General features: G+C 29.4%; 4 protein-coding genes across 4 annotated transcripts in view; all 4 read left to right on the top strand.

The window, feature by feature from the left end:
• Positions 1-3097: 3097 nt before the first annotated feature.
• On the top strand, positions 3098-5937 carry LOC131169290 (ankyrin repeat-containing protein ITN1-like). The gene is made up of 5 exons (XM_058128472.1): positions 3098-3170; positions 3239-3709; positions 3883-4032; positions 4129-4646; positions 5320-5937. The coding sequence occupies exons 1-5, from the start codon at positions 3098-3100 to the stop codon at positions 5935-5937; spliced, it is 1830 nt and encodes a 609-aa protein (XP_057984455.1).
• A 23498-nt stretch (positions 5938-29435) lies between these two features.
• LOC131169287 (ankyrin repeat-containing protein At5g02620-like) lies at positions 29436-35471 on the top strand. Its single transcript, XM_058128459.1, has 5 exons — positions 29436-29526; positions 33331-33819; positions 33914-34079; positions 34169-34664; positions 34762-35471. The coding sequence occupies exons 1-5, from the start codon at positions 29436-29438 to the stop codon at positions 35374-35376; spliced, it is 1857 nt and encodes a 618-aa protein (XP_057984442.1). The 3' UTR covers positions 35377-35471.
• A 2877-nt stretch (positions 35472-38348) lies between these two features.
• LOC131169285 (uncharacterized) lies at positions 38349-39671 on the top strand. The gene has a single exon (XM_058128453.1). It carries the CDS (start codon positions 38349-38351, stop codon positions 39669-39671), a length of 1323 nt encoding a protein of 440 aa, XP_057984436.1.
• Positions 39672-69610: 29939 nt separating this feature from the next.
• LOC110634254 (protein ACCELERATED CELL DEATH 6) overlaps positions 69611-72089 on the top strand; it is a 2726-nt gene continuing 247 nt past the window's right edge. The window contains 6 exon segments of the mRNA XM_021783196.2: positions 69611-69760; positions 69828-70301; positions 70469-70522; positions 70525-70617; positions 70714-71261; positions 71435-72089. The exon segment at positions 71435-72089 is cut by the window's right edge and continues 247 nt beyond it. Of these exon segments, the coding sequence (XP_021638888.2) occupies positions 69691-69760; positions 69828-70301; positions 70469-70522; positions 70525-70617; positions 70714-71261; positions 71435-72046 (1851 nt within the window). The 5' untranslated portion in view covers positions 69611-69690 and the 3' untranslated portion in view covers positions 72047-72089.

The raw sequence follows: 72089 nt of genomic DNA, 5'->3' as shown, positions 1-72089 counted from the left end.
TTGGCCACGAAGCGAGTAGAAGCAAAGGAATACATATTCAATCAATTAATACCTAATAGATATATTGTCTTATCTCAAATTTTCTCTAGTTTAGTAATATTTATATTTTTAAGCAGTTTTTTATTTTTTTAGCCAATCAATTTTTATTGTCAATTTAATCAATTAATTTACATTTCTTCTGTATATATTTTAATTTCTATAAGTGATATTTTCAATTTTCAATACAAATTACAGTTTTCATGTCTTTTTTTTTTTTTTCAAGCAATCTATTCATTTAATTTTTAATGCACAATTTATTTTTTCAGCAATGATTTTATTTTTTCAAAACAATCAATTTACATTTTTAATGCATAGATTTATTTTTTTAAATGATCAATTTACCTTTCTGTAAAATAATCAATTTACATTTTTGATGCACAAATTTGATTTTCCTGTAAAGCGATCAATTTATTTTTTCAATGCAAATATTTAATTTTCAGTCAAGCGTTCAATTTACTTTTCCAATGCGACATTTATATTTTTCACAATAATCAATTTATTTTTCAAACACACTTTTACATTTTAATGCACAAGGCTCCTTTCAAGTTTTCTTAAATGATAAAATTCTCTTCCATTTTCACAAAAGTTGAACGAGTATATATCTTAATGAAGCACATCCTAATAGAGTTAAAAAAACCTAAGAAAATATTATGTCATTTTTTCCTGTCAATTATTCTATTCATAAGTCAAATCGGCGCACATTTATTTCACATTAGGATTTTAGGGGTCGTTGGTAGATTCACAATTTAGTTTACACGTGAGAAAAGATCATATATATTTTTGACACGTATAAATTAAGTAAAATTAATTTTATAGGGAAACACTAACAAAACAAAAGCTACTCTATTTGTTGTGTAAAATAATTCATATAAAATATATTTTTTATAGAAATTATTTTTTAAAAAAAATATTTTTTTTCTAAAAATATTTTATATTATTTATTAAATTATAATCACATGCGTATATGTATTTCTACGTACCCAGTTCTTGTCTTGACTCTCGCAGTGTGGTAAAATAAAAACAAAATAAGATAGTTAAGATCAAATATACGCAAGTGTAATTAAACAAACATATAATGGGATTTAAACATTTATCTATATTATGATAATTTAAGACTGAGAACCATCTTAAAATTAGTTTTTACAATTTCATAATTTTTTCAATTTCGATGACTCGTTTATTTTCATTATATATATATATATATATATATATATATATATATATATATATGAAAAAGAAAACATACACCAACCTATAAGAATTATTTTTATTAAATAATTAATAATTATCAACTATCACTTATCAATATTAAATTAATAATTTTTCTAATAAATGATGGCATACATTAATTCTTGATATGTTTCTACTGGTTTGCTTTATTGAAATTTGGATTTCTATTGAAGCACAATCAAACATTAGAGCTACTCAGATTCTTGATTAGGAAAGCTCTAAACTCTTCAGTTATTTACTAATACGTCTGTTTTTTAAATAAAGAACTTAAACACTAAAAAAAATTAGTTTTTTCTACAATTAAAATTATATCTAATTTTTTTTATATATATTTAACTAACATTTAAAAATAGAAAATAGATTTTTAAATTATTTTCTACTATTTTTTCTTATAATAAAAATTTTACTTTCTAATTATTATTCAAACGGAGAGCAATGATTTTTTTTAACTAAAATTAAATAAATATCTAGAAAAATATTTATTTATAATAATAAAAAATAAATCTTATTATAAAATAATTTAATAAATCATATCAAAACATTTTAATTATAAAATAAGTTCTTAAATAATTTATTTAATTAATTATAAAAGATATGAGTAATTTTTAATGTTTTGAATTAAAACCTCGTACATCATCTTGGAATAGGGTTACGGTTGACGTTTCAGTTTCACCAGCTGGTTAGCCCTTAGCCACAAGTCGTCCTCGACCGGACCAACCCATTTCATTAGCAACTATTGGTTGTGATTGTTGGGCCTGCCGCATCTGCCACTGGTTGACTTACAGAGCGTCATGTGCAATCATATTAAAAACAACACAATGTGTCTACGCAACCCATCCCACTTCCGTTTATTAAGAAAAAAAAAAAAATTAAGAATAATCTTTAAATATATTCAGATTTTTACAAAGTTATAAAATAAATTATTTCTTTATCCTATTTCAATAATTTTTTAATTTTTTAAAAAATGATAAATAATTAATTAAATAGTGTCATTTTTATAAAATAATAATAATTAATTAAAATATTCTTATACTATTATTAAAATATAAAAAAGTGTTAAAAAGAGAAAATGCATTAAAAATAATAATAGATGAAGGTAAAATTAAAAAAAATTAATACTTTCTTAATTTTAATAAATAAAATGATATAAAAAAATTTTCATTTATTATAATGGGACAGAGAATAAGTCCTTATATTATTATTACTAAAAAATAAAATGTTTTGAGATATTTAATTATTTTATAATATAATAATTTAAGGACCAAAATGTGTTTAAAATTAAAAATTTTTTTAAGAAATAAATTTTATTATAATTTAAAATATAAAAAAAAACAGTAAGAAAAATCTTTAAATTTATATTACAAAAAAAAACTAAAATGTAGAGTCAATGGGAAATAAAATGATCAAAATTTTTAAATTTGGATATATATTTTTGAGATCTATTACCGCATTAATAATTTGAGAAATAATATTCTAAAATTGTATTGTTTTATCTAACTATAATTATTGGTAAAATTTCATTAACTAGTTATTAGGCGAAAACTAAGGGAATTTTTTAATTCATAATAGGTGTGAAGAATGACGTACGAATAATGACGTATCTAAGTTGCAATAACAATATATAATTTTTTTATCTACCTAATAAATGTTTTAAATGAAATAGAGACTAGTGACGTCATAATACAATTTGGATACTTAAATAGAGAACTTAAATATCATAATACAAGTAAAAAATGGAATTAGCAATGGATCATGTTTGTAGATATATATATATATATACATGTTTGTAGATACAAAAAACTGCTGAAAACTACAAAACCAGACACCAATGGATCATAGCCAATCCCCAGTTTCCAGTGTCAATGATTCAAATGGGCAAGCCCAAGAGATTGAAGAGCAGAGTAAGTTTTGTGTAATCCAAAACATAATTACTTTGAAATCCCTGTTAAAATGCGTTAGTTCTTGACAGGGAAAGAAAGACATTACTTGCCACTGTATAAAGCAGCACTGAGAGGTGATTGGGAAGCTGCAAAGAACATCTTTAATGAAGATAATGATGCATTTACCGCAATGATTTCAGGCTTTGGAGAGATTGCTCTTCAAGTTGCAATTAGCAAAGATCGCTCATCCCTAAGGTTCATACGTATGCTTGTACAGTTCATGACTTCAGAGTCCTTGGAAGCGCAAAATATTAATGGTGAAACATCTCTTCATTATGCTGCTATTGCTGGAAATATTCAAGCAATAAGGATCTTGGTGACAAAGAATCCATCACTGCTGAATAAAGGAAACTTCTATGGCCTTACCCCACTTCATTATGCTGCCCAATATGGCCACAGGGAAGCAGTTTCCTATCTTCTGTCAGTGACAGATCAAAGTCGATTCACAAACAAAAATTTCGTCAGACTTGTCAATCTTTTAATAACTATTGATTTCTATGGTCGGTATTATCTTTAAATGTTAATTTAGCAAAGATAGGCTTATTAATTTTAGTCCCAATTAATCCTGAATCACTGATTATCTCTCGCAACTCCCTTAATTTTCTTCCAAATATTTACAGGGTGGCGTTTTTTCCTTTTCCAGTGATCTCAAACCTTCTATTTCCATGTACAGATAAGGCTCTTGATCTACTACTGTGGCGTCCCAATTTAGCTACTGAAAAAGATGATGAAGGGACAACTGCCTTAGAGACGTTGGCACAAAAGCGTCAAGCATTTCCAAGTGGAAGCAATCTTGGTTTTTGTGAACGCTTACTATATCGATGTTTGTTTCACAATTTTGCCCATTTTGCTTAATTTATTCATGTGGCAGCAGTGCTATGCAATCTCAGTAATAACGAGAGTTCGTCTATCATTGCAGTTGCTTCGGTACAGTTAGCTGGTGTCCCTCGAGGTGGAGATTTAAAAAGTGCAGTTGATATTTCAGAATACCAAAAAGAATCAAAGAAATTAGGCTTTCTACACAACATATATAATACAAAGTTGAAGCACATTCAAGCACAAGAGCTACTCGAATTCTTGATTGGGAAAGCTTTAAAAGGAGGACGCTTAGAAATCCGCGAGCTACTGAGGAAACCACTACTCATTTCTGCTAGATTGGGGATTTATGAACTGGTTTTTGAGATTGTTAATGCCTACCCTGAATCAGTTTGGTTTGTTGATAACGAAGGAAGGAACGTTTTCCATTTAGCGATAATTCACCGCCAAAAATTTATTTTCCGTCTCTTTAATAGGCTGAGTTCGCATACTATGCATCTTGTTAACACATCAACAGAAACCCACATGGAAAACTTGTTGCATCTAGCTGCGAAGTTGGGACCATTAGATGAGATTCCTGGCGTTGCTCTGCAAATGCATACGGAGATGCTATGGTTTAAGGTTATATGCATATTTTTTTTATTTCCTTCCAAATTCAACTGTTTAGTCATCCTTTCATTCTATTTTTTGATTCAATGGATTTAAGTGGAACTTTAACTCATAGGCTTTACGATTGTTGGAAATGACTTGGTATTACTGAGTTAAGGAAAATCTTATTTTTCTGAATTCTTTGCAGGATTGGTTTAACACTTTAACTGGAAATTTGTGATTGTAGAATTGAAAGATGTTTGCAACATGAATTAATCATAAAAGAGTTGGGTATTAAATCAGTTGCTTGGATGCTTCACCTTTTACAATGGAAAGAAAAATGTAGAGCTATATTGGCTTGAGTGTGTTGGATTGTGCCGGCTGGCTTTTAGGCTTGAGGGTATTGGATTGTGCCTGCTGGCGTGGGTGTATCTTGGAACTCATCTTCTCCTCCTTCATTCTCGTATATAGTTCTTTTCTCCGCTCATCAATAATGATAATAATAGGTTTATATATATTGATTAGCATGCTCTCATTTATACTTATCTTTTTATTGCAAAATCTATATTTTTAGTGAATTAAAAAAAAAAGAGCATAAATAAAACTTATGAGATATTATAAAATCTAAATCTTGATTTCCCAATTGCATTCTAAATGAATTGTAAGAGAGGGCTAGGTTTTCTGATGATATATATTTTGCGTACAGGAAATAGAAAAGGTTGTCCAACCATCATTCAGGGAAATGAAAGATGGTAAAGGAAGAACTCCGAGAATGGTGTTTACAGAAGAGCATAAGAATCTAGTTGAGCGAGGTGAGAAGTGGATGAGAGATACAGCTTCATCATACTCGCTTGTAGCTGTGCTCGTTGTTACAGTAGCATTCGCAGCAACTTTTACCGTACCGGGCGGCAATAGTGAAGATCATGGGATTCCTATATTCTTAAATGAGACCTCTTTCATGATCTTTACAGCATCAAATGCCTTAGCCCTGTTTTCTGCAACTACCTCACTGTTGATGTTTCTGGGGATACTCTCATCAAGATATGCAGAAAATGAATTTCTCAAGGCCTTGCCAAGGAGGCTGTGCATCGGTCTTATCACCTTATTTTTTTCAATTGCATCTATGTTGGCGGCCTTCAGTTCAGCCCTTTACATAGTTGTATTTCATCGAGTGAGGTGGTTTGCAGCTCCAATTGCTGTACTAGCTTCTGCACCTGCTACATTGTTTTTATTTCTGCAGTTGCCTCTTCTGGTTGAGATGGTTTCTTACACAATATTCCAACCTAGCATTATTCGTCAACAAACTGAAGAAATCATCTTTTAGTCTCAGAAATTCCATGAACAATGTCCCCCCCAATCTTGTTTTTAATCTTGAATTTCTTTTCTCATATCAATATGTATGCACGATTAATGTTGCCTTTATATTTGTGTGCGATTTGTGGGATGCGCAAGTTGATTGTTTACGTATTTAATTATCTAAAGACTAAATAAATAATAGTTTTTGAGAGAATGGGGATTTGAATCCTTAAGCACTCTTTTTAACAGAGCTGAATTTATATGAATAATATCTCATACCTTCCTGTTTGTATTTATGAAAATATGGTTTTTGCAGGTTTTGCCAAGAACTCTAATTAAGATTTTATTGAGCGTTTGTAAGAACAGGCTTTTTCTATTTATATATATATATATATATATATATATATATATATATATATATATATATATATATATATTATGATAGATTTTACGGAATTCAAACTTTCCATTTTAAAATTAATTTTACAATTTTAGAAAATTCCAATTTCGTGACCTGGTTAAAGATGTTTGATGTGGGCTTAATGACTAATTTGTAAGAATTATTTTCTGTTTAAATTTTATTTTTTATTTTCATGTCTAAACTTTATTTATGTAAATTAAAAAATAAATAAAATGAATTTCACTTAAAAAAATTAATGAATTTCAAATAAAATACATAAGATGTAAACAATAATTACAAATTTTTTATCTTAATAATTCTATTTTAATTATAAAACTTTATTGACTTAATTCCAGCATCATCTTTTAATTTATAGAGTTGTTTCGCACTGCGCTTCAATTTCATTTTATATTATAAAAATTATTATTAAAGTCCAGGATTGGATCGTCTTCTGGCATTTCCACATATGGTTCATGGGCTTGAGGAGGCCCAGTAGAAGGGCCTGTAGTGCCACTGGTAAAATCTGTAGTTGTAGTGCTACTGGTGGAATTTGTAGTTGGAGAAGGACCTGTTTGAGATGCAGTTGGTTAAGGATCAGTCATAAGCAATGTCGTGATATCCATTCTTCCATCCTCACTGTCATCTTCAGATGAATCGTCTGAAGAGTTGTCTTCAGATTCAGGGGGCATAGCTACCATATGCTGAGGAGGAGGATCATGATACATTTTGTCCAACTATTGAATTTTTTTTTATTAAATTTCATTAATTAAATTTTAATAAAAAATTGAGCTGAAAATACTATGTTGATATTTTACTAATAAAAAATATTTTTATATTATTATTATATTTTTAATAATCTTTATTAAGTTGATTAATCATAAATTGAAAATCGACATAAAATTTGTTGATATGAGCTAATAAATTATAACTTTTGTTTTTGTCAATTGAACTTGACTAATTATCAAGTCTATTTTTTAGTTTTTTTTTTTTTTTCAGGGAAGCTTTTTGAGCCTTAACATTCAAAGTTTATGAATTTAAAACTTCCTCAACAAGAGTTAACTATTCATCTAGGCTAACAGCATATGCCTGATATTAAATAACATTAATCATTGATAATATTTTACTAAATGATTAAAAATTATGTGCCATCATGCCAACTTCAGCCAATAAACTATAGTCAAGACTGTTAATTTCATTGCATTGCTTTGCAAACAACTTAATTTTAGTTTTTCTACATTATTCAAAAAAAAAATGAAGTCTAAATTACTTGGCTACAATTGATAATAAAATAAAATAAAATCAATTCAATTAAATTAAAATTGATTAAAATCATTTTATTATAATTAACTTTGAATTAAATTGAAATTAATTGATTTAATTTGATGTAAATTTATATCTAAAGATAATTTTTTTAAAAAAATTAATTATTAAATGTAATTAAAATTAAATTAAAAAATGTTAATTTTAATTTCAATTCCTATAAATCTAAAGCGGCACCCGACTATCCGACCTGCTTCATTTGTTTTTTTTGGAGGATGTGACATATCGTGACAATAACATGTATAGGCGCATTTCTACCAACTTCGAACTTGTCTTGAACCCCCACAATGTGTGGTGGAATAAAAATAAAATAATATAATTAAGATTAAATATACGCAAAAATAATTAAACAAACAAATAAATATACCGCAATACTTCAAGGCTGTGTTTAATTTAACCATCTTAAAATTAATTTTACAACTTCATAATTAGGCTAATGTAGGCTCAAAGAATAATTTGTGAGATTTTTTTTTGTCCAAATTTTATTAATGTAAATTAAAATATGAAAAGATTAAATATGAATTTCACACGTAATAGACAACATTTTTGCCTATATATTAAGACTTCATTTAAACTTCGGATTAAAAGTTAAAGAAATACTTTTTTAACAAAATATTATTTCAATTATAGCAAAAAATAATTTTGAAAAAATATCTAATTGTTTAACACTATGGAGTTAGAGTTAAATAAAATTTTGAAAGTAAGCATTTTTTAGAGTTTTTTTTTTAATCTTTATAATTTTTTGTTGTTTGAAAATAAATGAAAATTTTGAAAGTATTTAGAGATTTGAAGAGAAAAAAAAAATCTCAGCTCTGAGTTAAAAATGTATGTTTTTTTTAATGTTTTAAAAAACTTTCAAAAACCTTTTAAAAACCAAATAAATTAATTGTTTAAAAATCTTAAAAAATTTTCATAACTTCATTCTAAAGAGGGTGTTAGAATTTGTGTAATTAAAATATATTTAATTTGAACTTTAAATTGAATTTAATATTTTTAATTTAATTGAGACTGAATTTTAAGATTTTGTAATTATAAAGATGATTTTAATATCATTAGATTAAAATTTAATTATTAGTTACTAAAATTAACATTTTTAAATAAATAATTTTTTAAATAGTAATATGAACAACGAGGCTTTTGTGTGTTGTCATTAAGATTATCAAATTCGATTCAAATCTAAAAATTAATTAAATTAATTAAATTTAGAAATTTAGTAAAATATCTTCCATTTGATTTTATTAATTTTATAAAAAAAATAAACGAAATAATTTTTCTAATTAATTATTAAGTTTTCAATTTAAAAAAAATATAATTCAAATTAAGTCTAAAATAAATTTAAAATAAAAAATAAGATAAATTTTAAATTTAAAAAATAAATTAATTCAATTCAATTTACTTTAATTTAATTTAATTTAACTTATTTCCAAATGAATAGACAGGTGCCCACTTTGTCTCCCGAAGTGAGTACACTAGATGAGAAAAGTTATCAACGATTAAATGGTCAAATTAAAAAAGAAGACTGTCCATACAAACAAACAAAAATACATTAATGTGACAAATAATAAATCTGGAATGAATTTGAATATGGTTCAGGACGGCTGCAGCTTTTCAATTATTAAGGCTTGCTTTGTAGAAAGAAAAAGAAAGGGGAAAATAATAGGGAAAGAGAAAAAGCACAATTCTTCATTTTGTTTTACGGAAAAAGTTAAATATCAAATTTTACTGTTTTGTATGAAGAAAATGAAAAAAAAAAAAAAAGAATTTATGTGAAATATACTAAAAAAGCATTTTAAATTATTTTACTTTTTACTCAAATTAGATGAAAAAGAGAAGAAAATTATGTTAATTTTTTTTTTCCTTCTATATCATTTTAAATAATTATTTTTTAATACAATTTTATTTATTCATTATAAGAATAATAAAAATATAATAATTTTCTCTTTGAACATTTTTTTTAACTTTAAAACATAAAAAATAATTAAATTCCTTCTGTTTCTTTTTTTTTCTATGGATAAGATTTATTACAAAAAAATAATTTTTATTTCCTTAAAAATTTTATTTTCTTTATAATTTCAATTTAATACCATCCAATATCAATCTGATTCCAAAATTAATATGATCAAATTTTATTAGAAACTTCAATTGAAAGCAGAGCTAAAAATGTAACGTTGGCATATTAATAATAAAAAGTATTTGACATTATTATATTCTAAATAATCATTAGAATAACAGTAATTATCGATAATATTTACCAAATAATTGAAAATTATCAGCGCCATCAGCTGCAAGATGTCAATCATCAATGGTAATCATGTGAACTTCAGCCAATAAATTATAGTCAAGACTGTTAATTTCATTGTTTGGATGGGAGGAAAAGAGGGAGGAAGGAAAATAAACTATGGAAAATATTTATGATGTGATATTTTTTTCTGTTTGGGAAATAAAGGAAAAATAAGGACTGAAAGGAAAATATCCAATATTTTCCTTTGAGCTCGTTCTCTCCGATTTGGAGAGAAAAAAAGCAGTGTGGGGTAAAGCCACCTTTTTAACTTATAAAATTACATAATAATCCTTTTACTTTTATATTCATTTATGTCTTTTAGTTATTTGTATTTTTTTTTAATATTTTTAACATCAATGACAAAATAGTGGGGTAATATTTTATGAACCTTTTTTTATAATTGTATATTTAATATAGTGTTTATTAAATTAAAATCTTTATTCACATAAAAAAAATAATTTATAAGATAAGGATAAAATAATAATTTTAATTATTTTACTTTCACTCTTTTACGAGAGAAAATAAATTTATTTTCTCCCTTTTCTAAACACAAAAAAAAAAAATAAAGAATAAAAAATAAAAAAAATTTTTCTCCTTTTATTTTCCTTTCCCTCCTATAATTTATCCAAACATAGCATAAATAAATCACGGGAAAGAAAGAAAGATGCTTGTTGAATACTAATAAAGCAAAACTAAAGTCTGCACTTAATAATCAAAATTTTAGAATTTCAATTTGCGAGCGTAGAAATCTATGCCAGTCCGTGACCACCTCTGTCTATCATCCTACATATATAGGATGTGACTGGTCATAACAATAGCATAAATAGATCATGCAATTCTACCAACTTCGTTCTTGTCTCGAGTCCCGCGGCGTGTGGTAGAATTAAAATAAAACATTATAACAAAGATCAAATATACGGAAGAATAGTTAAACAAATAAATAAGTGAAATTTAAATATGTATACATTAATACTTCAAGGGTTTATAATTTAATTTAAGAAAAATTACTTTTTATTTCTTGAGATTTTGGTATATTCTCGTATCCTCGCAAGAATACTTTTTAATACGATTTTACGTGGCACTTTCTAATTTAAAATTGTCCAAATTTAAACTTAAATAAATTTAATATTTCAACTATTAATCCAACGATTTTTTTTATTTGATAAAATTATTTTAAATCATTATACAATTATTAAATTATTAAAAATAATGATTAAAATAATTATAATATCTATAATTACAAATATTGTTTAACAAAAATATAGACCAGGATTAAATGTAGTACTTTCTATTTTTTATTTTTAAAAAAGCATAATAAAATATTAAATTATATTTTTTCAACACACAAACATTAAAAGGTGATAATTTTTTATTAAATAATTAATAACTATCCATTATCGATTATGCTAATTATAATAAATAATTAAATCAAATAAATACTATTAAATTGAAGGTGCATTTATATAAGTTTCACTTCACATATAATTGCTTGAAAAAAAAAAATATAATTAAATTAAATAATTATTAGATTAAATATTTATAATAAAATTATATATAATATCGATAATACTACTAAAAAATAATAATAAAAGTGTATATAAACAGTTCCACTAATCATGGTAACTTCAGCCAATAAATTATAGCCAAGCTTGTCAATTTCATTTCCCATTTGCCCTAAAAAAAAAAAAAAAAAAAGAAAAAAAAAGAGAAACTATAGCACGTTGGGTAGACTCAGGCTTTAAACTGCACTTTCAAAAAAAAAAACATTATTTTATATACCACTGAAAAAACAACTCAAAAAAAATTATTTTATCATTTTAATATTTTATAATTAAAATATATTAAACTTATTTTTAAATCAATTTTTAGCCAATATAAATAATTTTTAAAAATTAATTTTAATACTCTCTTATTAATATATTTAAATTTTTTTTATAATAATAACTTTAATAGTAATGATAAATAAATTCTTAATGTCAAATTAAATGATCAAATTTTTAGAATTTCTATTTGTGAGATATCTATTGCACTAGTTTGAGGAAAAAAAATTTTAAATTGTGTGGTTTTAAAAAGGATAAATTATCATTTAGTCTTTAATATAATATTTAATAAAATTTATAAATTAATCCTGTGAATTAATTTATATAATTTATATTATATAGTAGATTAGCCAAATAAATATGATAGAGATCTTATAATTATATGAATATGAGTTAGGGTTATATATTTAAATTTATATGTTAGGTCTTTAATTTTTTTTAATTTTTAATATATTTAATTTCAATTGATACTCAATTTTAAGATTATATAATTATAAAGATGTTAATTTTATTAAATTAAAATTTAATTATTGGTTACCAAAATTAATATATTTAAATAAATATTTTTTAATGGTAATATAAACAATAATGTAAAAAGGAAAATAAATGGAATGATGAGGCTTTTGAGCGTTTAAGATTATATAATTCGATTTAAATATAAAAATCAATTAAATTAATTTAATTTATAAATTTAGTAAAAAGTTTTAGTATATCTGGGATTTGATTTGACTTTATAAAAAAATAATAAAATCAAATTAAATAATTTATTTTCAATTAATTAATATTAAGTTTTAAAATAGAGTTAAAAATGAAAGTTTATAATTCAAATTAAGTTTAAAATAAATTTAAAATAAGAAAAATTAAGATGAATTTAAATTAAAAAATTAATTAATTAAGTTTAATTTAATTTAATTTTTTATTTTTAAAATCAAATCGAATTGACGTATGCGTACCCTAATTGTCTCCCGACGTGAGCACATTAGATAAGATAAGTTATCAATGATTAAATGGTAAAATTAAAAAAGAAGACTTTCCATACAAACAAACAAAAATAAATTAATGTGATAAATAATAAATCTGGGATGAATTTGGATACGACAGAGGAAAATGAAAGGAAAAAAGAAAGGGACAATTCCGTATTTCGTTTCAAGGAAAAATTAAGAAGAAAAAAATTAAATATTAAATTTTCTTATTTTGTATGAAGACAATGAAAAAGAAAAGAATTGTGTGAATTTATATGAAATGTGTTAAAAAATATCTTAAATTATTTTTTTTTCACTTAAATATAATGAAAAAGGGAGAAAAATTATGTTAATTTTTGTCTTTTATACTTTTTTCAATACTTATTTTTAATATAATTTTTATCATTCAATATAAGTATAATAGTTTTCTCTTCTTATTTTTCTTTCCTTCAGAATATGCAAAATAATTAAATTTCTTATTTTTCTTTCTTTTCCTTATAAAAAAACTTTATGAAAAAATAATAATTTTCCTTTTCTTAAAAATTTATTTTTTTTCTCTGAAATTTGCATTTTTTTTAGTCAAATGTGCCTTGGAATTACAATAACATGCATAGATATGCATTTCTACCTACCTAGTTCTTGTCTTGACTCTTACAGTGTGGTAGAATAAAAACAAAACAAGATAATTAAGATTAAATATACGCAAGTGTAATTAAATAAAGATATAGTAAGATTTAAATTGTAACACCCCTGATTTTTTATATATTATTATTGGGCTTCGTGTAGGTATCCTCAATTCGCGGAAATTCGACAGTTGTCCGGATCTGTAAATTTCCGGCCAGACTACCACTAAAAGTCTCCGGGTGGTATCGAGCCGGACTCCTCCAGATGCAGTGGGTGCGAGGACGCCCAGTGAAGTTGGTGGGTTGTAACGGTGTGGGACGGCGATACGTAACGCTGCAGTGCCGCCTGGTCCCACATCGGAAATGGGAGAAGGGAATCGGGCCATATATGTGGGGTCACCTAAACTGTCAGCGCTTTTGGGAGCGAAACCTCCCAAGGGACAAATCCGTGAGGCCCACGGGCCAAAGCGGACAATACTGACTGGGCTGGGCTGGGTCGTTACAATTGGTATCAGAGCTTAGGCTCCAGATTCATAGGGAAAAATTATCTAAGTGTTGGGAAGAGTCTACTAGGAGTCACATGCGGAGTATAGGATTCTGTTTCGTCTTTTCCTGTAATTCTTTGTTTCTAGATTCTACGTTATACCTCGGGAAATATAAGATTACCTCAGTTAGTGTCTTGATTTTCGTGGAGTACACAGAAATGTGAAATAGAATTAGTAGACATGTGAGATCTATCATGAGGATACGTACTCCAAGAAATGATATATTTTTGTCAGTATGGGTTTAAATGGTGTGCCCATTTCGTGTAAGACACGAGTACATAAAAGTGAGTCTTAAAAGTACAGTTGCCCTAGATAAGGATGAGGATACCATCATCGCGGTCATCAAGAGATGACCCAATGTAATAAGTTTGTGATAATAGAAGATTCGGAGAGATAAGAAATTAGGAGACCTAGTCCGTCAGACGTATCGTAGTAACTATACAATGTTCTCGATGTCCGCTCTGTAAGTCGCAGACACATGCATCGACATGAGATTATTGTGTAGAGCCGCGTGCATCCCCGTGGTGCTCCATAATGAGGGTGTTTGAGATGGCTTCGCTTTGGTACAGTTATGCCGTAACGAGTTCTATATTTGCAGAGGAGTTGGGAACTCCTGGCTAAGAGTCTAGAGTTAGAATATTGAAAGGTCACAGTTGGGTGATAACTAGAGTCAGTGACTCAGTTACCCCAGCATGAGCTAGAGTTACATCAAGAATTGGTATCAGAGCCGGACTCCCTCCAGTACGAGTGGGTGCGAGGACGCCCCCAGCGGAAGTTGGTGGGTTGTAACGGACTGTGGGGACGGCGATACGTAACGCCTGCAGGTGCCGCCCGTCCCACATCGGAAATGGGAGAAGGGAATCTGGGCCATATATGTGGGGGTCAGCCTAAACTGGTCAGCGCGCTTTTGGGAGCGAAACCTCCCAAGGGACAAATCCGTGAGGCCCACGGGCCAAAGCGGACAATACTGACTGGGCTGGGCTGGGTCGTTACATAAATTAATAATTATTCTAATAAATTAATAATTATTAAACGAGTGTAATTAATAATTACCAGCTACCACTTACTAATATTCGATTAATAATTTTTCTAATAAATTATGGCATACATAAATTCTTGATATGCTTCTACTGGTTTGCTTTATTGAAATTTGGATTTCTATTGAAGCACAATCAAACATTAGAGCTACTCAGATTCCTGATTAGGAAAGCTCTAAACTCTTCAGAAACTCGCACGCTGCTAAGAAATCCACACTACAAATCCCTGCTTGATTGAGGATTTATATATGAGCTGGTTGTAAGGATTATTAAGGCCTAAACAAAATCAGTTTGGTTTGTCGATAACGATGGAAGGAAGAACATTTTTCATTTGGCAAAATTAGTTGCTTGGATATAATGCTTCACTTGTTTACAATTGAAAGCAAAATGTGGAGTTAATTTATTAGTTTTCATTGCTGATATTCAATGACTGTGGAGCAGTGACGGTGCTAGCATTTTGGCGTAGGGGGCCTAATTAAAATATATAATTTATTAATAAATTACTTATTTAGATATTGATTGAAGGGATTGATTAATTAATGATGATAACCATCTCATAACTATAAAATAAAAATATTTAACATATATAATAATAAAAATAAATGCTTTAATTTTTTTTAAAAAAATTGATTTGCTAAAAATTAAATGAAATTATTATTAGTTCAAAAATATAATGAATAATTAATATTGTGAATTGCTAAAACTAAAATATATTGATGGTCTCATATTAAAAAATTTGTCCAATTTATCTCAAATCTATTTTTTTAAAAAAATTATAAAAAGTAAATTCAGTTAAAATTATATATTAAATAAAATAAATAACATGATTTAACTTCTAATATTACGAAAGAAACTTCTTTTTTTCTAACTTGAGTATGAAGACATTTTAACAAGAAAAAATTTCAAAATAGTAATGAGATTATAAGAAAAAAGCTATTAATGTTTCAAATTATGTTAGACTTTTTTTGAATGATACCATACAATAATTTAAAATTTAAAGAATAGAAATTAGTAATTGTGGATTTATTAGATGAGAAAATAATAAAATAAAATTGATGAAAAGTATAGGACCAAGTGACAATAATGATTTGGATTTTTTTTTTTAATCTGAAGATTTGTATTTTATTATATCATTATTTTAATAAAAAATTTAGAATTTTTTTATATAAAATTACTATTAAACTCACTTAAAACTTTTAAAACTCTCAAGTTCTCACACTCATCACAATTTAATATAAGAATAAAAAAAAAAACCTTTTTTTCAATTACCATTAAGTCCTCAAAATTTTTTAAAATTTCAGGGGGCCCAATGCCCCTCTTGGCCCCCAACTGGCTCCACCCATGCTATGGAGTATAATTAAGAGTCTATTAACTTGTAAGAAATTGATACATGCATTTGCATAATCATTTATGTTAGATTTCATGGCCATTTCATTTATTTGTTAGTCACTTTTAACTAATTTTATTAGTTATTTAGATAATTTTTCATAATTATCAATTTTTGAGTTAATTTATAATTTGCTTTGTTTTGTAGGTAAAATAGTATTTTTTAGGAACTAAAAAGTAATTGTGCTGGTGAGGAGTGATTCCCATAGCAAAAAATGTCAAAATAAATCTTAAATATTGAAGAATGCAAAATTGCCAAAGTCTGCATAACCCGTTGCACAAGGCGTGCAGTTTCTGCACAGAAAGAATAAGCAATTTTTAAACCTGCCGAAACCTGCATGACTTACTGCACAACTTGTGCAGATTCACTCTCGCTTATACAACTTCACGGAAACTTGCATGACTTGCTACATAATTTATGCAGTCTCATGTCTTGCTTGTGCAGCTTCACGGAAGGCGGCAGTCAAAGTGGTCGAAACCTGTATAACTTACTGCATAACTTATGCAGTCTCACGCCTCACTTATGCAGCATCATGGAATGAGCATCTAAACCTGCCAAAACTTGCACAACCAGCTGCATAGTTTATGCAAACTGCTTATGCACTTTTACAGGGGACTCCAAAGTATGAAAAATCTGCATAACCAGTCTGCATAACTTGTTCGGAATCACGGGAAGCACCTGGAACCATCAAATTTACTCCGAATTTGCATAGAAAGCTTGCATAACTTGTGCAATTCTTCATAATGAGCTGGTAGAAGAATTTTTACACGTGAATTCCTTCCTCAAACGTATCATTTTAGGGTTATTTGTCAAAAAAATATAAATAGTATCATTATCTCATTTTGATAAAAGAAAAAAAGAGAAGAAAAAGGTGAAGAGAGGTAGAGAAAGCATCAGAAAAAAGAGCAAGGAGGCGTCACTTCCCATTTTTTGATCAGATTTATATTCTTCTTATTTTCTTCGTCATTTTCTACCTTTCTTGTATTGGATTTCTTAGTATATTTTTAAGTTCTATTTTCATATTTACTCATAATCTCTTGTAATAATTATGAATAGTGAATAGTTTTTGATAAATTATATAATTGGGATATAATATTTAAGATATTTTGTGGATTTTGATTGGGTAATTCATTCTTTTAGGCTTGTTGGACCTCTTTTTACGAGGCTTGGTATTTCAGTTTAACGAGCTGCTTAGCCATGGGTACTCGACCCATTTCATGGCGTAACATAGATTGTTGGGCCTGCTGCATCTGCCACTGGGTTCACTCTCTTGCATGTTGTATTATAATCAAGAATTGCAACCTCCAGCAACAGACTTTGCATAACCTTATGTGCAATTATATATAATGAGTTCTAGGCAATCCACCCCCCTCCCTCTCAATTTGCATTTGCGTTAATTAAGAGAAAAAATCTTCTAAAATTAATCTTTAAAGATATTCACAAAATTAAAAATATAAGTCTTTAATTTTGAGATATTTAATTATTTTATAATATAAGGAAATTTTATTTTTTTAAGAGATTCAGATTTTGATAGTTAATTTTTATATCATAACATCCATCAATCCTTTAATCTCAATTCTACAATATATATATTTATATAATCACTTATCTACCACTTATTACGGTATAAGAATATTTTAAATATTTGAGAAGAAAATAAAGAAAATAAAAATTTTTAAAAATAAATATTAGGATTCACCCTATTTTCTCTCCTTAATTTTTTTAATTCTTTTTTAAAAAAATGTAGAAATAAAATTATAATTTTATTTTTTAAAAAAATAAGTTTCATTTCAATTTTTTTTACATTATTATTAGAGTTATTATTAAGAAAAAATATTTTTTAAATATATTATTTAAAAGGTATTTAAAAATAATTTTAAATTAAATTTAATAAATTTTAATTATAAAAATATTAAAATAATAAAATTACTTTTTCAAAGATATTTAAAATAATTTTTTCTAAAATCCAATTTTTACGTTCCAACCTTAATACCAAACAACCATTATATTAAAATATAAAATCACTATCATCTTTTTTTTTTTTTTTTTTTTTTTTACATTATTTTTCTTCCGCAACAATTGGGATCTAATATTATTATGTCTATTACGAATATATCCTTATCATCTTGCTTGCTCCGATTTTACTTTTTTTTTCCTCCCAAAATTTGCATTTTTTTAATAGGACGTACACCTTGTCATAATAATAAAATATATATGGATGCAACTTTTACTTACCTTATTTTTGAAGGATGGTGAGTGGAGAGCGTCCTAAAAATTAAGACTTTCAATGTGTTGGGGTTTTCAATAAATGTGACATATATATACTTTATTGTATTGTTGAATTAGAATTAAATCACTTATGTGCTGGAAAAAATTTTCACTATACATGCCTTCTGCCACTTATGAAAAATTATTTTAATTTTTTTGTGAACTCACCTTTTACCGCAGTTTTAATTTTTTGATATAAATATGACTCAAAGGTTTTTACTCTCTCAATTTTTTAATAAAAAAATTTTACTAATTAAATTAAGATAATATCAAAATTCTATTAATTCAATCATTATGTAGTTAGAGACCGAAGAGTGCCAAAAAGAAAATTTTATCCATATAATTTTATGAAAAAAATTATCAATATATATTAAATATTATTTTGATCCCTAAAAATAATTGACCACAGAATCACCTTTTTTTGCCAATTATTGTTTGAAATTTTAATTTTAAATGTTTTGATTAAAATTTGGAATAAATTAATTAATTATAAATAAAAAATTAATATTAAAAATATATCTTTATATATTATTCAAAAGATTAAAAAATTATGTAAATGAATTAGATAAATTATAAAATTAATTTTAAAATATAAAATTGACCTTAATTTATTATTTTTATTAATTTCATCAATAAAATTCATTTATTAAAATTATTAAAAATATTCTATATGAGAGTATTCCTTGGTGCATGATGTTTGCGGATGATATTATTCTGATAGATGAGACGCGAGAATGAATCAATAGAAAGCTAGAGCTTTGGAGAAGTACTCTAGAGTCAAAGGGCTTTAAGTTAAGTAGAACGAAAACATAATACATGCATTGCAAGTTTAGTGAAGGCCAAACTGGCGATAGGGAAGGAGTTAGTTTGGATGGAGTGGTACTGTCCTAAAGTAATCACTTTAAATATCTCGGCTCAGTCATTCAAGTAGATGGGTGATGTGGGGAGGATGTTAGTCATAGGATTAAAGCTGGATGGTTAAAGTGGAGACGTGCCACGGGAGTTTTATGTGATCGCAAGATTCCCAATAAGTTAAAAGGAAAATTTTACCGTACAGCCATACGACCGGCTATGTTATATGGGAGTAAGTGTTGGGCATTGAAGGAGTCGTATGCGTCTAAGATAAGAGTTGCAGAGATGAGAATGTTAAGGTGAATGAGTGGCCATACTAGACTAGATAAAGTCCGTAATGAGAGTATTAGAGAAAAGTTAAGAGTGATACCAATTGAGGATAAGTTGAGAGAAGGGAGATTGAGGTGGTTTGGTCTTGTGAAGCGTAGACATACGAAGGCTCCAGTTAGACAAGTAAAGCACATTAGGTTAGAGGATAGAAAGAAAAAAAGGAGTAGACCTAAATTAACTTAGAGGAGAGTAGTACAACATGATATAGAAGTATTACAAATTTATGATGATTTAATCCAAAGTCGTTTAGAGTGAAGAAAGCGAATCCATATAGTCGACCCAAAATTTTGTGATAAAGGCTTAGTTGAGTAATGCTTAGTTGAGTTGAGTATTCTATATGATATATAATTTTAATTTTTCTTTATAAAATTAAGTGATTAACTCACTCAATATAATGTGGCTCCACAACTAATTATAATAATTAACGATATTTAAATAATTTATTTCAAAAGTATTTATTCATATTTTTTATTAATTCATATTAATAATATTTATCATAATTTAATATTTTGTTAAATTAATAAATAATAAATAATACCAATTTTTAAATATTTAGAAAATATTTAATATAATTTATTCACTATACTAATTTTATTAATTTGCTAAATAAATATCAATGCTTCTTTACATATAAATAATATTAATATTTTTAAATTTTTTTATATTATATAGTTATTAATTTTATGTACAATTTTTAAATTTTTTTATATACAATAAATAATAATTTTTAATTTTACAAATTAATCATTTTTATGTTTATTAATTATAAAAATATAAGCGCTTATTTATAAATAGTTATAATATTTAGTATTATTTTATAAAATATATGGATGATTTTATAATTAAAAAAAATTTAGGACCTTAAAGTAATTAATACATATTTTTAAGGATAAAAAAGTAATTAGGTGTTTTTTAAAGTAGTATTTAATAGCCAAATGCTAGTTTTTCAGCGATTATACTTTTTTTAAAATTTTTTATTTATTGATCGCTACCTATAATAACTGTCAGCTCTCTCTCTCTCTCTCTTCCATATCAACTAAAACACTCTCTTTTGATAAATAATTTTGAAGTCACCCCCCTTGGTAAATTTTTTTTCTAGTTGCCACCCTTTTATAAATTGCCTAATTAACAACTATTGATCATCAATTATGAGTAGTAAATTAACAATTCAGTTAATTATTCTTACTTCAACCGATAAATTATAATGTCAATTTCATTTCCTACTCGCCTTTAAATAAATAAGATACTGATTTAATTAAGATACAGAGATTTACTTGGGTTTATTCTTTGAAATGAGAAGAAGGAAGAATAGAAGAGCTGCAGTTGTGAAAAAAATTTGACGTACTTGCAATTATTTATTTTTTCTTTCTTTTAATTTGATTTCGATTAAAATTTAAACTAAAAATCTCTTGCAGGCAGTTTCAATCAACCGAACTAAAGCTGAAAGCTCGTTAGTATTATTTACCTTTTTAAAAGACATACTAGAAGCTCAATGTAGAGCATGATGGTATTAGAATATTATAATACATAGGTGATAATTATTGTTTTTTTTTTAATTTTACTTAAAGGACATTAATTATTCCTGCATAGATTAAACAGAGAATAAAGTCGTTGCTTGTCAACAACTCTAACTGATAATTCCAAATATATTTTCCTTTACCACTTCAACCTTTTTCTATCAATAATTGAATCCTACACTGCTGAAGTTGGCCTTACCCGTAAGGGGTGAAATTGCTGGACGAGTCTTTGTAAAGATTTATGTTTGGAAACTATAATTTTATTAAAAAATAATAATAATAATAATAATTTAATTAAACAAACATATAATGGAATTTAAACATTTATCTATATTATGATAATTTAAGACTAAGAACCATCTTAAAATTAATTTTCACAATTTCATAATTTTTTCAATTTCAATGACTCGTTTATTTTCATTATATATATATATATATATATATATATATATATATATATATATATATATATATGAAAAAGAAAACATACGCCAACCTATAAGAGTTATTTTTATTAAATAATTAATAATTATCAACTATCACTTATAAATATTAAATTAATAATTTTTCTAATAAATGATGGCATACATTAATTCTTGATATGTTTCTACTGGTTTGCTTTATTGAAATTTGGATTTCTATTGAAGCACAATCAAACATTAGAGCTACTCAGATTCTTTATTAGGAAAGCTCTAAACTCTTCAGTTATTTACTAATACGTCTGTTTTTTAAATAAAGAACTTAAACACTAAAAAAACTAGTTTTTTCTACAATTAAAATTATATCTAATTTTTTTTAAAATTTAACTAACATTTAAAAATAGAAAATAGATTTTTAAATTATTTTCTACTATTTTTTCTTATAATAAAAATTTTTCTTTCTAAATATTATTCAAAGGGAGAGCAATGATTTTTTTTAACTAAAATTAAATAAATATTTAGAAAAATATTGGTTATGATTGTTGGGCCTGCCGCATCTGCCACTGGTTGACATGCAGAGTGTGATGTTGAATCATAGACAGTGGGCACGACAACGATTGAAAGGATACCTCATGGAGACGAATTATAAGCCCGTACAATAATTAGACCTGGGTCATGTCAATTAACGTCAGCCATATCCAAACGCAATCCAGTAGCCATTTACAATCAGCCATATCCAAATGCAATCTAGTAACCCAATCCAGAAGCCAATTACAATCAGCCATATTCAACTGCAAACCACTAACCAATTACAATCAGCCATAATTTATTAAAAACCAGCATCACTGTGCCTACGTCAGGAGAGAGACACAACACACTCAAGTCGGGAAATTATCACATTAATTATCATATTAATTATTTTTATAAAAATAGTTAAATTTTAATTTATTTCATAACACCTACTAAATTTTAATTTTATTTTATAAAAAATATTATAATTATATATTAAAAATTTTTAAAATGCTTATTAATTTATCAACTATTTTATAAATAAAATTATCTTTTTATTATTTAAAAAAAATATAGTGCATAAATGCATTAAGTTACTTCTAACTATTAAATCTCTATCTTTTTTTTATAAATATGATGTATAAAATACATTTAATTACCCATTAATATAGGGAGTCATTGATGGTCATTAATATATATATATATATATATATATATATATATATATATATATATATATATATATATATATATAAAACAGGAAAATATTCGCAAGAGGATATCACTTGATACTTTTTTTGGAGAGCTTGTCACATATCACTTTCTATAAATAATTTTTTTTATTATTTAATTCTTTTTATTTCTTTTTTACTCAATCCTTCCACAAATAATAGCATTTGGCTGATTTTTTATTTTATCTAAAATTATTTATCACATTTAGAAGATTAAGGAGAATTAATTATTTTTTTCTAATTTTACCTTTTATTTTTTTAAATATAATAAATATTTATATAATTTTTTAGAATTAATATTAATGGAGAGAGAAAAATTATATTAAAGTAATTATTCAATTTAGCTAGAGGGTAATTAAGTAAATTATTAGTATTTTTTTTAAATGAGATTATCCACTCATTTTCTTATTCATGAAAACTCCAAATGTAATTATTATTTATAGATGGAGGGAGTAATTATTATTTCTATTTATAATATTATTTTAATATTTATGATTTAAATTATTGTTTTCTTTAAAAACTTAATTTTTAAAAATTAAAACCTTTTTGATTAAATATAATATTTAAACTAAAAATCTCTTGCAGGTAGTTTCAATCAACCGAACTAAAGCTGAAAGCTCATTAGTATTATTTACCTTTTTAAAATACCTAATAGAAGCTCAATGTAGAGAAGGATGGTATTAGAATATTATAAATACATAGGTGATAATTATTATTATTTTTTTTAATTTTACTTAAAGGCATTAATTATTCCTGCATAGATTGCACAGAGAATAAAGTCGTTGCTTGTCAACAACTCTAACTGATAATTCGAAATATTTTCTTTTACCACTTTAATATTTTTCTATAAATAATTGAATCCTGCACTGCTGAAGTTGGCCTTACCCGTAAGAGGTGAAATTGGTGGACGAGTCTGCATGCCTTAATCGGAAACTTACAGTTGTTGAAAATTAAAAGATTAATAAAGGCAAACAAACGGGGCCTTCCCTAAGGAAGGAAGATCACGTTTATTACTCGGATGGAGGATGTTCCTCCTGCAGCGCTTGATATTTTGTTGTTTGACTCTCAGTTTCTTTGATCTTTAATATCAAGCTTTTTTTTAAAAAAAAAAAAAAAAAAACTCATTTAAACAATATAAAGCAAATTTTTTGGTTAATATAGAAATATTCATGGCCAATGAATTCGTTATGATAAAAAGTTAAATATCAAATTTTACTGTTTTGTATGAAGAAAATGAAAAAAAAAAAAAAGAATTTATGTGAAATATACTAAAAAAGCATTTTAAATTATTTTACTTTTTACTCAAATTAGATGAAAAAGAGAAGAAAATTATGTTATTTTTTTTTTCCTTCTATATCATTTTTAATAATTATTTTTTAATATAATTTTATTTATTCATTATAAGAATAATAAAAATATAATAATTTTCTCTTTTCACATTTTTTTTAACTTTAAAACATAAAAAATAATTAAATTCCTTCTCTTTCTTTTTTTTTTCTATGGATAAGATTTATTAAAAAAATAATTTTTATTTTCTTAAAAATTTTATTTTCTTTATAATTTCAATTTAATACCATCCAATATCAATCTGATTCCAAAATTAATATGATCAAATTTTATTAGAAACTTCAATTGAAAGCAGAGCTAAAAATGTAACGTTGGCATATTAATAATAAAAAGTATTTGACATTATTATATTCTAAATTAATACTTTCTTAATTTTGATATAAAAAACTTTCATTTATTATAATGGGACAGAGAATAAGTCCTTATATTATTATTACTAAAAAATAAAATATTTTGAGATATTTAATTATTTTATAATATAATAATTTAAGGATCAAAATGTGTTTAAAATTAAAAATTTTTTTAAGAAATAAATTTTATTATAATTTAAAATATAAAAAAAAAAACCGTAAGAAAAATCTTTAAATTTATATTAAAAAAAAAAACTAAAATGTAGAGTCAATGGGAAATAAAATGATCAAAATTTTTAAATTTGGATATATATTTTTGAGATCTATTACCGCATTAATAATTTGAGAAATAATATTCTAAAATTGTATTGTTTTATCTAACTATAATTATTGGCAAAATTTCATTAATTAGTTGTTAGGCGAAAACTAAGGGAATTTTTTAATTCATGATAGGTGTGAAGAATGACGTACGAATAATGACGTATCTAAGTTGCAATAACAATATATAATTTTTTATTTACCTAATAAATGTTTTAAATGAAATAGAGACTAGTGACGTCATAATACAATTTGGATACTTAAATAGAGAACTTAAATATCATAATACAAATAAAAAATGGAATTGGAATTTATATAATATAAAACTTATTTAAATTGATAAAAAATTGAAATGAATAAGTATTTAGTTTTGGTATTGTGATTTTTTTATTATATTTTTATATAAAATTAAAATTATTTTTAATATAATTTTATTTATTCATTATAAAAATAATAAAACTATAATAATTTTCTCTTTTCATGAAAACATGAAAAATAATTAAATTCTTTTTTTTTTCCTCTGTGGATAAGATTATGAAAAAAAAAAAATTTACCAAATAATTGAAAAATATCTGTGCCATCAACCACAAGATATCAATCATCAATGGTAATCATGGGAACTTCAGCCAATAAATTATAGTCAAGACTGTTAATTTCAATGCCCACGTGCCCTTAAATAAATCACAGGAAAGAAAGAAAGATGCTTGTTGAATTCTAATAAAGCAAAACTAAAGTGTGAACTTAATCAAAATTTTATAATTTCAATTTGTGAGATATCTGCTACACTGATTGAGAAAAAAAAATTCTACAATTTCATTGTTTTAAAAATAACTTAATTTTATTTTTTATATTATTCAAAAAACAAGTCTTTATTATTAGACCTTGTTATAATTCGAATTAAAAATTAAATCAATTAAAATTAAAATTAAAATTGAATCAAAATTATTAAAATTAGTTTTAGTTGAATTAATTTAATTGATTTAATTTGACGTAAAATTATATTTAAAAAATAATTTTAAAAAATAATCATTAAATTTAATCAAAATTAAATTGAAATATATACTTTTAATTTCAATTCCTTTAAATCCAAATTGCAATGTCGAAATCGATGGCAGTCCGTGGCCACCCCTGTCTGTCATCCTACATATATAGGTGTGACTTGTCATAACAATAACATAAATAGATCATGCAATTCTACCAATTTCGTTCTTGTCTCGAGTCCCACCGCGTGTGGTAGAATTAAAATAAAACAGAATTAAAATAAAACAATATAACTAAGATCAAATATACGGAAGAATAATTAAATAAATAAATAAGTGGAATTTAAATATTTATACCATTTAAAATTACTTTTTATTTATTGAGATTTTGGTGTATTCTCATCTCCTCGCATGAGTGCTTTTGGGTACGACTTTGCGCGACGCATTCTAATTCAAAACTGTCCAAATTTAAACTTAAATAAATTTAATATTTCAACAACTAATTCAATAATTTTTTATGTGATAAAATTATTTTAAATCATTATATAATTATTAAGTTATTAAAAATAATGATTGAAATAATTATAATATTTGTAATTACAAATATTTTTTAATAAAAATATAGACAAGGAATTAAATGTAGTACTTTCTATTTTTTATTTTTAAAAAAGCATTATAAAATTTATTAAAATATAATATATTAAATTATATTTTTGATGATCGTTCAACATACTAACATTAAAAAGTGACAATTTTTTATTAAATAATTAACAACTATCGATTATAAATTATACTAATTATAATAAATAATTAAATCAAATAAATACTATTAAATTGAAGGTGTATTTATATAAGTTTCACGTTACATATAATTGCTTAAAAAAATTTATATGTAATTTAATTTAATAATTATTAAATCAAATATTTATATTAAAATATATGTAATGTCAATAATACAATTAAAAATAATAATAATATTGTATATAAACAGTTCCACTAATCATGCTAACTTTAGCCAATAAATTATAGTCAAGCTTGTCAATTTCATTTCCCACTTGCCCATAAATAAATAAATAAATGAATGAATGAAAGAGAGATAGAATGTTGGATGGTAACAATGTAGAAACTAAAGTGTAGAAAAAAATATTTTATATGCAATTCGAAAAAGAACAAATTATTTTATTATTTTAATATTTTTATAATTAAAATATGTAAAATTTATTTTTAATTTAATTTTTAATGCTCAAATTAATATATTTAAAAAAATATTTTCTTCTTAAAATAACTCAAATCGCAATGTCAAATAAACTTTTAATGGCAAATTAAATGACCAAAGTTTTAGAATTTCTATTTATAAGATATATATTGCACTAGTTTGAGAAAAAAAAAATCTAAAATTGTATGGTTTTAAAATGGATAAATCACAACTTAATTTCTAATGTTTAATGAAACCTATCAATTAATCTTTGAATTTTTAAAACTTATCTATTGAATATTTAATATTTTAATAAATTTACGTATCAGCATCTACCATTAGTTTTCCAGTTAAATCTCCATTAATGAGAGAGAAAAAGACCAAAATGGCCTTCTTTCCTCCGCTGCAAAGAAAAAGTCCAAATTACCCTCGCTTCTACTATTGTCTCAAGTCCCACAATATGATAGAATTTTTGTAAAAATTCGATTTTTATATAAATTAAAATATAAAAAATAAATTTGATCATAATTAATTATTTTGTCTATGTATTAAATTGATTGGAGGCTGGTGAGCGTCAAAAACAATTTAATATGATAATTACGGGTGTTGTGATATATATATAACTAACTTCGTAGGCCTTGATTGGGTTATCGGATTGCAGTAGGATATCGCTCTACGTGGCACATTCTAATTCACAAAATTGTCAAAATTTGAAATTAAATACATTTAATATTTCAACTAATAATCCAACCATCACGCCTTAAGACCATTTGTTAATATTATTTTAAAAATATTTTTCATATTTTTATATTTAAAATATTTAAAATAAATTAATAAAAAATATTTTTATGATAACAAATTAAATTAATTTAAGAAATATTTTTATGACAAGTCACATATAGAATTGCATTATCTATATATGTAGGATGATAGACAGGGGTGACCACGGACTGGTACAGATTTCGACATTGTAATTTAGATAATAAAGCAAAAGTAAAGTGTAGACTTAATAATCAAAATTTTGGAATTTCAATTTGTGAGATATCTGCTACACTAATTGAGAAAAAAAAAAATTCTACAGTTTCATTGTTTTAAATAACTTAATTTTATTTTTTTATATTATTCAAACTTCGAATTAAAAGTTAAATCAATTCAATTTAAAATTAAAATTGAATCAAAATTATTAAAATTGGTTTAATTAAATTAATTTTAATTTAAATCAAAATCAAAATTATATATATATATGTATAGATATATAAAATTATGATAAATTTGTAGTGGCGGGTATATTTCGGTGATTACTATATTAAAGATTTAAGCTTGACTCTCCTCTTTTTAGAGGGAGATGCAAGATTAGATATGAGGAGGAAGGGAGACAAAATTAAGTATGACAAATGTTTTTGACCTAATACAATTCCTCTATGACAAATGTTTTTGACTCTAATATAATTCCTCTATGCATACGATCAATTTTTTTAGGCTTTGCCTCAATCTCAATATTGCATAGAGCAAAAATGAGGGAAAAGTCTTCCCATCTTGAATCCCTCAAATCTATCCTGATAATAATATATTATTGTTTTTATTTAAAAATTAAATTATTTTTATGCATTTAAGTATTTTTTCTAAAACATGTATTTAAGTATTTAAATATTATAATTTTAGAATTCGAATCACAATTCAAAGAATATGTAATGAAAAATCAAAGATTATAGGTCAATAAGCAAATCAAAAAAAGAGAGACCAAAACTTAATTATCAAGTAACTTATTTTTTAGTTATGTTAAAATAAAATATAGAAATTAAAGAGTACAAAAATCTACACTAATTTTAAAGAATTTATCATTTAAGCTTTTTTTTTTCCTTATCATTTTCTATTGTCATTTTTTTTCTTTTTATATCTTTATTTTTAATATTTTTAATTTTAAAGTATTCTAAATAGCTATTCACTTTATAATATTTAACAATTATTATTATTATTATTATTATTATTATTATTATTATTATTATTATAGTCAACATTATGGTGTGTATATATATATATATATATATATATATATATATATATATTTAAATGAGGGACCAAGCACAATGTATATGATATTATATTAGCACATACATATACCTAATTAAAAAAAAAAAAAATTGGGAAGGGGGGTATAAATGTGCTAGTTGTTTTGCATCTGGGAATCCCAAATAGCAGAAAGGTGAAGGTGCTGCTTCCTTTGGAGAGATAGAGAGACCTTCTTTCCTTTTCCTTTTCCTTTTAAATCTTTTAGACCCAAATTAAGACCAAGCATCCTTGGAAGTCGTCAACGACTCCTCGTACATTGAGGAAATGACAGATGCCACTGCTGATTCGTCGTCTATATTTACCCGCAAACCTCGTAAAGGTTATCCTGCTCAGAAATCCACAGAGAATGAAAAAAGTAAGCTCCTCATGTTTAGATCTTAACTCGGTTTTTGACTTTTGATGCGTGATTAATTCAAACCATACGCGTAAAACTTGAGTTTGCAATGACTTGGAAAATTGCCTTTATGTTATTATTATTATTATTATTATTTGCCGGGGCTGAATATATAAAGGGGCATTGGATGATTTTTCTTTTTTTTAAGTGTCCTGAAGATTAAAGGAAAATGGAACGTGAAGGTTTAACTGTTAAATTTTTAAATTTTAGTTCTTTTATGAAAAATAAATTATTTATAATATTAAAATAAAAAATTATTTTTTGATAGTTATAGTACAATAGAAAATATTAAATTCTTTTACATTATAAGAATATTTGAACTATAAAAAATTTTCATATTGATTACTATTTATTATTAAATATAAAAAAAATATAACAATGATAAATAGCAGTTGTAAACTATGCATTTATATAATTTTGATAATCATCTATTCTCGTTATTAAATTTAGTATGCATGCATTTCTCATCGTTCCGACAGAAAAAACTATGCATTTATATGTTCCTTCACTTGTAATAACTTTTTTTTTTTTGAGGGTCACTTTTTAATAACTTTATTAAAATAAAAAAAATAACTTTATTTTTTTGCATCCATGGAAGTCTCCGAGGAAATGACAGATGCCACCGATGATTGGGACGAGATATCGAGAATAGATCCGTCTGTGTTTACGAGCGAACCTCATGAAAAGAGTAAGCTTCACCTTTTTATCTTGTCTTTCAAATCGAAAAATTACGGATAGATTTTTTTTTTTTTAAATTACTGCTAGATTTATACATTTTGTGAATTTTATATATTCAACTCAACTGCTAAAAATAAGTTAGATTAATCATTTTGAGTTTGATGGTTTGAGTCTAAAAATTATTTCAGTAAGTTAAGTCTACATGTTACAATTAGTATAAAGTCACTTAGAATTAAAAAATTGTACGGTGTTTATGCTTGCGACGAAAAGATTATCCATAGCTAAAGACAAGGTGTAACCATTTAAGATATTAGAAAATCATAGATCTATTTCTGACTTAGCAATTATACTCGACACTGTGTTGAGAATTTTAATTTGAGCTTAAAATTTTTTTAAAGTGTTACACATTTAATTAATAAAAATAATAAATTAATATATCATAATATAATTTTAAATAAAACTTAATTTAATTTTAAATAATATATTATTTATTAATTAAATAAGCGCATATATTTGAGTATAGGCAATATTAACTCTTTAAAATTTTGACATGTGATTAATTAAAATTATAAGAAAAATTTAAACCTTTAATAACTTGGAAAATTGCTTTTTTGTATTATAATATTTGCCTGCACCGATTATATATAAACGCAAGGGAGGATTTTTTTTTTTTTTTTTTTTTTTTAGTATCATTAAGATTTTTAAAGGAAAATGTATGTGAAACTTTACTTTTTCTGTCATGAGATAAAAACTTTATTATTGAAATTTTAAATTTCATGTATGAAAAATAACTTCTTTAGAATGTTAAAAAAATTTAAAATATTTTCTGCTATTTAGATTATGATAGAAAATATTATTTTTCTTTCATTTTATTATACTATAAAATATTTAGACTATAAAAATTTTATTTTTATTTATCACTTATTACTAAATATGAGAAAGAACAGCTTATAAAAAAAAAAAAAGAGAAAAAAATACATTAAAGTGATAAATTATGGCCACTGTTATCGAAATGATCATCAATAGATTAATGAATAATGAATATGTATTTCTTGGTGTATTTATGTTTCTTCACTTTTTAATAACTTTTTAAAATATGGAAAAAATCTTTAATGAGAAAAATATTTTTATTAATAAATTTTCTCAGCATCCCAAAACCCATAAAATAGAGAACATTTTTCAGAAATATATTTTTATGAGAAAAATGAAGCCCTAAGCTAGGGAGATTTTTTAATATTAAAAATATATATATGTTTAAGAGCTGTCATGCATGAATTACTATTCTTATTTATAATAATAATAATAATTAAAAAGATAATTTATAATTTATTATTACTATTATTTATAATAATTAAAAAAATAATTTATAATTACTATCAGCAATCACAGCCCCAAAATTTAAAAGGTCCTCATCCTCAGACCGTATAGCATTAAAACACTTTTTGAGAATCAATCTTAATACAAAAAAAAAAAAGATAAATTTCTTTTTATAGAAATACATACAAGATTTGTCACTATAAAAAGAATAATAGTAACTTCACCATTAACTATTTTATTTATTAACTTCTTCATCTATAATTTCATAATAACATAAATAAAATACATATATATATATATATATATACATCCTATCTGCAAATTGCTATTCAACCAAAAGAGTCAGAGTCTTTCCTTAAGAGCAATTTTTTCCGCAAGTCTTGAATGAAAATTCTCTTGCATAAAACCATAGAATATGCTCTAATCAATTGACCACGACAATTCCTTATGACACCATCAAAGCCCACTTCCAAATATGATAAAAATTGATCAGCTCAATGACACCCACTATAATAAATATTATAACGATCTTGACTTCTACTCGTTCCTTGACTCTCGCGTTGACCTTGAGTTAATTGCTAATATGCTAATTAACAAAACTAACTGTAAACACAACATCTTCAGGCAAGGAGAATTTTTGTTGCTATAATAATAAATTAAGAAATTATTCATACTAATGCATGTAATTATTAATAATTTTAATATATATATATATATATATTTTTTTTAATTTTAATATATAAAAATAATATAATATTTAATTTTTTTTATTAATTATTTTAAATTTTATTTTTATTATTTTTATCTTTTAAATTTTTTAATAAAAATTTCATAAAAAAATGATTAAGATTTCTTTATATATAACATACATATTATAATATTAATATGATAACTATAACTTACCTGTAATAGAAAATGTCAAGTAGAAATATTATAAAGAGAATATCACGTATTAATGGCGTGACAAATTTACAAAAGAGAATTCTATATATCAAATGCTTATAAATATCTTTCTTATATATATATATGTGACCGTCTCAACGCTAAGCTTAGTAACAGTTTGAAGATTCATGGAATCCAAACACCTGAAGACAAAGTCCTTAAACCTGGCATTGAATATCTGAAGGCCAGCTTGCGAGCACTGAAGAAGAGAATATATATTATAGATTTTAGATCCTTTTTCTCCCATATTTAAAGATAAACAATATAAGCTAAAATAAATTTTAGAAAATAGAATTTAAGTAGGAATACCCCACTTCAAGATAAGTTTGAATTTCTTTTTTAAAGAAGAACAATAACTTTTAAGTTTCACGTTTTTTCCTTGGAGGAATAACGATAATTATTACTGTAAATAGAGAAATTATAAAATAAAAAAATATAATAACATTAAAATATGATATTTTTATAATGAGTAAAACATTAATATATTACATAAAAATTATATTTAATGAAATTATATTTTTATTTGGACTCTTAAGTGTTATAGTAAAAAATAAATTAAATTTAAACTAAAAAATTTTAAATTTATATAAATTTTAAAATTAATTTACATAATAATAATATAATTTTAATTAATTTGAAAAATGAAAGGTATTTTTGGCAAACTTAATGTCTTCTATTCACACATTATATAGATAATAGAAAATTTCTAGAGTAAGAACTGGAATTTGTGTATTTAATTCAAAATTATATGTACATAGTGTGAGAATTCATAGTCGTCTCATATGTGCTTATTCTGTTTTAGTTTTTCACTAAACAATCACCTGACAGGGACCAAGGGTCGAGGTGAAATTTACTACTTGCCACTATACAAAGCTGCGTTGCAAGGTAAGTGGGAAGATGCAGAGAAAATAATTAAAGATGATAAGAATGCAATGGTTGCCGAGGTTAGCAGCGCGAAGGAAACCGCTCTCCACATTGCAGCGAGCACAGGTCGTCGCTCCATAAAATTTGTAGAGAGGCTTGTGGATTCAATGGACAAAGATTTATTGGGACAACCAGATAAAGATGGGGACACACCACTTCACTATGCTGCTTTAGTTGGTAACACAGAGGCTGCGACGATCTTGGTGGAAAAAAACCCAGCATTGCTGCATAAAACAAACAATAATGGTCTTACGCCACTGCATGCAGCTGTTATGAGTGGCCAAGAGAAAATTGTATGCGATATCTTAAAAATGACTAGTGTTGAGGATCCATGTTTCACTGGACAGGCTGGTGTCAAACTTCTCAATCTTTTGATCACTGCTGATTTCTACGGTTCGTATAATCTCTCAAGTGTCAGCTTTGTAAAGTACCTGAAATTCTAGCTTCAGTTTGCTTTAATTTTTGTTGGTTATGCCATTGTTGACAGAAATTGCTTTTCAACTGCTAAAGCGAAATCCTTCCTTAGCACTTAAAACGGACAAAGAAGGACTAACTGCCCTCCGGAAATTGGCTCTAAAGCCTGGCGCGTTCAAAAGTCGAAGTCAGAAAGGAAATTGCTGGAGCTTGTTCAATCATTGTTGCTCTCACAACTCTGAACCATTTTCTTATTATTTATGAATCTACTGCATTATCTTAGACAGAAACTGAATGTGCCCCTTTCTTGGGCAGTTTTTTCAGGTATTGCTTGTAGAAGCAGTTACCCTCAAGGTGGTGATGTGGAAAATGCAATTGGTAGTTCAGAAAAAGGCCTTACAAGTCCAACCATAGTGAAAAAAATGTCCAAGCATACACAAGCGCTTAAGCTACTTCGGCTCTTGATTGATGAAACTTTAAAAGTGGATAACGCATCAAAAGTTAGGAGGCTATTATTACCTCCAGTGCGGCTTGCTGCTCGATGGGGGATTCATGAGTTTGTTGCAGAGGTTATCAAAGCCTACCCTCAATCACTTTGGTTATTAGATGAAAATGGAATGAGTTATTTTCATTTGGCAGTAAAATATCGCCATGAAAACATTTTCGGTCTCCTTTGCCATCAAATGAGTTCTCGGAAGCATTTTATAACCACATCACTAGACGGATTTGGCAATAACTTGCTGCATTTGGCAGGGGAATTGCAGCCATCAGATAAGGTTTCCGGTGCTGCGCTGCAAATGCAACGAGAGTTGCAATGGTTCCAGGTAATATTATTCATTATTTATAAGCTATCCAATCTAACTTGTGGGATTTAGCTTATTGATCATATAGCATATAATTTGATCGCGAGCGTCTGTACAGGAAGTTGAAAAGGTTGTCCAACCCTCATACAAAGAAATGAAAAACAGAAAAGGTAAAACTCCAAGAATGGTGTTTACTGAGGAGCACAAGGACTTACTCAAACAAGGTGAGAAATGGATGAAGGGCACAGCTTCATCGTGCACAGTTGTGGCAGCACTCGTTGTCACAGTTGCATTTGCTGCAGCTTTCACTGTGCCAGGAGGCAATACTAGCGATCAAGGGATCCCAATTTATTTAAATGAAGCAGCTTTCCTCATTTTTGCAATATCAAATGCATTTGCTCTTTTCTCTTCATCCACCTCATTATTGATGTTTCTGGGCATACTTACATCACGCTACTCAGAATATGATTTTCTCAAAGCCTTACCAATGAGGATGAGCATCGGTCTTATCTCATTATTCTTTTCCATAGTGTCCATGCTCGTTGCTTTTGGCTCATCCCTTCAAATAGTTCTATCTCATCGTGTTAATTGGATTTGGGTTCCAATTAGCTTACTAGCTTGCGTGCCAGTCACCTTGTTTGCAATTTTGCAGTTCCCTCTTTTAGTTGAAATAGTCTCATCCACATTTGGACCTGGCATTTTCCGCAAACGAAATGATGAAATAATCATGTAATCGTGGAGGTGGAGAAATGACTTCTGAAGATATCTCCTCCTCTGTTTACCTGCCTTTATTTCTCTTGTTTTTTTTTATAATATTTCTTTGTCTTTTTAAAATAAAACTTTTATGTAAATTTGTTGCCTTCCATTAATTCCAGTTAGTTCATGTTGCTGTTGGATCATATTTAGTCGTGTTTGAATCTGTTATCTTAGTACTGCAACTCTCTTATGGAATTATAGAACATTTAATATTGGATCCTGCTGCCCAAACACCGACGATAGGATCACCAGCTGATACTGACGTGCATACCAGCAAAGATTGATAAGAAATCAAATCTCATCCTAGAGGTGATAAAGATTTTAGTTGATCCTGATCAGGAAGCCGTGAGGGCTTCTTCATCTCAGAGTGTAAAGGAAAATAAAGATCAAAAGAATAGTAAGGGTAAGCAAACAATTATCTTCCTTTTCAGGAATGTTATTTAGTAGCTCGATCTGTAGTTTGCAGTAATATATACTTGTGCAAAAGCACATGGCAGGGGCAGATAGCGTTGGAAAATTTTGGTTTGTAGAAAATTAAAGCAGTGATTTAAAGCCTGAGACGTGTTTATAACACGGTCCTTTTAAGGAATATTTTGCCCATAGCAATGAATTGGAAAATACGAAAATTCTCTAGGATTTAAAAGGCTCTTTTGGAAGTGTATTCCAAGTAAACAAGAACAGCAAAAGCAAAAATATAACCCAATAGAAGAGTGAAGGGCAAAGAGTGAAGTGCAGGTTATATTCTGAAAAAATAAAGCTTCAGAATTTATAATGAAAGATTTGAACGTTGGAAGCTAGGGAAAATAAAGGAGCATATATCTGTTAGCAGTAGAGAAAAATCTGTTTTACGACGTTAAAAAGGAGAAAAATCAGCTTAGCAAGTCATTAAAATATTTGGTGAAAATATGTAGCTAAAGTTTAAGAGTTTTAAATTAAATTAATCTTTTTGAAATATAGGTATTATATACAACAATTTAATCATAAAATACTGATTTGTCAAAATCTAAACCATAAAATCCTACTTTAAAATAGCTCAGATCACATGAATGAACTGTGTATGTTAGAATGAACCGTTTGAAAAAGATAATACTAGAACTCTCGAGATTGGAGAAGGCGAGAATTAGTGAAAGTTTTATATATATATATATATATATATATATATATATATATATATATATATATATATATATATATATATATTTATATATTTATATATATAATTAGCATGAACTGATAGTTGAACTCGAAATTTCGAAATCTCATAGCCCTAGAAGTGACTCAAGTACCACTTGTGTTCTTTAGTTATGCATGCATGTTAATATACTAAACAATGGTATAAGCTGGTAGGATAGGGCATATGCTTTGGCGCATAAGACTAAAGAACACATTAAAGCCTGTGGGAACAATTTTCAAGGGATGGCAAACGAGGAACAAATGAACAGTATGGTCTAGCAAAGATCAGAAAGAAGAAAAGTAAACTCGACAAAAGAGTTTTAGCCATAAAAACAATGGATAAGATAGCAGGGAGAACGGATAAGTAATTTATGGCAGCATTTGTTTTCTTTTTACCTTTCATATTCCTAGCCTTGACTTCATTGAGTGAAATTGGGCAAATTCTAAGTAATTCATTGTTTTAAAAAATAATATAAGGACTATTATTTAAAGGAATTTAAGCTTCTTATTATCGTTGCCATTGTTTTTCTCAACTTTCTCTCCATTTTCTCCCAACTAGACACTTATTTTGATCATAATAAGATTAGTTATTTATTATTTATTTAGTTATTTTGGTTTTAATTTCATTAATAATAAAAATATATAAAAATGATGGATTTTAATATCTTTATTTATATATTTATACTTATTATTTAATTATATATTTTGGTTTTATTTTTATTTTTAAATATTTATTTATTTTATGAACTTTATAAATTTTTTACATTACTTGTTATCGTGAGTGTGCAGCCGCGATTTAAAATCATACATAAATATTAAATAAAACACAAGGAAGTGTTTAGAAAAGTATTTCCCTCTTTCAGCTCATTAACATGGTCATGGCAAATTATATATAACAAAGATTTTACATGGGACAGTACATTAGCCGAAAAGACTTCAGCTAATACATCAACAAACAATCTTACTTTATCAGAACAGCATTCCCTAAATTAAAGGCAATCACGACAAACTTTGACTGGCATAAATCATTCAAAGATAACATGAGACAAAACAAAAATACAATCATCTTTGAGTGCTTAAGAAAAATCTCAGATATTCGGAACATAATTTCTCAACTTTGATCAGAAAGATCCATAGCCAAAGAACAAAACCACATTAATTAGTCCAACTACAGCACACCAAAGAAGAGATATATTAGAGCAAGCTAAGCCAATAGAGTTGAAAAATTCGAAGTAGCTAATCCTGGATGAATGGCATAGCAGTGGGAAAGTTGTATATTTAACTAAAAGTTGTTAGAGTAGTTGCTGGCACGTGTTTTATTACTCACTAATCAGTTAGCATAACTAATTTTTGATGTAAAGAAATTCTATAAATAGTGAGCCAATCAATAAGAAGAAGCAGATTTTCAGCTTCCTTTTTTCATTGTTTATTATTTTGTTATGGTATCAGAGCACGTTATTTGCTGCGTCTCTGTTATTCATTTTTCTTGCTTAGTTTTCTGATTGCTTCTCAGCAAAATAACTTTTCACCATGACAGCTACAAATCAAACACTAGATCATTTGATGAATCATTCGAATCCATACTTTCTTCATCCTAATGAGAATCCAACACTCGTTCTTGTATCTCCAGTTCTTGTTGGATCCAATTATCATTCATGGTCGAGGGCCATGATTATGGCTCTTTAATCCAAGAATAAAGTCAGATTCATCGATGGATCTCTCAGGAAGCCAATTAGTACATATCAGATGTTTGCGGTTTGGGAGAGATGTAACACTATGGTTCTTTCTTGGATTACACATTCTTTGTCTACATCAATAGCTCAGAGTATTTTGTGGATTGATTCAGTGGCTGAAGTGTGGAAGGATCTCAAAGATAGGTTCTCTCAGGGAGACATTTTTCGAATTTCAGATTTGCAAGAGGAAATTTATGGTTTTACGCAAGGTGAACTTTCGGTAACTGATTATTTCACGCAATTGAAGATTTTATGGAATGAATTAGAGAATTTCAGGCCTATTCCTTCTTGCACTTGCGTAACTCGTTGTAGTTGTGATGCTCTTGTTACTGTGAAAGTGTATAGACAGAATGATTATGTCATTAGGTTTCTGAAGGGATTAAATGAACAATATGATCATGTAAAATCTCAGATTATGCTCATGGATCCGTTACCATCAATTAATAAGGTTTTCTCATTGGTAATACAACAAGAGAGGCAATTATTCCCTATAATTCTTGATTCAAAAATTTTAGTTAGTGAATCTGCTACTCAAGGCAGTAATAAGAGTTTTTCTTATGAGAGAGGTTTCAGTGATGGAAGGAAGAGATTTAGTGCCCAGAATAATAACAAAGTGTGTACATATTGTGGCAAATTAAGGCACACTGAGGAAATATGCTATAGAAAGCATGGATTCCCGCCTGGATTCAAATTTAGGAATAATTCTATTGCAAATAATGTTGAGGCAGATCTAGATGAGAAACCTGTTAAAACTGTTACGGCTGGTGAAAGCAAGAATTCTACAGCTCATGTTCTTACTTCGGAGCAATATCATCCATTAATGGCTCTTATTCACCAATCTCCTCTTAACAAAGATATTCATTCCACAAATCAAGTCAAATCCTCCAATTCTTTTAATCCTGGTCCAGGTAATTCTTTTGTCTTTTCTTGTTCAGTTCTTCCTAATCTTTGGCTTCTGGATATAAGAGCTACTAATCATATTTGTTTTTCCATTTCTTATTTTACCACTTATAAGAAAATTAAGCCTATTTCTGTTAAACTTCCAGATGGAAATCATCTTGTTTCACATTTTGCTGGTACAGTTCATTTTTCTTCCTCCTTAGTTCTATATAATGTTCTCTATATTCCCCAATTCAAATTCAATTTAATATCTGTCAGCAAGCTTACTTCTTCTTTACCTTGTGAACTCATTTTTCGTAATGACCAATGTTCCATACAGAATTTGAATACCTCGAGGAAATTTGGTTTAGCTAAAGTTCATGGAGGCTTGTATGCGTTAATAAATCCTGCACAACCTTCTCCTAATGTCATGTCCTTTGTCAACGTTTTTTCAGCTACTTCAGTCTCGATAGGCTTCAATCTCTAGCACTATCGTTTTGGTCATCCATCCACAGCAAGATTAGCTTCAATTCAGGACTTATATTCTAATGTTTTTTTTTTCTTCTGGTCATGTATGTGAAATATGCCATTTTGCTAAACAAAAGAAGCTGTCCTTTCTAGTTAGTCATTCTTATTCTCAAGCTATTTTTGATCTCATTCATATGGAAATTTGGGGTCCGTATTTTGTAACTGGTATCCATGGTTATAAGTACTTTCTTATGGTTGTAGATGATTTTTCACGATACACTTGGATTTTTCTCATAAAAAATAAATCTGAAGTTCAGCAGCTTGTTCAATCTTTTGTTATACTTGTTGATACCCAATTTTCTGCCAAAATTAAAACAATCAGAAGTGACAATGGATTAGAGTTTTCCATGCTAAAATTTTATGCTTCTAGAGGTATTCTTCATCAAACCACTTGCGTTGAGACGCCACAGCAAACCGCTATTGCTGAACGCAAACATCAGCACATCCTTTCTGTTGCACGAGCCCTTTTATTCTAGGCTAAACTTCCAAAAATTTTCTAGACATATACTGTTCATTCAGTGTATCTCATTAATAGATTACCAACTCCCTTACTTGGTAATAGAACTCCTTATGAAAAACTACATAACTCTGTTCCTGATATTTCTAATCTTTGAGTGTTTGGATCTTTATGTTTTGCTAGTACGCTTGTTGCTCACAGATCGAAGTTCGATTCACGAGCACGAAAATGTTTATTTCTGGGCTATAAGCATGGAACAAAAGGTTACATTCTTTTTGATCTAAACACTAGGGAAATCTTCTTGTCTCGTAATTGTAGACACCATATTTTGGCCGGCCCCTCAAAGTCAAGAAACTTTAAAACCTTTAACTTTATTGACTGCTCTCAACCGATGTCCCCAATCATAAATAGCTTTTCCGGACTCACCAATTGCTCGTCCCTAGAAAAATCGATCTCACGCTTAAGTTAGATTGTTTTCCGATCTCATGGCCTCTGTTAGATGAGTTCGAGACAATATCAGGTCTTCGGACCATCCAATATTGCCTACCAATGTTTCCCAATCTCTCTGCACAAATATTGCAGAACTTCATTTGGCTAATGTTATGATCGGGCCTCTCGCTTGAATGCCCCAGATATTCCTTAAAATGAAATTAAGGTTTCTATCCAATCTAATAATGGTTCCGATCTTAAAAGTTCAAGTCAATGTCAAATCTTTGTAATTCTAATATTCTAAAGTTTCATCCGGTATTTGGCCATGACTTAGTCTGATCTCATGTTCACGTGTAATGTTTTTCTGATCCCTTATACTCTAATTAATAGTCATTTTCAAGTTTAATGTTCAACTACGTTCAATTAATTAAGTACTTAGACAATTTGGACGCTTTCCGATCTCATCAAGAAATTGAACAAAAAAGGGATTCCAATTCATTTCAAAATAAAATATATACAAGTCATTCAGCTGGAGGATCTCCCCCAGCTCGCTCTCCAGGTACATTATCAGCTCTCTGATCCTCTCCCCCTCTCTCAGGCTCCTCGTCGCTCTCCTCTTCGGCCTTTGGAATGAGCTGATTCATCCACGAGAAGTCCTCCTCAGGATAACACTTTCTCAGCTCGGCTAGGAGGTCATTATGGGCGTTCACATATGCCCCAGCCTCTTTTGTTGTGCTTTCCTCTTCCTTGGCTTAGAGCTCCTCCTCCTTGGCCCGGAGCTCCTCCTCCTTCGCCCGAAGTTCCTTAGCGAAACGAGCGAGATCGGCACATCTACCAGCTCGGGTGACTTCAAGTTCCTGCTCCACTTCGGCTATCTTCTCTTCGCAACGCTTCATCCGATCTTCCAATCTAGAGGTGTAGTTATTGGCAGAGGAGAGTTGAGCCTGTGCAGCTGAGGCATCCTGGACCACCTTAAGAATCTCCTTCCTTAAGGCATGGGCTTTCTCTCTGATTATATGTTGATTTTCAATGGCCTCCAAGCCCAAACTCATTGTCTAAGTTAAAATATCATCGATGCTCTCCTCTGCCAACCTGTTCCGATCTTCTTAGAAGCAGATAGAGGCACCCATAACTTTGGCTAAGCCTGGATTTCCTCTGGTGGAGCAATTCCTTTCTAGTGATTGAATAAGGAGTTGAGCTCCCTGGGAAAGCGTCCTAACAGTAGGACCAGAAGACTCCCCTTCCACATTGGAAGAGATTGGAGGAGGCGGACATTCAATCTACCGAGGTGTAACACCCCTAGTTGTATAGCCTGGTATATTTCACTGTTCCAGTGACCAGTGTTGGTCCGGACAGTTAAAGGGATTAGAACCACACTTAAGACAACTAGAGAAGCCATAAACACAAATAATTAGTAATTGCCAATTAATTAAGTATAAATAAAAAAAACAGAACACAAGAAGGTCATAGCGATGGGTGATATTCTCGGGAATGACTACGAAGTCGATTTAAACTCAAATTTCTAACCGTAAAATGTGACGCCGTGGTCCTTAGGACCCTTACGAACACAGTGGAAAAGAGAAAATCACGAAAAAGAACTGTTAAGCCAATCAAATAATTAGGTCAGGAAGCCGGAAGAAATATTGGATTATGTGCAAACCGGGTTGAACCGGTGAGGGGCAATTTGGTCAATTGACCCCGAGAGTAGACTCCTGACCTAATTGTCAAATAAAATCGGAGAAAAGAAAATTTCGGAATCGAGAATTAAATTAAAGAATTAATAGAAAAAAAAAGAAAGAAAATAAAAATGTTAAAAGGGTGATGACATCATGCATGACATCATGCATGATGCCATAAAAATAAGAATTTGTGAATTTAATTAATTGGATTTTTGGGTCTTCCTAAGACATAAAAAGACAAAAGAAAAGAAAAGAAAAAAAAAAATAAAAAAGCCTTCTTCTTCTTATCCCTTGCCGCCTCCCATCTCTCTCTCCCTCACCATTGCTAACTCCATTAAAGCTTGCACTCAAGCTTTGAAACCTCACTAAATCTCAACTTCTTCCATACTTGCTTCACAAAAACTTGATTTAGTCAGAATTGAAGAAAATTTAGAGGAAGTGAAGATAAAAAACTTCACCTAAGGTTAGTAATACAAACTTCAAATTTTTAGTTTAATTAGTGTATGTATAGCATCAAGAACATAGAAATAAACTTAAAATGAAAAGAAAAATTTATTGAGGGACTAAACTGAAATTTTGGCCAGCATGAGGGGGAGGGTGATTTGCATGGTTTGATTTACTTGAATGGGTATATGAACCTTGAATTAGTGAGTGGTTATGATTAAAGAGTTTGAAAGTAGCTAAATGCAAGAAATTGGCAACTTAGGGTTTTGAACATTAGGGTTTAGAGACAAAAAATGTGAGGAAGTGGTAAATGGTATCTTTGACCTAATGTGAAGTGAAAAATGGTCATTTGTGACCTAATTAAGTGTGTTAGAAGTGTTGGAATTAAAGTCAAATTTGGAGGGAGTGTAGTCATGCTGCTGGCAGCATAACCAAAATTTCCTTTGAGGGATCAAAAATGAAATTTTACAAGTCCAATTGGTATGGGACTAATTGGGAATGAAAATAGGCACTAAATGACACAATTTTCATTTAGGAAGCATGCTCAAAAAGTGACCAAAACCTAGTGAACCAATTGACCAAAGTTGGAAAATTGTAGGCTGCCCTGTACAAACTGACTAAATGAACAGTATTTGTTCATTTAGCCATAACTCGAACTAGGCAGGTCTAAATTACCTGAAATTTTATCAGTAGTTAGATGGGATATAGACCTAAAACTTTCATGAATAACACCAACCCAAATTATGCCATTAACCCAATCAAATCACTGAGCAAAGTTGAATCACTAAATCTGCAGGACTGCAGATTTATCATATGAACAGTAAAGTTTCAATGGCTATAAGTCTCTCTAGAAAATTAGACCAAATTATGGACTTAACTTAATCAAATTGCTGAATGAATTTGGATCAATAAATCTGCCAGAACTAAAATCTGCAGTATGAACAGTAACCGTATTTTGGACATAACTTGAGCTACAAAACTCCAATTAGAGTGATTCAAAAAGGAGAATAAACTTAAGACAATAGGGAACATTTTATATGAAGGAAGTTTTGCCAAATTTTAACAGTAAGGTGACCAATGGAATAGTGCAACTAGGGACACCAAAACTGAAAATTTGGCAATTTTGCCTAAAAGACCTAAGTTTTGAGAAAATGACCAAAACCAACAAGTTTAGTGACCAAAATGTGGTATATGGGTGAAGTTGGAATTTCCATACCTATTAAGCCTTAGAAAGTCAATAATTTGACTTGAATAGTGTAGTGAATAGTAACCCGAAACGATAATTGTAAGCTTTCCTGAGAAATCATCAACATTCTCGGAATCGCTCATTCTCAAGGCTTCGAACTCCCTCCACAACGTCTGAGTTCGCACCTCTTTAACCTTGTTAGCCCCTTGGTTCATGGTTTTCAGCATGTTCCATGCCTCCTTTGCAGTCTTCTTCGCTCCCAATTGAAGCAAGGTATCTTCTCCTATACCTTGGTAAATGGCCGCCAACGCCATCTTATCTCTGCGTTTATCAACTGGGCCTGGTGACTCAACTGCATCCCACATACCTTGAGCCATCATAAAGACCTCCATCTTTATAGCCCACGCCGCATAATTACTCTTCGTCAGCATGGGATATTTCAAGGTAACAGAACCTTCTTTTTCGGGAAACAAGCCTCCTTCAACTGTAGATGAATTTCCTTCATTAGAGGCTTCTTCGCTGTCTTTTTGCTCTCGTTCTTTCTGCTCTCTCTCTCTCAATATTCTAGCTCTCTCTATCTCCAGATGAGACATTGTGTAGGCCTTGATCTTAAGGCTCTGATACCAATTGTTAGAATATCAGACTGAACAAAAGAGAAACAGCAGAAATCGAGACCAGCACAACAGAATAGAGGAAAAAGTTTCTAACTTCTTATTATCATATTAACCTCCAAAATACACAGCAATATATAGAAAAAACTTAGCAGTAATCTGTTGCAACAGATTTGCTCCATATCTGCACAAACAGCAATTACTCCTACGAAATAGGCACTAACTATTGACCAAGCAATAATAAGAAAAAATAAATAAAACAAATTTAAAACAAGTTTAACTACTACATTATGAAGTGGTTGTAGAGATTATAAAGGCCTACCCTGAATCAGTTTGGGTTGTTGATGATGATGGAAGGAACATTTTTCATTTGTCAATAATTCACCGCCATAAGTTTATTTTCTCTCTCCTAAATGGACTGAGTCCGCAAAATAAGCATCATCTTGTTACCTCGTCAACAGACAGGCACGGCGAAAACATGTTACATTTAGCTGCGAGGGTGCAACCATCAGATGAGATCCGGGGTACTCCATCAGACAAGAACTCTGGTGCTGCTCTGAAAATGCATTCGGATATGCAATGGTTTAAGGTTATACATGCATTTTTGGATTCCCTTTCAAATTCATCTATTTCCTTATCCTTTCCATTCTTTAATTTTTTTTGTTCGCTTGGTTCTAAGTAGGATTGGAACTCTAAACTTAACAGTCTAGGAAAATACCATTGAGTTAAATTCTATCTTTTGTTTCTGAATTCTTCGCAGGATGTAGAAAAGATAGTCCAATCATTATACCGAGAAATGAGAAACCATTTTGGGGATACTCCGAGAATGAAATTTTACAATGAGCACAAGGAGCTTGCCAAGCATGCGGATGGATGGATGAAAACTATAGCTTCATCATGCATGGTCGTACCAACACTTGTCATCACAGTTGCTTTTGCGGCTGCTTTTACTGTGCCAGGGGGCAATACCCAGGATCAAGGAATCCCGATCTATTTAAATCAAATTTCATTTATGATTTTTGCAGTATCAGACGCTCTGGCATTCTTCTCTTCATCCACTTCATTGCTAATGTTTATATGCATATTCAATTCGGACTATTCAGAAGAAAATGCTGTCAGATCTTTCAAATTGTTGACCTTCGGTTTTATCTCTCTATTCTTTTCAATAGCAACTATGGTTGCAGCGTTTGGTGCTTCCCTTCATATTGTCCTTTCTCAAAAAGTGGAATGGATTGCAGCTCCCATTAGCTTACTAGCCTGTGTACCAGCGGCCTTATTCGCATATTTCCAGTTTCCTCAGTGGTTCAGTGTAGCCTATTCAGCATTTAAACCTAGCATTATACCTCAACATACTGAGGAAATCATCTTTTAGTCACAGAAATTCTGTGAATGATGTCCCCACTAAGCTAGTTTTCATCTTGAATTTCTTTTGTATGTCTTATCAATATTTATGCAACATTAATGTTCCCTTTGCATTTGTGTGCGGTTTGTAACGTTGTTTATTTATTTGTATGATATGTATTTGTGGCTGTATTATCTTCTATATAAAGACTAGCTAATAAACATTAGCTACATTCCTATGTGATGCCTTCTTCATGTTTGTATTTATTAAAATTTGATTTTTCAAGTTTTTACCAAGAACTCAGTTTAAGTTCTAATTAATTGCGCGTTGATATATATAATACAACTGCAAATTTTCATTCATCTTTCTATTTTATATGGCACATTATTTGTTTACTTTCATATTTTTTAATAATTTAAGTATCTTAAATTTAAATTTTACGACTCCATACTTCCCAGTTTCAATGACCTGATTAATAAGCAATGTCTTGGATTGAGAAATTGACAAATGCCACAGATGATTTGGATGGCATACCTCAGATACATCCGTTTGTGCTCAGCAGCGATTTTTGAAGGTGATTCTGCTTAGAAATCCATGGAGAAGCTTAAGCTATTCTTTTTATCTTAACTTGGTTTTTAAAATCGAAAAATCACAATTCGATTTACATACTCAATTAATAGAAGATAAATATATCATATTATAATTTTTTTTTAAATGTCATATTATAATTTTTAATAAAACTTAAAAATAATATGCTACCTATATTTTTAAAAATATGAGCTACGAAATATCATATTATAAATTTTAACAAAACATAATTGTAATTTTAATTGTTCAAATAATTTGGAAAACAATTTTTTTTAATTATTTAAAAATTTAAAAAATTTGATTAATTTTTTTATGCTGATAGTTTATATCATTTTTATTAAAAGATGAAAATAAATAGAAATGAGGGAGAGAATGGTGTGGTTGTAAGGAAAAAAATATGGAGAGAGAAAAATAATAGAGGGCAATAGAAAATAAAAGGAAAGGATTATAGTAGTTGAGGTATAAAAAATAATTATAGAATTAAATAATTAATGAAACTAAATTATAAAAATTAATTAATATATTTTTTCACTGATTAAATTCACTAAAATAGATAGATTAAATAGTAATTTGATTGTATTGATTAACAAAAAAATTAATAAAATTATTAAATAATTTAACTGAAATAAAATATAGAATAAAATAATATATTTTTTAAAATATAAAAATTTAATAATTATTTTTATTAAAATATAAAAATTAAATAATAATTTAGGGTCTGTTTGATTTAACTGTTGAATACAGCTGATAGTTAGCTGATAGCTGTTACTGTAGCTGGTAGCTGATGACAACTGATTTATATTAAGTGTTTGGTAAAATTATGTTTAACTGTTACTGTTGATAAGTGAAATGACCAATAAGGGTATATATTATATAATTTATTTTATTATTAAATTAAATATACAATTATCAAATTAATATATTATATCATTTATTATATTATTAAAATAAAAATATAATTATTAATCTATTATATTATATGATTTATTTTATTATTAAAATAAGAAAATAATTAAATTTTTTAAAAAATAATTAAATAATTTAAAAAATATAGATAAAATAATAAAATAATTATTATTGTTAATAAAGAAAAAATTTATAATTAATTTTAAGTTTTTAGATATAAATAAATATTTTACATTTTATGTTGTTAATAAAAAATATTTTAACGAAGTTGAAATGTGTTAATTAAAATATTAAAATTATAAATGAAAAATATAAAAATATTAATAATATTAATTTTTGAATTAAATAAAAAAAAGATAATATGGTCAAAATAAAAAATAAAATCAAATCAGCTATTAGATGATGAAAAGCAGTTCTAAAAATAGAGCTGATACAAACTGCAGCTGATGAGTACCATGTCAGCTACCCATTAGCTATCAGCTTTATTTTTTAAAACTTATCAAATACTTTAATTTATCTATTTAGATATCTATCAACTGTCAACTATACAACAGGTGAACTAAATACCTCTTTACTCTAATATAAAAATAGTTTATATGCCTTTTCAAAAGGCTTGTTGGAGCTCTTTCTATCTACTAGGCTTGGTACTTCAGTTTAACGAGCTGATTGGCGATGAGCACTCGACCCATTTCGTAGCGTAACATAGATTGTTGGGCCTGCCGCATCTGCCACTGGGCTCACTCTCTTGCATGCTGTATTATAATCAAGAATTGCAACCTTCAGCAACAGACTTTGCATAACCTTATGTGCAATTATATAAAATGAGTTCTAGGCAATCCACCCCCATTCCTCTCGATTTGCATTTGCGTTAATTAAGAGAAAAAATCCTCTAAAATTAATCTTTAAAGATATTCACAAAATTAGCAATATAAGTCTTTAATTTTGAGATATTTAATTATTTTTTAATATAAGGAAATTTTACTTTTTTAAAGATATTTAGATTAATAGTTAATCTTTATATCATAACATCGGTCAATCCTTTAATCTCAATTCTAAAATATATGTTTATCTAATCACTTCTCTATCACTTATTTCAGTATAATAATATTTTAAAAATTTGAGAAGAAAATAAAGAAAATAAAAAATTTTAAAAAATAAATTTTAGGATTCACCCTATTTTCTCTCCTTAATTTTTTTAATTCTTTTTTAAAAAAAATATTGAAATAAAATTATAATTTCATTATTTAAAAAAATAACTTTCACTTCAATTTTTTTTCAACATTATTATTAGAGTTATTATTACAAAAATATTTTTTTAAATATATTAATTAAATAGTATTGAAAATTAATTTAAAATTAAATTTAATAATTTTAATTATAAAAATATTAAAATAATAAAATTACTTTTTCAGCAATATTTAAAATAATTTTTTTTAAAATACAATTTTTACATTCCAACCTTAATGCCAAACAACCGTTATATTAAAATATGAAATCACTATCATTTTTTATTTATTTATTTATTTATTCACATTATTTTTCTTCCTCCCATCCATATATATTGCAAGAATCATGGTTTAATATTATTATATCTATTACGAATATATCCTCATCACCTTGCTTGCTCCAATTTTACTTTTTCTTTTTTTCTTTCCCAAAATTTGCATATTTTTAATAGGACGTACACCTTGTCATAATAATAAAATATATATGGATGCAACTTTTACCCACGTTATTATTGAAGGGTGGTGACTGGTGAGTGGAGAGCGTCCTAAAAATTAAGACTTTCAATGTGTTGGAGATATTAATAAATGTGATATGTACACTTCACTGTATTGTTGAATTAGAATTAAATCACTTATCTACTGGAAAATTGTTCAATATACAAGCCTTCTGTCACTTATGAAAAATTATTTTAAATTTTTTGCGAATTCATCTTTTATCGCGGTTTTAATTTTTTGATATAAATATTGTTTTAGAACTCTTACTTTCTCAATTTCCTAATAAAAAAATTTTACTAATTAAATTAAGATAATATTAAAATTCTATTAATTCAATCACTATGTAGTGTGAGACTAAGGAGTGTAAAAAAAAAAATTTATCCATATAATTTTATGAAAAAATTTATAAATATATATTAAATTTTATTTTGATCCCTAAAAATAACTGACTATAGAATCATCTTTTTTGTTAATCATTATTTAGAATTTTAGTTTTGAATGTTTTGGTTAATTTCATTTTATCAATTTCACTGAGATAATTTTGCCCACTTAATTTTAGTCTATTTTAAATTAATTAATTGTTTAGATAGAATTTTACAATTTTATATTTTATATTTCAGACTCCCAATTTTATTTATTATTTGGTTAAATTATAATTTTCAAATCTACTTACCTTTATAATTATAATTCAATTGAAAACTCAACTCTTCAAAAAAATAATATCTATTTCTATATTATTTATATGACCCTTACACTTGTGGTCAGTATGTATCAATAATAATAAAAATAAACTTTTGTAACACAGTATATTAAATTTTTTTATTACAGTTAAAATTTGAAATAAATTAATTAATTATAAATAAAATATTAATATTAAAAATATATCTTTATATATTATTTAAAAGATTAAAAAATTATGTAAATGAATTAAATAAATTATAAAATTAAATTTAAAATATAAAATTGACGTCAATTTATTTTTTTTTATTGATTTCATCAATAAAATTCATTTATTAAAATTATTGAAAATATTCTATATGATATATAATTTAATTTTTCTTTATAAAATTAAGGGATTGACCCACTCAATATAATGTGGCTCCACAACTAATTATAATAATTAACAATATTTAAATGATTAACAGCAATCGACCATCAATTATGAGTGGTAAATTAACAATTCAGCTAATCATTTCTACTTCAACCGATAAATTATAGTCAATTTCTATTTCATTTCCCACTTGCCTTTAAATAAATCGACGTGAAGTTCTCCATATAAAGGAAAATGCTTGTTGAGTACTAACGGTTTACACCACAATTTAATTGTAATATTTTTTATCTTTAATTAATTAATAAATTTAAAATATTAAATTAAATTACTAATTTAATGTGATCAATCCTAATAATTCAAGCCGACAAAAAATTAACAATCAGTGAATATTAATTATATGAAAATAGGTCGATTAAATAATTACTCATACAGGTAAGTGTTATTTATTCTATATCTAAAAATATCTATTAAAGATAAGCATGAAAGTAAAGTAGTAGGTAAGAGGAAGAAGTGGTGTAGTGATGCGTCCCAACCGCAAGTGCACGGGTCGTATAAGTAGTATAGAAAAATATCGATCCCACGAGGAGTTGTGTTAATGATTGAATTTTCGATATAAAAGTTGACTAAATTGAAGTATTTATGAAATTAAAATAATGGATTAATGGGTAATGGAGTATGAAATCTAAATGTGCAAAATTAATATTCTATTCAACAATGTATTAATTAAACTAAAATTGCATCAAATTGAAATAAGCAAGTTCAAATATGGCAATATTTAAAATGGCAAATGATTAAATCCGATTAGAAATTAACAATGGTAAAAAGGTGATTCCGGAGTTCGGGATTTCATATTCGAGCTATTTTGGGATTTTAAATTGGTTGTCTAATCTTATGAAACTTATGAGTTTTAAGGAGATTAATTCTTAAATCTTTTGAATTCCCTTTCGAGTGAGACAAAGAGTGCCTTAATCAAACTAATCCTACTTTCGTGGACTTAGAGTTAATTAAGACCCATTAAGTTCTTTAATTAATCTGTGAATCCTCTTAATCCTTAGCCTATTTCTAGGTCTAAGTTAATTAAGTCCAATTTCCTGATTATCTATCACAAGGCCTTCTCCTTTCGGTGCTTCAACCATGGATTAAGAACATTACTCAATGGGATCCTACACTAAGCATGTCATTAAGCATACAAGAAATGAATAAAACTCATTAAGACCACAAAATATGGATTACCCAATCAAAATCCACAAAATATCTCAAATATTACAACCCTTACTCCAGAATCAAAAGTAAACTACTCACTATCCATAATGCTTACAAGATATGATGAGTTTAAATGGAAATAAAGCTTTAATCTAAGCTAAGAAGTAAGAAATTAAACACTAGAAATGTAGAAAAGTGTAAGGAAAGAAAGAAATCTGCAAATCTTAGTTGAGAATGGTGTGGAAGGTGAAGATGGCTCTTCAAATTCTGCTCAGCCCCTCTCCTTTTCTTCTTTGCTCCTTGTCCCCCTCTAAAATGGGAAAATGAGACTATATATAGCATTTTTCTGACATGGAGCCCTAAAATAGTATGTTCTAGGAGGAATACATTAAGGGAATCTTCTGCCAGCTCATTAATGAACTCTTTATGGGACTGCATAAGCGATGCATAAGTTATGCAGTCCCTTATGCGATTTCAGTTATCTGGGCCACTTATGCAAAGCTGCATGACTTGGTGCATAGGTTATGCACAATTCTGTGAAGGTGCATAAGGGAGGTGGGAATGTGCATAAGCTATCTTTGTCTCCTTATGCACACTTGGTGGTTCTGAGCAGTGATCTTTCTCCTTATGCAGATCTGCATAGCTTATGCGGCAAGTTATGCACAATTTGGTCAATGCATATTTCAGCTTGAAAACTTGTTTTTGACATCTTTGGCTATAGAAGACACTCCTCAATGGCAAAATTCTCTTCAGTCCTTCAAAAACACCATTTTTCCTACAAAATAAAGTAAAAATTACAAATTAATCCAAAATCGACAATTATGAAAAACTAACTAATTTACTAATGAAATTAGCTAAAGATAACTAATAATAGAATAAAATGGCTATAAAATTAGACCTAAATGACTATGCAAAATGTATGCATCAAATACCCCCAAACTCAAGCTTTTGCTTGTCCTCAAGCAAACTTTAAAATGTGGTGCAAAGTTTTTAGGGGTGCCTTATCCAAAGAGTTATGAAAATTACCAATTGAAGTAACTTAACACACCTTCAGCCATACCAGCAATCCATATACCCATCCTTCAAAATGCAAAGAATTTAATGCTTATCCAAGCTTTCACCGCTTAGCCATCAAGTCAATTATCATTCAAAATCCCCAAACCAACCAATCAAAAGAGAGAGTCATGCTCAAAAGGAATTCTAGAACAATCAATAGTCAAAGTGTCTCTATATGGAATGATGGAATTGAATGAATGAATAGTTCTCCAATCCCATAGGCAAATTCCCCACTCCTATCTCCACTAATGTAGCAAATACTTTCAAGAGATCAAAGGTCTTTTTATGGATGTAATGGGGCCATGGGATTCAAAAAGAGGCTAAGAAGAAAAAAAAATGGGTAAAAAGTATTCAAAGCATGAGAATATGTTGCAATTTTGAAACATAAGGTACACTTTATTATATATTTTTTCTCTTTTTTTTTTATATATAGGAGAGAGAAATACACAATGAGGATTGTCAAGTGCTAGCATATTTTACAAAACACATAAAATGGAGGGACATTTTGATACTTTAAACTTGTATTTTGCATTTTCTTTTGATGCTTGTCCCTAAAATTTTGCCACCCCCAAACTCATTTCTTTTAATACTTTGGGTGGATTTCTTTCATTTTGAATGACAATGGTGAAAAGCACATATACTAGCACTTTTTTACAAGATGACAAGCATTTCTTCTCCCTTTTTTTTGTATTTTTTTATTTTATTCTTTTTTTTTATTTTTTATTTTTTTATTTTATTTTTTTTTTAATATATGTACCTAATGTTGTAAATAATTATTCTCATGAAAAGGGTTGGAGTGTTTGGTTCATTGGCTAGGTAACAATAAGGATGTCAAGAAAAATTAGGGATAAAAAGGTTCAAAGGGGTTTGCAAGGGTAAATTTTAATTGGGAAAAAGGGCCAAAGGTTTAAAATGAGGAGGTTTTAAATCAAAGAATGCCTAATCATCTCTCTTTTCAAGTACAAGCTGGTATTTCACCTTGAAAGGTTTAGAAATTTTGTTCTAGGATTGGTGAGACATCATTTGACTACCTTATATCCAATAACTCCCTCTAAACACTTCCATCTCCAAATGACTAGTTGGGTGGCTTTTTGGCTAAGAAGATATAGGCAAGGGATAACACTTCAAAACTTTGCACCTCTTAGGAAACTTTCAATCCACAAACCCAACTAAAAGGTGAGTCAAATCACTCGCATAGGCATATTTTCAATACTCAAGGGATTTGGCAAAAGATTTTAATGCATGGTGCATGATTCCTAAAATGAGTAATGCATGAACTAAATGGAGGAAATCTATTTGTATGTTTGTGTGCAATGTGATGTATAATGTGTGTGTATGTGTGTGTGTGTAGGGATGTATATGTAAAATATTTACAATATATGTAAATGAAATGGAATGAGATGCTCCTATACTCAAAATGTGAAAAATAAAGCTAAAATCAAAATGTGCACCCCCAAACTCAAAATTGGACATTGTCCTCAATGTCTCAAGCAGCAGATAACCAAAACTCAAAGCAAATAATATTGACCAGGAATTGTAAAAAAAATGAAGAGCAAAAAGAAAGAGTTACCTGGTATGAGAAGTCAAGATAAAGGGATGCATAAGAAGCTGCACAGGTTATGCAGAGTTAAGAGCTGTCCAGAGTATGTGCATAGGTAAGGTGCATAAGCCATGCGGTGCTGCATAAGAGGCAATATATGGTGCATAGGCTATGCATGACAGTTGCATAAGGGGAATACAACCTGTGCAGTGCTGCAGCAGTAGCAGAAAGAGTGGCACAGGCTATGTAAAATATTTGCATGAGGAAATGCATAGCCTGTGCAGTGTATACAAAAGCTGCTGCATGGGAATTGGCAAGGGGAAATGTACAACCAGCAGTAAAAGTATTGAAATATATACAGAGTATGTGCAAATATGTACAAAAGGGCAATAAGTGCAATAAAAATGAAAGAAGACTAATGTAATAGCTATCCAATAGAACTTCAAGAAAAAACAGAATTTAAAACAAACTAATTCAGAACTAACAAACATAATCCAAAACAAACTATAAATGTTTGAACATATTTACAAAGGAAAAAGTCCTACAAGTTGGAACAAAAGTAAAACAAACACTAATCTAGTTCTATGGTCTTGCCCTTGTCCAAGGATGTTGCTAAGGGGCTTGTGGCTGCTGCCGGCTGTCGAAAAGATGGTGCTGGAGGAGGTGATGGAGGTGGGGGTGGCATGCCCAAAAAGATCATGAGATGCTTCACCATCTCCTTCAGTTCTTTCTGTTTGTCCCTGGTTTCCATGACAAGGTCAAATAGTTGATCATGACGATCCTTGAGTGTATCAAGACCAGTGTCAAGCTTCCTATCCACAAAGAATATATCATCACTAAGCCTTTCAAGATAGGTGAATAAGGCTTTAGTGTTGAATGCAGGAGGTGCTGTGGATGAGGAAGGTTCATCTGTAGGAGGTATGGGCTGAGCAGAGGTAGCTGGAATGTCCTGAGCAGGCTGAGGGGGTGGGGTAGGTGTAGTAGGGTGCTGTGGGACTGGTGTGAAAGGTTGGGTTTCTGGTTGTGCAATAGGCTCAGTTTCTGCTGCAGGGTGGACAGTATCAAAACATGACAGATTGAACCCTGTTTTGGTTAAGTGTGCAGTATCAAAATATGAAGTGTCCTCGAGTGCTGGTATTGAGTGCTCTGCAGGATTAAAACCAAAATGCTTGGCTATGACAGTGATAAGCCCACCCAAAACAATGTCACCTATGGATTTGGTGGCAATATGCAGCACATGTTCACAAAAGAAGTAACCAGGAGATACCTTAACTTTGTGAAATGCACACCATAACATAAATAGTTCAGATTTTCCCACAGCACCAGAACTAGTCCCTCTGCCCAATATGGTGCTAGCCATCAGCCTATGAATAAACCTAAGTGCAGGGTCAAGGATTTGGGATGTTTTGGATCTTCCAGCAGAGAAAGTTTGAGGTTGGTTTGTTATGATTCTCCAAAATTGGGCAGGATTCCAAATGCCCTTGTTGGCTACCTCTACTCCAGTATGTGGTACTCTAAATAACCCATCAATTGCAAAACCAAAAATGCTATGAAATTGGTCTAATGACAGTTCTCTATTTTGCCCCAAGCATCTAAATTTCATAATTGGCTTATGGTCTACATCATGCAAATTGAGGGTAGCAGAGAATGAAGAAATAAACTCCAAAACTAGAATTGGATAAACTACCTCTTGCTTATGCACAAATTCTGTCCAACCCATACCATCAAGAAATGTAACTACATTGTCAAATAAGCCAAGAGATTGTAAAGCATCAGCAGATATATACCTAGTGGGTTGTACCTTCCTATCCTTAAGGCGCTTAAAAGCTGCTTTTTGAATCGTATCAGGGAGAGGCCAGGGTAGCTTTGACACAAATGAGGTTGCTGAAATTGTCTTTTTGCTGGAAGAGGGTGTAGAGGCTGGAGCTTTTGGCTTTTTAGGAGGTGGTTCCGAAAATGGGGTGGGTGGGTCTTTGCGTTTGGACAGAGGGGGAGCAGAGGACATTGGTCGCACAGATTTGGACCGGATTTTGCGTTTGTATGTGGTTGGGGGAGGTGGTGGGGGTGTCGTTTGTGGTGGAGGATTGGAAGTGGGGTGTATCGATGACAATGGAGAGACTTCGATAGGAGAAGGTGGACGGGAATGGGGAGGGGACTCCATTGCCGATGGAGAAGAGATAGGGGGAAATGAAAATGTAGGGGGGGAATTTAGGGTTTTCGTGATGAGAGTGCTAGTGGAGAAGATGGGAGAGAGACGGCGAGAATGCCGGAAGGAATGGAGGTTGAAGGGCGGTCGTGGGGTGAAGAGTCGGGAAGTGGAGGTGGGAAGTTTTGTTTGCCGAAAATGAATTTGAATCGGGTTTGTAAGAGACTGCATAAGGGGAAAATGATTTATGCATAACCTGTGCACTCTTTTGTACATGTTTCAGAATGATTTAAACTTCAGAGAAATGGCTTATGCACAAGTGCATAGGTCATGCACTGTCCTTATGCATGTTTCGGTGACCCTTGAAATGTTGAGGAGCGAATTCATGCGGGAGTGCATAAGTTATGCACTCCCCTTATGCATCTCTCGGCAGAAGTGGTGTTTCAGAAAATCGGGTTATGCAGAAGTGCATAGGTTATGCACTCTGCTCATGCACTGTTCGGCAATTTTTGGAATTTTGGTGGGTGGTCATGCAGATGTGCATAAGCTATGCACTCTGCTTATGCACTCTGCGGTGGGTTTTGAAATTCAGAATCTTTGGTTATGCAGAAGTGCATAACTTATGCACATTGCTTATGCAGGTCTCGGCAACTTTTGGAATTTTCTGATTTCTGGTTATGCAGAAGTGCATAGGTTATGCACTCTGCTTATGCACCCCTCGGCAAAGTTGTATTTTTGGAGTTCTTAGTTATGCAGAAGTGCATAACTTATGCACCTTCCTTATGCACCCCTCGGCAAGTTTGATTTTTCTGGGTTTCTGGTCATGCAGAAGTGCATAGGTTATGCACTCTGCTTATGCACCCCTCGGCAAAGTTTGGAAATTCAGAGTTTTGGTTATGCAGAAGTGCATAACTTATGCATCTTCCTTATGCAAGCTTTGGCAGAGAGAGAAAATGAAGAATTTGAGGTTATGCAAATGTGCATAGGTCATGCACTCTGCTTATGCAAGTTTCTAAAGATGTGAAATTTGACAAAATTAGGCTATGCAGAGTTGCATAAGCTATGCACTCTCCTTATGCACTTGCAATAAAGGTGAAAAATGGCAAAAATTGTGGTTATGCAGGATTGCATAAGCTATGCAGTTGCTTATGCACAATTTAACAAGATCAAGAATGCAATAGAACATGGATTGCAAGTGTGAAAAATACCCTAGAATGAGGAAATATAATTCCATGAAGCATAAACCATGAGAATTTTTCACCAAAAACACATCAATATATACAAAGTTCATCAAAAATGCATCACACAAGCATGTAAACATTGATCCTACATAAAAGACCTTTGAGAGCTATGCCATTTTGACTCAAATTCTGCAAATCAACATTCAGCACATAAAACTCCATAAAAATCTCCATGAAGTTGCATCTAACCATAAATGAGAAATGAACTCTCCAAGATTTGCCAAGAAAATGCAGCATTTCTACCTTGTATCCTATAACCCAAAGAAGCTCAAAACTGCAAAAATGATTCGCTTACCACCATATTAACATTATAAGCACAAGTATTAAAAAAAATATACACCCAATCTCACCAAGAACTTAAGTGATCTGCTGCAGATTTTATTTTTCTGCTCTGCATAAACCAGATAGCAACTTTAGCAGTTCACCAACCTTCCTCCATTGATATACATCCAACCTCATCAAAAACATGAGCCATTTGCTGCAGACACCTTTTTGCTGCAGAATGTACTTTTCCTCTGCATAAACAGTTGCGGCTCCTGACAGTTATGCAAAAAAATAATCGATTTTGGGAAAATTTGAAGGACAAAATTTTCAAGTTAAGAATCACTTCCCCATCAGTTTACCAGCCTTTCTTCATTGAAATACATCTACAAGGGACAAGATTTAACAATGTCAAAAATTGAATTTTGGGGAGATTCAAGATAAAACAAAATCAATAGAAATGAAAGTAAATCAACAAAAGCAAAATAAAAGGACTTGGGATGCCTCCCAAGAGGGCTATTTTATAGTCCTTAGCTGGACTCTTCATGAATTTCACTGAAAAGAGGTGAGGGATTGGAGAGCTTGTAACAGTTTGCTCCCTTTATTGGGTCTCCAGTTATGTAATGTTTCAATCTATGCCCATTGACCTTAAAATTCCCAGATTTTTCACTCCAAATTTCAATTGCTCCATAAGGGAAAACCTTAGAAACTCTATATGGACCAGTCCACCTTGACTTAAGTTTTCCAGGGAACAATTTCAATCTTGAGTTGAACAACAAAACTAAATCACCTTCTTTGAATTCCTTTTTCCTCAGATGCTTATCATGCCAAACTTTAGTTCTTTCTTTGTAAATACGGGCACTTTCATAAGCATCCATCCTCAATTCCTCAAGCTCATTAAGTTGTAACAACCTTTTCTCACCAGCTTGCTTAAGATCAAAATTCAAGGTCTGAATGGCCCAATATGCTCTATGTTCTAGCTCCACAGGTAAATGACAAGACTTACCATACACCAACCTAAAGGGAGTAGTTCCTATAGGGGTTTCGTAGCGATCCTATATGCCCATAAAGCATCATCTAGTTTGATAGACCAATCTTTCCGAGAATTGTTCACTGTTTTCTCCAAAATATGCTTGAGCTCTCTGTTAGAAATTTCAACTTGTCTGAAGTTTGAGGATGGTATGGGGTAGCTATCTTGTGCACTACACCATACTTCCTCATTAAGCTCTCAAATTGCTTATTACAAAAATGGGAACCCCCATCACTAATTATAGCCCTAGGAGCTCCAAATCTGCTCAAGACAAATTTCTTCAAAAATTTCACTACCACTCTAGCATCATTAGTTGGAGTTGCAATAGCTTCCACCCACTTTGACACATAGTCAACCCCAACTAAGATATATCTATTACCATATGAAGGAGGGAATGGCCCCATAAAATCTATTCCCCAAACATCAAATAATTCCACTTCAAGAATATTATTTAGGGGCATTTGATCTCTTTTTGACAAATTTCCACTCCTTTGACATTTATCACAATCCAACACAAATTTCCTTACATCCTTAAAAAGATTTGGCCAAAAGAAACCAGCTTGCAAAATTTTACTAGCTGTCTTAGAGATTCCAAAATGACCTCCATAATCAGAAGCATGGCAATGATGCAAAATACTCTGTACCTCCTCTTCAGGAATACATCTTCTAATTAGACCATCACAACATCTCCTAAAGAGTAAAGGGTCATCCCATCTATAAAACTTCACCTCATGCAAAAACTTTTTCTTTTGTTGCCATGTCATACCTAGAGGTAAAACTCCACAAGATAGATAATTCACAAAGTCTGCATACCAAGGTAGTTTAGCAACAAGAGAGAAAAGTTGTTCATCCAAGAAAAACTCATCAATAGGGATTTCATCCAATTCTTCACCATCCAATTTCAACCTACTAAGATTATCAGCAACTATATTTTCAGCTCCTTTCTTATCTCTAATCTCCAAATCAAATTCTTGTAACATCAGAATCCACCTAATGAGCCTAGGTTTGGCCTCTTTTTTACGGAGCAAATACCTGATGGCTGCATGATCTGAAAATATAACCACCTTTGAGTCAACAATGTAAGGTCTGAACTTTTCCAATGCAAAGACAATTGCCAAAAATTCCTTTTCAGTTGTTGCATAATTTGTTTGAGCCTCATCCAGTGTTCTACTAGCATAATAAATAGCATAAGCCTTTTTGTCCTTTCTTTGACCAAGAACAGCCCCTATTGCATAGTTGCTAGCATCACACATAATTTCAAAAGGTAGGCTCCAATCAGGTGGTTGCATGATTGGTGCAGTGATAAGAGCTTGCTTCAACCTGCAAAAGGCATCCAAACACTCTTGGTCAAATACAAATGGTGTGTCATTACTTAACAAATTAGACAAAGGTTTAGCTATTTTAGAAAAATCCTTGATAAAGCGTCTGTAGAACCCGGCGTGTCCTAGGAAACTTCGAATTCCCTTGACATTGGTAGGAGGAGCCATCTTCTCTATCACTTCAACTTTGGCTTTATCAACCTCTATTCCTCTGTTAGACACCAAATGTCCAAGCACTATCCCTTCCTGAACCATGAAATGACACTTTTCCCAGTTTAACACAAGGTCAGTATCTGCACATCGCTGCAAAATTTTAGAAAGGTTAGCCAAGCATATGTCAAATGAAGATCCATAAACAGAAAAATCGTCCATAAAAACCTCCATTATGTCTTCAATGAAATATGAGAAGATTGCCATCATGCACCTTTGGAAAGTGGCTGGTGCATTACACAACCCAAATGGCATCCTCCTATAAGCAAATGTTCCATATGGACAAGTAAAAGTGGTTTTCTCTTGATCGTTTGGATGGATAGGGATTTGAAAAAAACCTGAATATCCATCTAAATAGCAAAAGTAAGAATGCCTAGCTAGTCTTTCCAACATCTGATCAATGAAGGGAAGTGGAAAATGATCTTTTCTAGTGGCAACATTTAATTTTCTGTAATCTATGCACATTCGCCAACTAGTCACCGTCCTGGTGGGAATTAATTCATTATTTTCATTTTTGACAACTGTCATTCCACCCTTTTTTGGGACAACATGTACTGGGCTCACCCAATGCATGCGAGATGGGATATATGATCCCTGCATCAAGCAACTTCAAAATTTCCTTTTTAACAACTTCTTTCATATTTGGGTTCAACCTCCTCTGATGTTCAATAGATGGTTTACAATTTTCTTCCAAAATGATTCTATGCATGCAAAAGTGTGGGCTTATTCCCTTAATGTCATCTATGGTGTATCCTAAGACTTTCCTAAATTGTCTCAACACTCTTAACAACTTATCAGCCTCTAATGTACTCAAATTTGCATTTACAATTACTGGATAAGTGTTATTGGTGCCAAGAAATTCATACCTGAGCTGAGAAGGAAGTTGCTTAAGTTCTACCTTAGGTGCATCTTCTTCCTTGAATGATGGTTGCTTAAATTCAGCTTTTTCCTTTTGTGTGAGTTGAAAAACTGGAGCAGAAATGAATGGTGGACTACCCTCTAGATGTTGAGCATATGCAGCTACATGAGGGTTGTCATAATCTATGCCTCCTCCATGAACCAAACAATTTTCAAGTGGATCTTCTGGATATTTCTTTCTGAAGTGTTCTTCAACCAGCTCATCAATGATATCAACTCTCAAGCAAGTATCAGCTTCAGAATGATGCTTTTTCATAGAGTTATTAATATTGAAAATTAATTGCTCTTCACCAACCCTAAGAGTCAGCTTTTCTCCTTTCACATCAATCAATGCTCCTGCTGTAGCTAGAAAGGGTCTTCCCAAGATAATTGGAATATTAGAATCTTCCTCCATGTCCAAGATGACAAAGTCAACAGGTATATAGAACTTCCCAACCTTCAGAGGCACATTCTCCAAAATCCCTTCAGGATACTTGATTGTTCTGTCAGCTAACTGAAGAGAAATGTGGGTTGGCTTTAGATCTCCCATGTTGAGCTTCTCATAGATGGAAAGGGGCATAAGGCTAACACTAGCCCCTAAATCACATAAAGCTTTTATAGAACATGATTCCCCAATGTGGCATGGAATTGAAAAACTCCATGGATCCTTAAGCTTTGGAGGAAGTTTCCTTTGGAGGATAGCACTACATTCTTCTGTCAAAGCTACAGTTTCATCATCTTCAAGTTTCCTCTTGTTTGAGAGAATTTCTTTCAAGAATTTTGCATAAGAGGGCATTTGTGAAAGAGCATCAACAAAAGGCACATTTATGTAAAGTTTCTTCAAAACCTCTAAGAACTTCCCAAATTGCCTATCAAGCTTGGCTTTGTGAAATCTTTGTGGAAAGGGAAGCTGTGGCTTGTAGGGCTCAGGAGGTATATACTTCTCTTCTTTTTCTTCAAATTTCTCCTTACATTTTTCTGCACTCTCTTGTTTTTCACTCTCATCAGTCCCTTTCTCATTTTCTCTCTTCTCACTGTTTTCACTCTTCTCATCATTTATAACTTTTCCACTTCTTAAAGTAATAGCTTGACACTGCTCTCTTGGATTTTCTGGTTGACTTGGAAGCTTTCCAAAAGACTTAGCACTTGAGGAGGATGCTTGTTGTGCAATCTGGTTTTCCAGCATTCTGTTGTGTGTTTGCATCTGTTCCAGCCTTGCTTTCACCTCTCTCATCTCCTCATCATGCTTATTTTGGTTAGCAAGTATCTATTGTAATAAAGCTTGATGGTGGAATTTCGTTCTTCTTTGTTTTGGTGGAGGGTTCATATTTTTCTGCTGAAAATTGGGCAGTGGTTGTCTATTTTGCTGATATGGAACTTGACTCTGCTGTTGTGGTTGAAAATTCTGATTTTGAACTTGATTTTGCTGATTTCCCTATGAAAAGTTGGGATGATACCTCCAATTTGGATTGTAAGTTTGAGAATAAGGATTCCCCATTTGCTTGTTTCCATAATTACCAACATATGCTGCTTGTTCTCCATAATCTACTCCACAGCTGGTTGTTTCCTCTGCATAAGCCACTTGTTGTGAACTTCCAGCTGATGATGATGAACTAACCAACATACTCAAATCTTCCATCTTCTTAGCAAGGACATTTGTAAGTGCATCAAACTTTGCATTAATCATGTTGAATGGATCAAGATCATACATTCCAGCAGCTTGCCTTTTTTGAGTTGGAGCTGGTCCTCTTGGACTACTCCAAAGATGAGTATTCTTTGCAATTTTCTCCAATAGCTCATAAGCTTCATCTTCATGCTTAATAATAAATTCTCCTCCTGTATGAGCATCAATAATTCCTCTGATTGCAGGAGTGACATTTGTGTAGAAATTCTTATTTATCATCCATTTTGGAATGGCATGATGTGGGCATAATCTCTCTAATTCCTTCCATCTCATCCATGACTCATAAAGAGTTTCATCTTCTCTTGGTGCATTTGTCGTCATTTGATTCCTCGGCTCTTGAGTTTTCAGTGGAAAATATTGTGCAAGAAATGCATCAGTGAGTTGCTCCCAATTTGTGATGGAGTTGTGAGGTAAAGAATCAAGCCAATCCAATGCTCTATCTTTCAAAGAGAATGGGAATAGCTTCAATCTTGCTACATCATCAGACACTCCAGGTTGTTTTTGCATGTCGCAAATCATAGCAAACTTCTTCAGGTGTGTGTGTGGATTTTCAGAAGGATGTCCTCCAAATTGAGAATTTTGAATCATTTGAAGAACTCCAAAATCCATCTTGTAACTATTTGCATCAATTCTTGGTCTTGCTATGCTCTCTCTCAAGTCATCAAAACGAGGAAAAGCATGATCCATCATACTTCCCCTAGGCACGTTAGCATTAACAACTTCTTCCCCTTGGGCTTCATTTTCATTGTTTTGACCATTTCCAGCATTACCAACACCAATTCTAATTCTTTCATCAGCCATGTTTGCTTCTAATTCAATCTCTCTCAAAGCTTCCTTCCTTCTTCTGGTTTCTTTCTTGTTGGCCTTACAAAATTTCTCTATTTCAGGATTGAACAATAAGGATGTATCACTTGAGCTTCTAGCTCTTCTCATAAAAGATTAAAAGTACCTGAAAAAGAACAAACAAACACAAAATGAAAAGATAACAAAGATAAAACTAAAAACAACTAAAATGATCAAGAATTCAATCTTAAACAAACAACTCCCCGGCAACGGCGCCAAAAACTTGATGCGTCCCAACCGCAAGTGCACGGGTCGTACAAGTAGTATAGAAAAATATCGATCCCACGAGGAGTTGTGTTAATGATTGAATTTTCGATATAAAAGTTGACTAAATTGAAGTATTTATGAAATTAAAATAATGGATTAATGGGTAATGGAGTATGAAATCTAAATGTGCAAAATTAATATTCTATTCAACAATGTATTAATTAAACTAAAATTGCATCAAATTGAAATAAGCAAGTTCAAATATGGCAATATTTAAAATGGCAAATGATTAAATCCGATTAGAAATTAACAATGGTAAAAAGGTGATTCCGGAGTTCGGGATTTCATATTCGAGCTATTTTGGGATTTTAAATTGGTTGTCCAATCTTATGAAACTTATGAGTTTTAAGGAGATTAATTCTTAAATCCTTTGAATTCCCTTTCGAGTGAGACAAAGAGTGCCTTAATCAAACTAATCCTACTTTCGTGGACTTAGAGTTAATTAAGATCCATTAAGTTCTTTAATTAATCTGTGAATCCTCTTAATCCTTAGCCTATTTCTAGGTCTAAGTTAATTAAGTCCAATTTCCTGATTATCTATCACAAGGCCTTCTCCTTTCGATTGCTTCAACCATGGATTAAGAATATTACTCAATGGGATCCTACACTAAGCATGTCATTAAGCATACAAGAAATGAATAAAACTCATTAAGACCACAAAATATGGATTACCCAATCAAAATCCACAAAATATCTCAAATATTACAACCCTTACTCTAGAATCAAAAGTAAACTACTCACTATCCATAATGCTTACAAGATATGATGAGTTTAAATGGAAATAAAGCTTTAATCTAAGCTAAGAAGTAAGAAATTAAACACTAGAAATGTAGAAAAGTGTAAGGAAAGAAAGAAATCTGCAAATCTTAGTTGAGAATGGTGTGGAAGGTGAAGATGGCTCTTCAAATTCTGCTCAGCCCCTCTCCTTTTCTTCTTTGCTCCTTGTCCCCCTCTAAAATGGGAAAATGAGACTATATATAGCATTTTTCTGACATGGAGCCCTAAAATAGTATGTTCTAGGAGGAATACATTAAGGGAATCTTACTGACTCATTAATGAACTCTTTATGGGATTTGCATAAGTGGGTGCATAAGTTATCTGATCCCTTATGCGATTCAGTTCTGGGCCACTTATGCAAAGCGCATGACTTGGTGCATAGGTTATGCACAATTCCGTGAAGGTGCATAAGGGAGGTGGGAATGTGCATAAGCTATCTTTGTCTCCTTATGCACACTTGGTGGATTCAGAGCAGTGATCTTTCTCCTTATGCGAATCTGCATAGCTTATGCGGCAAGTTATGCACAATTTGGTCAATGCATATTTCAGCTTGAAAACTTGTTTTTGACATCTTTGGCTATAGAAGACACTCCTCAATGGCAAAATTCTCTTCAGTCCTTCAAAAACACCATTTTTCCTACAAAACAAAGTAAAAATTACAAATTAATCCAAAATCGACAATTATGAAAAACTAACTAATTTACTAATGAAATTAGCTAAAGATAACTAATAATAGAATAAAATGGCTATAAAATTAGACCTAAATGACTATGCAAAATGTATGCATCATGTAGTAGGTGATTTTGGAAGTTGTGGATAGTTACATAAAGTTATTGGAAGTTGTGAAAGTGGGCTAGCAGGGAGAGAAAAGTGGAAATGGTGAAAAATGTGATAACTACCCAGCCAGTTGGCTACAAAGCAAGTAGAAGTAAAGGAACACATAATTAATCAATTAATACCTAATAGATATATTGTCTTATCTTAAATTTTCTCTAGTTTAGCAATCTTTATATTTTCAAGCAATTTTTTATTCTTTTAGCCAATCAATCAATATTTTATTATCAATTTAAGCAATTAATTTACATTTTTCCTATACATATTTCAATTTCTATAAGTCATCTTTTCAATTTTCAATACAAATTACAGTTTTCATGTCCTTTTTTTTTTTTTCAAGCAATCCATTCACTTAATTTTTGATGCACAATTTATTTTTCTAGCAATGATTTTATTTTCTCGAAACAATCAATTGACATTTTTAATGCATAAATTTATTTTTTCAAATGATCAATTTACCTTTCTGTAAAGTAATCAATTTACATTTTCGATACACAGATTTACCTTTCCTGTAAAGTGATCAATTTATTTTTTCAATGCACATATTTAATTTTCAGTCAAGCGTTTAATTTACTTTTCCAATGCGATATTTATATTTTTCACAATGATCAATTTACTTTTCAAGCACATTTTTACTTTTTAATGCACAAGTCTCCTTTCAAGTTTTATCAAGTGATAAAATTCTCTCCCATTTTCACAAAAGTTGAACGAGTATATATCTTAACGAAGCGCATCCTAATAGAGTTAAAAAACTCAAGAAAATATTAGGTCATTTTTTCCTGTCAATTGTTCTATTCATAAATCAAATCGGCGGGCATTTATTTCACATTAGGATCGTAGGCGTCCTTGGTAGGCTCGCAATTTAGTTTACACGTGAGAAAATATCATATATATTTTTGACACGCATAAATTAAATAAAATTAATTTAATAGGGAAACACTAAGAAAACAAAAGCTACTCTATTTGTTGTGTAAAATAATTCATATAAAATATATTTTTTATAGAAATTATTTTTTTAAAATTATTTTTTTCTAAAAATATTTTATATTATTTATTAAATTATTGGTAAATATTTTAATGTACACCTTGTCATAATAATAACATATATATATAAATGCAATTTTTTACGTACGTTATTATTGAAGGGTGTTGACGGGAGAGCATCCAAAAAATTAAGTTGATACAGGAATTCGGATGGTGAGATTTCAATGCATTGAGTGTCTCAATTAATGTGATAAATGATAGCTGACTTTAATTCACATGAGGCAAGTTTTCAATTACTGTAAAGACTTTTCAAGCTACGAGATCTTCTTTCAATTATCGTCCATGATTCTAAAATTAGCACTTTACCATTGGCATTGGGAGAATTTTTTTTTTTAAATAATGAAAGTGTTTTTAAGATTTAAAAATTTTATGGAAAATTATCTTAATTTTTTTTGTGAATTTGTTTTTTTACCACATTTTTATCATATCTATTGTACTAATTTGAGAAAAAAAAATCAAGAATTGTATTTTTTAGAAATAAAATTTTTTTTTTTGACATAATTCTGTAAATAAGTCTATCATCTTTTTGATAATTTTTGTATTTTTTTTCTGAAATTTGCATTTTTTTAGTACAATGTGCCTTTGAATTATAATCATATGCGTAGATATGTATTTCTACGTACCCAGTTCTTGTCTTGACTCTCGCAGTGTGATAGAATAAAAATAAAACAAGATAGTTAAGATCAAATATACGCAAGTGTAATTAAATAAACATATAATGGGATTTAAACATTTATCTATATTATGATAATTTAAGACTAAGAACCATCTTAAAAGTAGTTTTTACAATTTAATAATATTTTCTCTCTTTAATTTTTTAATTCTTTTAAAAAAATGTAGAAATAAAATTATAATTTTATTATTTTAAAAAATAACTTTCATTTCAAATTTTTTTGACATTATTATTAGAGTTATTATTAAAAAAATATTTTAAAATATATTAATTAAAAAATATTTAAAAATAATTTAAAATTAAATTTAATAAATTTTAATTATAAAAATATTAAAATAACAAAATTACTTTTTCAAAGATATTTAAAATAATTTTTTCTAAAATACAATTTTTACATTCCGACCTTAATACCAAACAACCATTATATTAAAATATAAAATCACTATCATCTTTTATTATTATTTTTTTTACATTATTTTTCTTCTTCCCATCCATATATATTGCAAGAATCAGGATCTAATATTATTATGTCTATTACGAATATATCCTTATCATCTTGCTTGCTCCAATTTTACTTTTTCTTTTTTTTTTTTTCCAAAATTTGCATTTCTTTAATAGGACGTACACCTTGTCATAATAATAAAATATATGTGGGTGCAACTTTTATCGACCTTATTATTGAAGGGTGGTGACTGGAGAGCGCCCCAAAAATTAAGACTTTCAATGTGTTGGGCGTTTCAATAAATGTGATATATGTGTACCCTTCATTGTATTGTTAAATTAGAATTAAATCACTTATGTACTGAAAAAATTGTTCACTATACATGCCTTCTGCCACTTATGAAAAATTATTTTAATTTTTTTTGTGAACTCACCTTTTACTGCAGTTTTAATTTTTTGATATAAATATGGCTTGAAAAGTTTTTACTCTCTCAATTTTTTAATAAAACAATTTTACTAATTAAATTAAGATAATATCAAAATTCTATTAATTCAATCATTATGTAGTCAGAGACCAACGAGTGCCAACAAAAAAATTTATCCATGTAATTTTATGAAAAAAATTATAAATATATATTAAATATTATTTTCATCCCTAAAAATAATTGACCCCAGAATCGTCTTTTCTGCCAATTATTGTTTAAAATTTTAATTTTAAACGTTTTGATTAATTTCATTTTACCAATTTCATTAAGACAATTCTGCTTGCATAATTTTAATCTATTTTAAATTAATTAATTGTTTAAATTGAATTTTATAATTTTATATTTTATATTTCAAACTCCTAATTTCATTCATTGTTTGGTTAAATTATAATTTTCAAATCTACTTGGCTTTATAATTATAGTTCAATTAAAAACTCAACTCCTAGAAGAAACAATATATTTCTATATTACTTATACGACTCTTACATTTGTGCTCAGTGTGTATCAATAATAATAAAAATAAACTTTTGTAAAATAATATGTAACATAGTACATTAAATTTTTTTATCACTTGTATATTAAATTTTTTTATCACTGTTAAAATTTGGAATAAATTAATTAATTATAAATAAAAAATTAATATTAAAAATATATCTTTATATATTATTTAAAATATTAAAAAATTATGTAAATGAATTAAATTAATTTTAAAATATAAAATTGACCTTAATTTATTTTTTTATTAATTTCATCAATAAAATTCATTTATTAAAACTATTAAAAATATTCTATATGATATATAATTTTAATTTTTCTTTATAAAATTAAGTGATTGACCCACTCAATATAATGTGGCTCCACAACTAATTATAATAATTAACAATATTTAAATAATTTATTTCAAAATTTATTTATTCATATTTTTTATTAATTCATATTAATAATATTTATCATAATTTAATATTTTGTTAAATTAATAAATAATACTAATTTTTAAATATTTATAAAATATTTAATATAATTTATTCACTATACTAATTTTATTAATTTGCTAAATAAATATCAATGCTTCTTTACATATAAATAATATGAATACTTTAAAAATTTTTTATATTATATAGTTATTAATTTTATATACAATTTTCAAAATTTTTTGTATACAATAAATAATAATTTTTAATTTTACAAATTAATCCTTATATGTTTATTAATTATAAAAATATAAGAGCTTATTTGTAAATAGTTATAATATTTATGATTATTTTATAAAATATATGGATGATTTTACAATTAAAAAATTTTTTTAAAGACCTTAAAGTAATTAGTACATAATTTTAAGAACAAAAAAGTAATTGGACGCTTCTTAAAGTAGTATCTAATAGCCAAACACTAATTTTTCAGCAATTATACTTTTTTTTAATTTTTTATTTGTTGATCGCTATCTACATGAACAACCAGCTCTCTCTCTCTTCCATATCAATTAAGCCTACACATATTGCTCTATCATACATTTTATCTTGCTCAGTACACGTTTTAGGATTTTCAGAATAGCTGTGTCTTGGGAAAAAAAAAAAAAAAACTACGGAAGCTGAAAACTACAAAACCAGACGCCAATGGATCAAAGCCAATTCCCAGTTTCCAGTGACAATGATTCAAATAAGCAATCCCAAGCGATTGAAGAGGGTAAGTTTTGTGTAATCCAAACATATTTGCTTTGAATTCCCCTTTAATATGTATTAGCTCTTGACAGAGAGAGAAAGACGGTACTACTTGCCACTGTATAAAGCAGCTCTGAGAGGTGATTGGGAAGCTGCAAGTAGAATTTTTTGTGATGATCCTGGTGCAGTAACTGCTAAGATTTCAGGCATTGGAGAGATTACTCTTCATGTTGCAATTGGCAAAGGTCGCTCTTCCATAAGATTCATACAGAAGCTTGTAGAATTAATGCCAGCGGATTTCTTAGTAGCGGCAAATAATGATGGTGAAACACCTCTTCATTATGCTGCTATTGCAGGAAATGTTCAAGCAATAAGGATCTTGGTGACAAAGAATCGAGCGGTGCTGGATATAGAAAACAGATATGGCAGTCTCCCACTTCATTATGCTGCCCAATTTTGCCAAAAGGAAGCAGTTTCCTATCTTTTGTCAGTGACAGATCTAAGTGAATTCTCAGGCATACATGGCGTCAGACTTGTCAATCTTTTAATAATTGCTGATTTCTATGGTCGGTATCATCTTCAAAAGTCAATTTAGCAAAGTTAGGATTCTTAATTGTAGTCCTAATTAATTGTGAATCACTTATTATCTCTTGCAACTCCCTTTTCATCCAAATATTTGCAGGGAAGCCATTTTTCCTTTTCCAATGATCTCAACGTCTATTTCCTTTTGCAGATATGGCCCTTGATGTACTACGGAGATATCCCAAATTAGCTATTGAAAGAGATTATGAAGGACAACTGCCTTGGCGACGTTGGCAAATAAGCCTCATGCATTTCCAAGTGGAAGCAACCTTGGGTTTTGTGATCGCTTGTTGTATCGATGTTCGTTTCACAATTTTAACCCATTTTTGTAATTTATTCATGTGGCAGCAGCACTATGCATTCTAAGTACTAACAAGAGTTGGTCTATCATTGCAGTTGCTTCGGTACATTCAGATGGTGTCCCTCGAGGTGGAGATTTGGAAAGTATAGCTGACAGTTTAAAAGAATACCAAAAAGAATCAAAGAAATTTGGGTTTCTACACAACATAAAGAATACAAAGTTGAAGCACATTCTAGCATTAGAGCTACTCAGACTCTTGATTACGGAAGCTTTAGACGCAAGACCCTCAGAAACTCGCATGCTACTGAAAAATCCAGTACACACTTCTGCTACATTGGGGATTTATGAAGTGGTTGTAGAGATTATAAAGGCCTACCCTGAATCAGTTTGGGTTGTTGATGATGATGGAAGGAACATTTTTCATTTGGCAATAATTCACCGCCATAAGTTTATTTTCTCTCTCCTAAATGGACTGAGTCCGCAAAATAAGCATCATCTTGTTACCTCGTCAACAGATAGTTACGGCGAAAACATGTTACATTTAGCTGCGAGGTTGCAACCATCAGATGAGATCCGGGGCACTCCATCAGACAAGAACTCTGGTGCTGCTCTGAAAATGCATTCGGATATGCAATGGTTTAAGGTTATACATATGCATTTTTGGATTCCCTTTCAAATTCATCTATTTCCTTATCCTTTCCATTCTTTAATTTTTTTTGTTCGCTTGGTTCTAAGTAGGATTGGAACTCTAAACTTTACAGTCTAGGAAAATACCATTGAGTTAAATTCTATCTTTTGTTTCTGAATTCTTTGCAGGATGTAGAAAAGATTGTCCAAACATTATACCGAGAAATGAGAAACCGTAAAGGGTATACTCCGAGAATGAAATTTTACGAGGAACATGAGTATCTTGCCGAGCATGCAGATAGATGGATGAAAACTATAACTTCAACATGCATGGTCGTACCAACACTTGTCATCACAGTTGCTTTTGCGGCTGCTTTTACTGTGCCAGGGGGCAATACCCAGGATCAAGGAATCCCGATCTATTTAAATCAAATTTCATTTATGATTTTTGCAGTATCAGACGCTCTGGCATTCTTCTCTTCATGCACTTCATTGCTAATGTTTATATGCATATTCAATTCAGACTATTCAGAAGAAAATGCTGTCAGATCTTTCAAATTGTTCACCTTCGGTTTTATCGCTCTATTCTTTTCAATAGCAACTATGTTTGCAGCGTTTGGTGCTTCCCTTCACATTGTCCTTTCTCAAAAAGTGGAATGGATTGCAGCTCCCATTAGCTTACTATCCTGTGTACCAGCGGCCTTATTCGCATATTTCCAGTTTCCTCAGTGGTTCAGTGTAGCCTATTCAGCATTTAAACCTAGCATTATACCTCAACATACTGAGGAAATCATCTTTTAGTCACAGAAATTCTGTGAATGATGTCCCCACTAAGCTAATTTTC

Source organism: Hevea brasiliensis, chromosome 1, assembly GCF_030052815.1.
Source record: "Hevea brasiliensis isolate MT/VB/25A 57/8 chromosome 1, ASM3005281v1, whole genome shotgun sequence".
Taxonomy (NCBI): domain Eukaryota; kingdom Viridiplantae; phylum Streptophyta; class Magnoliopsida; order Malpighiales; family Euphorbiaceae; genus Hevea; species Hevea brasiliensis.
This window is presented reverse-complemented; position numbering and strand designations above follow the sequence as displayed.

Coding starts and splice junctions, on each gene's coding strand:
- LOC131169290 (XM_058128472.1), top strand. CDS start 3,098: ATGGATCATAGCCAATCCCCAGTTTCCAGTGTCAATGATTCAAATGGG. Junction 4,033..4,128: donor TGAACGCTTACTATATCGAT/GTTTGTTTCACA, acceptor CTATCATTGCAG/TTGCTTCGGTACAGTTAGCT. Junction 4,647..5,319: donor CGGAGATGCTATGGTTTAAG/GTTATATGCATA, acceptor TTTTGCGTACAG/GAAATAGAAAAGGTTGTCCA.
- LOC131169285 (XM_058128453.1), top strand. CDS start 38,349: ATGGTTCTTTCTTGGATTACACATTCTTTGTCTACATCAATAGCTCAG.
- LOC131169287 (XM_058128459.1), top strand. CDS start 29,436: ATGACAGATGCCACTGCTGATTCGTCGTCTATATTTACCCGCAAACCT. Junction 33,820..33,913: donor GATCACTGCTGATTTCTACG/GTTCGTATAATC, acceptor CATTGTTGACAG/AAATTGCTTTTCAACTGCTA. Junction 34,665..34,761: donor GAGAGTTGCAATGGTTCCAG/GTAATATTATTC, acceptor GCGTCTGTACAG/GAAGTTGAAAAGGTTGTCCA.